The sequence below is a fragment of the Nelumbo nucifera genome, chromosome 4 (genome assembly GCF_055504915.1).
Source record: "Nelumbo nucifera cultivar China Antique chromosome 4, China Antique-T2T, whole genome shotgun sequence".
NCBI lineage: Eukaryota > Viridiplantae > Streptophyta > Magnoliopsida > Proteales > Nelumbonaceae > Nelumbo > Nelumbo nucifera.
Window position 1 is genome coordinate 68355445 of NC_142652.1, and position 72089 is coordinate 68427533.

Consider the following 72089-nt stretch of genomic DNA (forward strand, 5'->3'; position numbering starts at 1 on the left):
CTTGGTTGGACTTAAACAAGTTGGTCCAGTTGGATTTGAATCAACCCGTGTTGGTGAATTGTTCAATGGAGCATGATTCAAATTTTGACTTGGGCTTTCTTGCATATAACATATTTTTACTTAAAAAGATTAAAAGAATAGATAATACAATAGGCTCAAGCAATGACCAAATTTAAAAATTTAAATAAATAAATAAAGGTAAAGGTTTAGACTATTGGAATCCTTGCTTTGTCATTTACTATTGCAATTGTTGTTAATAACAAGGGAAAACGATTATCAAAAAGACAAATCCATACATTAGGAGCCACTTTTTATCTTGCCTACAGTGAAAATTTGTAATGGAAAAATTAAATATGATGTGCTTTGGTACCAAAAAATTGAAGATAAGCAAAATCACATGCCTTCAAGATTGTTAAACCAAAATAAGTTTTCTCTCAGATACAATAGCTATATCAATAATTAAGTTCACAAATGGTTCCCAATTTTACATTTAATTTGATTGAATTAGATTTGGATACCCATTTTGATTATATAAACATATAAAAATCTCATATAAAAAATTTGGTAACATACTTAGAAGTTAATTGAAGCTTGACATAGTAACATGGCTGATGGGATAACTAAGGTTTTTACCTTTTAGAGGTTAAAAGAAAGACTAACGATTTGTGAGAGTTGTTTGGTTTTTGTGAGATGGTGGGGTCAAATTGGGCATTCTGAATCGATTTGGTGGGTCAAATTGGGCCAAATAGGCTTGGATTAAGCAAATCTAAAAAAGCATTAGTCTAGTCAATCTAGGGCTTCAAAATGGAATCTTGGTGCGATGAAGGGGCAAATAAAGGTAGCTTTGGGTGAAATTTTACAAGGTCGGGTTTCTAGACACTTCTGAGGTAAGTGGTAAGGTCAAATCGGGCCATATGGGCCCATATTGGAAAGATTTGGAATCCGCTTAATCTAGAGTCTCGAAACGGAATCTAGGTGCAATAGAGGGATAAACAAAGGCAGTTTTGGGTAAAATTTCATATGGTAGGGTCTTTGGACAATCTGAGGTGATTGGTAGGGTTTGATCAATGCTGAACTAGGTTGATCTGGAAGGGTAGTGGTTTGATCAATCTACGGATTTAGAATGGAATCTTGGTGCGATGGAGGGGCAAACAAAAGCATTTTGGGCTGCAATTTGCTGGGTAGGTACTTTAGAGTATCTGGGATCTTGTGGTACTATCTGATTGGTCTAAGGGGATTAAGATCACAAGAATTTGGGTCAATTGGATGACTTAGAATGGAATCTCAGTTAAATGAAAGGGTAAATTGGGGAATTTGGGGTTAAAACTTTTTGGGTAGGTGTTTTTATGTATCTGGAGTTTAATGATGTGGTTTGGTTGGTTTGGATGTGTCAATATCAAGGGAATCTGGGTTTTGAGTGTTTAGGCTAACGAAATACATTAGAACGGAATCTTGGTTTAAGGGAAGGGTAAATAGAGGAATTTTGAGTTGAAATTTGCTGGGTATGTATTTTGGAAGGTCTTAATTTAATGGTGGTGTTTTATCTGAGGATTGAAGCATAAATGGGGGTTGATTGGGGCCATTGGATTGGTATGGATGGGCTTAATGGTGGATTTGGGGGTTGTTGGGCTTAAAGTTGGGATTTTTGGGTGTTTCAGAGAGATTGGGAGTGTCTGATCGGACGTTTAGGATGAATTGGTGGTTCAAGCGGTAGATTGAGCAAAAATCAAGTGTTGACAATACCGTATCCCTATCTTCTCGTCTTGCTCTTTGCCATTAATATTGATTGATACCATTTTCGTCCATTTATCTAGATGCCATTATTGTAGACACAAGTAACTCTAGTATTGCACTTGAAACCAGAGCCAAGGAAAAATAAAATATAAGCCTTCATCATCGATGATGTTGTTTCTTTTAGTGGTGGATCTTCTCGAGGAGATTGGGGACGATTTTTCCAAGTTCCTTACTGACAACTACTAGTCTACTATCGCCAAGAAATCCCCGAGTAAGCTTCCATCACTGTAAATTCAAGAGACGCACATCGTCCCGCTACAAAATTCAATAAGATTGGTGAAGATTTTTTTGAGTTCCTCGTCGATGGCATCTTCCAGTCCACTCTCGTCGGCGGTGTTGTTGCATTGAGAGGAAACCACAAGCTATGATTTTGGTTTCGACCTTCCCCTTCTCTCCTCTTCTCCCCTTTTCCTCTTTTCATTTTTACTTTCTTTCCTCCTTCCCATTGTCGCCCCCTGTTCTTTAAGCCTCTTGAAGTGTAACGGTTTCGAAAGGTACCATTCCTTCGTAATTACGAGCTACTCAACGGGCCTCATCACATAGAAGCCCCATGAGGTCGTGCAGGTTCAGGCATTGTTGAGATTAAGATAGTCTTAATCTTCCAACTATCAAGCATAGGATAATAGAGGTCTAAGATAGAGTAGTCAGTTGCTGAAGGATGCAAAGTGAGACTATCTTAGTCTCAACGACTATTGGGGATAACAAAATCTTCCAAGGATCTTCTAGCGTTGGAGTAGTAAGTTGCAGCAAGAACTCTGTAATCATTTACTAAGGTTTATCATAGAGGATGAAGATTTCTGAAGGTAGATTGAGAAGGCTATTTTTTCTACATTTCTTCAAACTGATTTTGCTTTTGTAGAAGCTTGTTCCATGGACACAACTCTTGCTTCTAGAGCAATTGGGCTAGCAGTTCTTGTTTTGGAGGGATCAATGTTAGTGGAAAATGCAAGAAACTTCTGGTAATTTTACTGTCAACTTGTTAAGAGCCATCACCATCTTCGATTTCCCTAATTCTAGGTAGCAACAACAACACAAACATGGCTGCCATGGCTAACTGGATAAAAATCAATGATAAATGAAAAAAATCCTTTAATCAACGATCAATGGTTGGATTAGAAGCACCGCAACAAAAGCATTGATAGTTCTCTACCTCTCGTATTGGTTCTTTTCTGCCATAGACGCTTAGTTCCCCTTCGACATTATCCTGTCGTCCACCAAACCAGAGTGAGAAAATTTGAAAATCAAAGGTGTAGCGATAGAGGCAACGAGGAGAAGTCCTCCCAATAGAGAACCCAGTAACAAAAAAATTAAAGTACCCCACACCAATTCAATCTCCATCTCTGTCGATATTTTGGATTTTCTAGTGACAAAAAATTAAAAAAAAATCTATAGGGGTTCCTTGCAAATCTGAAACGAGTTGTAAAAGGGGAAGAAAGAGAGAGAGAGAGAGAGAGAGAGGCTAGAGGTGGAGGGGTCTATTGAATTGCAACAACGGCGATGAAAAGGGGAGAGAACGAAGGGGAAGAAGGAGAGAGAGAGAGAAGGGTAAAATTCATATACACGAGGTGTCACATGTATATGAAATTTGATGGAGTATTAACATATGATAATGGTAAGGACAGAGGTAGTCAATTGTTAGAAATAGTGAAGGGATGGGAGATCCATCATATGGATGGCCGAACTCTACAGGAAGGTTGGACAAAATTTCAAAAATTTCTTTACTCCCATCCGGGAATCCTATTCCCAATTTAGAAAACTACATTTTCGATGTTCGTTCTTGTAACCAAACCGGACCAAATCTGAAACCAAGAATATGGAGGGATATACCTGCTATGGAATCCACGCAAAAAGCTCCTCCCAACGCAGGTGTTCACGCCCAAAGAGTGTACCAAATCCTTTCTCCACTGAAGATGACACAACTTAGGATGAGGCAGGATCAGCAAATAGTTCTTCACCAAGAACTTGTGATTCTTCATCAAGAATCAAATGGAGTAGTGAGCACAACTTTAGAATTGTTTCTTCTGACAAAAAACAATATCAAGATCAAATCTTGATCAGATCCAAGAATTGGAGAGCAAACATGGTAGGGCGGCAAGAGTAGGGACAAAAAGAACTAAAGGCAAAAATTAGTCAAACTGAGTTGTCTTCTGTAATGTTTGTGTGTGTTTTTCAGATCCGCCCTACTCTCTATTTATAGCCTTAAAGAGACAACCTCCTAATCTGTTAAGGAGTCTCTTGATCCAAATCTGTATTTGGATCTAAACTCTTTAAGTGATAAGGATAATCCCTTATCTTATCTGAAGTTCAAGATCAACTTATTCCTAATCAAATTAGGAGTTCCTTAATCCAAATCTTTATTTGGATCTGGACCCTTTAAGTGCATAAAAGTTATCCTCTTATCCTTATCTGTTGATCCAAACCCAGATCCACCCTATTTAATTAATCCAATTAATCTGGTTAGAAATGGGCTTGAGGCCCATTAAGCTTTCAGGCTCACTTCCTTTTAAAGATGGCTAGCTTAGCTAGCTTAACTCTCTTTGTATGGCATGGGACCCTAACATTGATCTACACATCAACCACATGGGTTCAACCTATCCTTTGTTACAAGGCCTGGCCGAATTCACTACTGAATATAGTGAACCCCTGAGTCCATCACTATGGGCTCTTAATGGTCCCAACATTTACACTAAATGGTCCTTGGGTCTAGCCATCTTATGAAGGCTCAAGGACTGTGGATAGATGCAAGATTAGCCCATCAGGTATAATCCTCAATAGTCTTACACTTAACCCTTCAGCCCTTAATAATCAAACATTGCCCGACAAGAGATGACCTTTCCCTCGGTTGAAAGGTACAATGTTGCACTCTTTTCTCACATGGATCCCAAGAATTAAAACCTTTTGCAAAGAATTTGTGAAACCATAATATATAAGTATATCTCTATATAAATATATTTTGCAAAACCAAATTTCAAACACATTTAAAATCTACTGCCGACAGTTTAGGTTTCCATTAGAGAGAGTGCATTTTCCCAATCATTCACTTTGTCTGACGAAGGGGCTGATCCTGTCACTATGATCACTCACTCAGATGAATTCTCGGACTATTCCAACATACCCAGGTTTTGACCCCCTCTAAGGATCTCACTGATTGGCACATCAAAGACAACCCAATCCGACACCTAGTGCAGTATCATAATCGAGTGTAGGGGTTAGGTGTAACATTCCAGTTTTGCCCATTTATCTCCAAGGTCTAGGGCAATACTAGATTTTTGGTCCGATTTAGGGTTTCAAGAAAACCCACATTGCATGTACCCTAGGTCTCACCCTAGCAGCTGAGACAAACCACCCCAACCAACTTGGCGGTACATCAGTGTCAGCCTTGGCAAGATAAATCTCCCCCGATCCATCCAATGGCTGTGAAGATTCTAAAAGAACGCGAATCTCATATGTGTCCAGTTTAAGGGTATTACATAGAAACACACCACAATAACATGAATCAAATATGTACTTTATTTATTTACAATAAATGTCATAATGTACATCATGCTGATTGGAGCTAAAGACATACATTGTCTAACAAATAGTAGGGGTACTTTAAAACAATACTGAAATAATAAAGGTATAGTTAGTCATTTTCCTAAACCTTAGGAATAGTTTAAGAAATTTGCCCTAAATATAAACCTAACATAATTTCTTATTTTTTCTTATATAGGATGAATTTCAGGCTTCTAAGGAGCATTGGCACATACACATTCTCAAGGCGAGGCAATATGGAAAGAGTTTGGAGAATGATTTTCGTGGATTCAAATGTAGGTACAACATTCATTTTTTTTTTTGCAGCAATAAATATCTTTTCTTCAAAAATAATATTAATTTATAAAATATTACTTCAACAGGGTGCCAATATAGAAGTTAAGATGTATACTAATGAAATTGATAGATTTGGGCCCTAGCTCATTAATGGCAAGGTCTATTAATTCAAGTGCATTCGAACTGTCTCTATGGATTACGAGTTCATAATTATAATTGTAAGGGCTAATGTCCAACTACAATTTACATCCAATACTTCTAGTTTCGAAGTTGTCGATGATTGTCCAGGTTTTCCATTATACAAATACAATTTTTTGAAATTCGACAAATTACTAGACTACAAGAAACATAAGATCTTCATTGGTACTCTATCAGCACTTTTGAAAAAATAAATTAGAATAATCATTTCTATAAACCAACAATCAACAATTGCATCCAACTTAAAGAAAAGGAAATTAACTATAGGTACAATAATACTTTGTTATATGTTAATTCATCACATGAATATACTAATAACCTTGTTCCTCTACAATTATGGTACTTGATAGCATGGTTCTTATCACGTTGACCCTTTGGGATGCAAATGGAAACATTGACATAGTAATGCTTCTTCAAGTGAATGATGATTACATCACCCTATTGGCATCAATAGTTAAAGTAATTCCATATCATCGTAAATGCATTCACTTCTCTACCGTTACATACCTTGCCACTCTATACTTATCACTCTTTCTCTTTGTTTATCTTTTTAGGTTTGTCAATTTCAACTGTTAAATATAGTCAAATACTTCGGAATCCAAGTGATGTAGCGCAATTTGACTGCTCTTTACCGGAGGATGATCTGGTTTCCAGTCGGACGGCAAGCTAAGCAAATCTACAAGAAAGGATCAGAGAACCCGGGGTGGCTAACCTGACAAGGTCGCTCTGATGCTTAAGTTAGTAATCTGGTGCGAGCTAGAGAGATTTGAAAGTGTAGAGAGCTAGAGAGCTAGAGAGCAGAAAAATCACGCGTACCTTATGCCATCGGAGTTGGAGCCTTTATATAGTTGAGTAGTCGTGGGGCACACGAAAAAGTTCCAGGATATCCGGGATGTGGAGATAGAGTTCGCTCCGCTTCCGAAGGAGCAATATACAAGTAAGGCTTATCTCATCCCACTTTCAGTTCCGGTGGAGTCAGGATAAGTCCTCATCGTGATCCCTGGAAAGTCGGGTTCTGTTAATTCATCGTGATCTCAAGGGATTCGGGATTTGTTGGAGAGACCTCTAGAGTTGGTTACACGGGAGTCAGTTATTTGGCGATTCGAGTTACTGGTACTTTGGTCTTTTAGTTCCGAACTGGCTTGAATACCGAGGTGCCTCGATGCCGAGGTGAGACTTGCACCAAGGTGGCCCTACTCCGAGGTGAGCCTTAAGCTGAGATGGCCTTTGTGCCGAGGTGGCTGAATACGCGAGCTCAATTGTTACAAACTGAAATTGTCAGGCTGAGTTGTCGTCTCTTGGTCAGGTCGTATCCACGTGTCCCCTTTTTACTAGGTCGGGCCAAATCACCCTTCATCACTAGCGATCAATGAAGCAAAAGAACTCCAATCTTGGTAATTTGCCAATTATAAACTATATAGTTACATATCTTACATCCTATAAACTCCATTGTAGGGTAAAAGAAAATGACGAACTCCAAAAGATAGTTCAATACCGTCAAAATGTTAGGCCACAATCACCACATGTAATAGCAAAACCAATAACTCTTTCATCTTTCAACTCTTTGTGAGGTTCTAAAACATCTTAGGTATGCTCTTCCTAGTAAGAAACAAGAAACCTACAATTACAATTCCACCTACTAATACTTTCTAAGGTGATGTTTGTTAGGTACAACAAGACTGATATCAAATTATTGGGCACATCACATTTGTTAATGTCTATCAAGGATTCTAGTACAATGCATGTTCCATTTGTAAAAAAAAAGGCCACATTGGTTGACAATAGTTTCACTTGTCCAAATTGTAATTTGCCAATAACTTCTCCTATGCCAAGGTAATGCATGCAATTCCCTCCCTACAAGAATTCAACCACTCCCTCCCCACCCTCTACCCCTTCCTCCCCCCAACCCCTCCAATACTATACAACTAGTAGGGACTTGTGCGATGCATGAAAAAATCTGGAAGATTTAATAATTTTATTTTTCATTTAATGTTGATTTTATAAAAAAATAATTATTGTTAATTGAATATGAACAAATATTTTTTAATAAATTTAGTTTTATTAATAATTTGTAGTAATTTTAATAATTTTTATTCTTCTTATTATTTTTAAATGAAATTTTGATTAACTTTAAATAAATAAAAATAATTACAAAAGCTAACATTTTTATTAATTCCACTAATAATTAACAATTATATAGGAATGGCAATGGAGTGGGGTCAAGGCAGGGCACCCCATCCCTTTCCCTGCCCCATAGTCAAGACACTCTACTCCATCCCTACCCCGTCCTCAGTGTCACACGGGTTCAGGGCAAGGTAATCACTCCTCAATGTTGGGTGAGTTCAGGGGCAAGACACCCCACTCCTCACCAAGGATGGAGAATCCTCAAATTTCCTTGCCCTGTCCCCAATATTGGGCAGGTTCAAGTAAAGGTGTAAATTGTGTCGTGCCGGATCGGCTCAACACGACCCGCATAAAGTGCGAGTCGTGCCGTGCTGGCCCACGAGGTGTCTTGGGCCGTGCCTTCGTCCTCTAGGATAATTTGGGGGGTCGGTTCGGCACGGCCCATGGCCCAAGCCCGCACGGGCCCGTATTGTGCCATGGGTCGAGCCTTGGGCCAGGCCATGTCGCACACCAAGCCAAGCTCGAGGCAAGGCACCCATTCCCTGTTTAAGCTTTTTAAAATTGGACCGGATAGGGAACTGTTTTGGGGTCGAACGGTCCGAACAGATGGCCCGCTCTGACAAACAAAACAAAAAAAAAACAAAAAAGGCCAAAAACTATTTTTTGGATTGACGGTTCGACCGTCGAGGTCAGCGGTTCGCTAACCAAATAAACGGTTTTTGGACAAAAAGCAGTTTTGAAGTGAAACGATGTCCGATTCCTAATTTTTTTGGTCTAACCATCTGGTTTGATCCAGTTTTGAAAACAATGTCCCTGTCAACCCAATATTCAATTTGATGATTGAAATGATCAAAAAGATATATTGAGTATCAACCACATGGTAAATTTTAAAAGTACACTAAATTGTCTTTAATAGTCAAAAATGTAGTTTTATGAAAATTTTGGAAAATTTATTGTACTTGTGTAGTTTTGAAAATTTATTCAAATTTATTTAAATTTTATTAAATAATTTATTTTCTTTTTAAATGGTTTACTTATAGAATTATACTAATTTATCTTATAATTTATAATATAAACTAACCAATAATTTCCTTTTTTCCAATATTATACTAATTTATCTTAATAATTTGTGTAATTATTTGTTCAAATTATAGTTTTTCATTTCTCATAGTCATTTATCTTTAATAATTTTCAATAATTTGCAATGAAAATTACATATTTTTTCAATGGTTTTTCAAAATTTATCAAATGTAATAAATTTTCCTAAAATTTCCAAAGTATTCTAATAATTTTCAATAATTATTTAATGCAGTTTAGATAAACTTTCAAATACTTTATATCTTTAATTTCAACAATTTTATTTTACGAAAATGTAGTTTTATGAATTTTTTTGAAAAATTTATTACATTTGTGTAACTATGGGGATTTATTGAATTTTTTTAAATTGTTATTAAATTTATATTTTTATTTGATAGTTTACTAACAAAATTACACTAATTTATCTTTTACTTTTCAATATAAATTAATTAATAATTTCATTTTCTAACATTATAATATTTTGTTCCCCCATTTGTATTTGGTTAGTAATTGTAATAATAACAATAACTAAAATTTTATACTTTTTAATAATTGTTAAATATAATTCTCAATTTTATAGAAATTTGTTAAAGAGTTTTCAATACTTGAGTTGAGTTTGATCAAAATGTTTATTAAAAAGTTAAAATATAAAATAATTATATACTCTTATGTATTTTTATTATTTAACTTTCGCTTAAGAAAGCCTATACACAGTCCCGTCACCATGCCTCTCCTTCCTCCATTATCCCCCACCATCCCTCTTCTCTCCCCTTACCACAAAGCATATGCATCGCACATGGTGGTAAAAAATTAAATATTCTTATTTGTACGTTTAATAAAATATTTATATTAATTATAATTATAAAATTATTTATTCTAAAATTTGAGTAATTAATCTAAGTTATATATTTAATTAGACTAATTAATTTACCATATTTAATCAATTAAGTTATATTAATTAATTAAATCACACTAAATTAGTTTGCTTTGTTTATCCACCGGCATCAAAAGAGGGCTCCCGCTCACCCACCCACCCTCCAACTTCAGAGTCAGATCAGACTATAAGAGGACCGAAAGAAGGAAAAAATTGAATTTCGAGTAAAAAGGAAAACGTAAAAAAGAGGGAACGAATCGACATGGAGCAGGAATCTAATGCCCCTATCAGGTTGATGAACTTCGTCTCGGAGGAACAGGTCTTGGTCACCCTAAGCCTTAATTATCGAATGTTTATTATGATTCAGTTCCGTCTGGAAACCCTAGTCTCTAGTTCTACTCTGGGAGTCGAAGTTATTATGCTCAAAACCTCAAACCTCAAGTTCAGACCTAATTTTTGATATATTTATCTGATTCTTTTTGGGCATTGCAGTTGGATCAAGCTAAGAAAACTAGGGGCGAGCGAGTTGAAGATGGCACTGCTCAGAGGGACAAACCGCTCTATGAGGTTTTATTCATATTTTCTTTTAATTTCAAAACGCGTTTAGTATGATTTCCCCTACCTATCTGATTAAATGATAAATAATGTATTTAATTATGTCTGTCATTTAAAAAGGAAAAAAAGAAGTTGAAAGTGGCACTTCGTTAAAAAAAAACTAATGATTTAAGTGGAAGATTTGATTTCTCGACTGAAATTTCTTATACGTTCATGTTAGATTCTAATAATATTCCTTCTTCTAAGTTCGTGCGCAATGGCGTTGGTAAGTAATATATATGCAAATGGAACATATTGATTCTACACAGGTATTTTCTTTGAGTGGTACGGCAAGCTAATTTCTGTTTCTGGACTCGTCATTCCATCTTTCTGGAAGCATACATAAGTGACGTCTCTTCTTAAGTTTTGCTAGGTACAAGGGAAGCAATGTATATTGACCATTACCTAGATCTATATCATTTTCTGATGTGAACTGTGTGAGCAAAGGCTTCTTTATAGCATCAGAAAAGATTGAATCTGGTTTAATGTCTTTTAAAAAGTGTTTTTTTTTGCCTTAGCACGGCTGATCTTTTTACATAGCGGAAATTAGGGAAATGTTTTTATTAGCACAAAAGGTCTCACATGTTTATTGGTTTTAATTAGTTATTCTTTTGCTGCAGATCTTAAAGGAGAATAAAGACAAGCGAGATGCAGAATTCAATGAACGGTTTAAGCACAGTAAGTAGTCTTAACTCAATTTGATGAAAAGATATTTATTAATTTTTACTCATTAAGTAGAAACATCTTAGTGTTATGTTGGAGCTTAAGATGCCTACCATTAAGCATTAGGTCAATGACTTGTGGATCATTTAGCCTCAGTGGATTTCATGTCTGTCTTCTTTGATTTGTATTTATTTATACTGAACTTGTGGAGACTACCAATTAATTGAGCAGAATTGTTTTCTCATTTAACTCAACTAACTTCTAATGTGTTTGGCATGTTAATACTTTTCATGTGAGAAAAAAAAGCCTGTTTATATCCAATTCATGCCAAGTTTTTTTTTTTTTTTAATATTTTAATTTCGTTAGTTAGTATATAGAAAATTGTAACATCCCAGTCCAAGGATCTTTCCAACATGTTATGTTTATGACATTTGTAATGTAAAATGCCCTGTCTCTGTGGGAAGATTAGAAGCCATTTAAAGGTGATAATTTAAAATGTCTAAATGGGGAAGATACAGTAGTAACCCAACAAATTAACTTTGTGTATTCGTTTCTTTGGGATGCTTTTTTATTTACTTCATCTTGGAGACTTGGAGTTGTATGTATTGGTGATTTCTCATCACCCTATTTGATGTCTTTTTTTTCTTATTAATAAAATTTTTTCTTTTATTTATTACCAAAAAACCCAACAAATTAAGAATCAAAGAGCTCAAGAGTCTAGAAATATCAGGTCCAGACGACCTAGGAATTGGCACCTAGAGATTCAACTAGGATGTGACACCTTTGGTTGATCTTCTACTAGGGTTTTTCAACTTAACATCCTCAAGGAATTAGCATAAAGGGATTGTACTAGGAATCATCTCATTTCACCATTGCGGAGTTTGCATCTTCAAAGTGTCCAGTGTGTTAAAAGTGCAAAGGGCATTTTTGCACCTGATGCGCAAGGTGAGGTGCATGCCTTTTTGAAGCAAGGCACAAAATTTTAAAACAAAATCAAAATATATCAAGAAAACATTAAAATTAAAAATAGTTATTAATTAAAAATGTGCAACTTTGCACTAGAGAAACATTACTTTGGACTGTATGGGAGGAAAAAAATGCAAGAATATTTGAAGAAAAGGAGAGGGGGAAGGAAGCCTTGGTAGAAACAATTACCTTGAGGGTGGCACATTGGGCAAAGAGTTTGAAGCTGTTCTTAGATTTCAAGATCGAAGACTTCTTCAGAGCTTGGGGTGTTATTGCTGCATCCTCAACCATAAGACAAAGATCTGTTGGGACTTGGTCTCCCCCAATAATTGGCTGGAAGAAATTGAACTTTGATCTGTTTTGGTAATCTGGGCCCCTCAGGTATAGGGGGGGGGGAATTAAGGATGAAGAGGGGAACATAGTTGCTTTATACTTTGGCCCTGTGGAGCAAGGTGATGTGGCAAGATCAGAGTTTTTGGCTGCAGTTTATGGGGTTGAGAAGGCAAAAGAACTGGGTATTAGTAGGCTGATTATTGAGGGAGATTCAAAAACTGTGGTTAAGTGGCTGGTTAAGAGGGAGGGGGTGGCTTAGCATTTGAGGAATGATTTTAAGAAATTCAAATGGTTGTCACAGGACATGTCAATCCAAGTGAGATGGGTGAGGAGAACTGCCAATGGCTTGGCAGATAGCCTAGCCAAGCAATGGGTACATAGAACATATATGTTTTGGGCTCAAATGTAATTTGTATTTGGACAACTTCTAAAGTTGGTTTCTTTCACAACTTCTTGTTGTAATCCTGTTTTCTTCTAATTAATAAAATCTTTTTTTTGTATTGCAGCTGTTGCTGATAAAAAAAAGTGCAACGTTATTTCTTTCCCGATTACATTATTTCAAATAGCTAATATGATGTTAAACATCTTTCATTCTTAATTCTTTGAGCCACCTTTGTACCAAGCCCAAACAAGTCTTTTTTTGTAGGGATTAAGAATTTAAGACCCTAACATAGACTTGTTTGGGGTACAGGGGCAGAGCTCCCAGCCAAGCAACTGTGTTTCAAAAAGCGCAAAGTTTAGCAAAGCCTGAGCTGAGGTGCAAGGCATGCCAGCACTCAACTTTTCATACTTTACAATGCACCTCACTTGTTGATGCTGTTCGATCCGAGGTAGTTCTTGAACCGAGGTCGTAGTCAGATAATCCTGCCAATTGGGCAGAGTCGAGGTGGAAGGAAGATGCCACACTCCAAGATCTTAAACCAAGAATGAAGTCAGAGGCCCGAGTAGGTACTCCGATGCTCAAGTCAGTTGAGATTAGTGGGTGGTTGGGCCGAGCAGTTAGAGAACGGTACTGGTCCGAGTAAAGTAACTGTATGGAAGTCAAAAGTCAGATCCCCTACCTTGAGCGGGAGGTACCTTTTTATAGCCGAAGATCCATGTCCTGGTCGGATGAAGCTTCCGGGGTTGTCGGGATGAGATTGCCTGCCTAGGTCTTTGGGATAAGACCTAATCCCTAGCGGAGTTGTCCTCATTCATACGACAATCTCCTGTCTTGGTCACACTTATCCATATGACATGGTGCCGACATGGCCAAAGTGATAAGGCGGCCGCGGAGGTGACACGGCGCACCCGGGACTAGCTCAACCATAACCCAAACACCATTCCTCCAGTTCCGAAGTCGAGGAGTGTAGTGTTCGGCCGCAGTGTGGTGTGGAAGAGCTCTTTGGTTCTCGGCTGAGGAACTTAAGTCTGAAGTTGGTTGAGCACACCATTTGAGTAGAGGAACTCAGAATTGAACCAAATTTCTGGGCGAACCGACCGACTTGACGCTCGCGTCATGCTGACGGAAATGGCGCTTTGCCTTCTCAAGGTTACACGCGTGTGAAGGTCAGAGGGTGGCGTTTGAACTATGCCGTTGATTTGGGTTGTTGGAAGCCCTATAAAAGGGGGTGAAGAGCATTTCCCCTTTGTCATTTGCGAGGGTAGTACTTGCAAAGCTCGACGAGAAGTAGTCTTTGGCTACCCGGTGTTTGCTTCAGTTCCGTAGTCTTAACCTTCAAAGTTTGGTAAGATGTCTTCCTCGTCTGCTGACTTCTCCCGCTCTTCTTCCTCTTCTTGTGCTTCTTCTTTTGCTTCCTTTTCTTGTTCTGAGTCGGAGCTTGGGACTTTGTGGGGTTTGGTCCTAAGCGGGTTGTCAAGCCGAGGAGGCTGAGGCAGGTCTGTCGACTAGGGAGGTCGACCTTCCTATGCGTGTTGGTCATTGGTTTGGGGCCATGCCGTGCTGCTTGACACCCGGGGATGTAGCCTGGATTCGAGCACTGTATTGCATTCCGGAGGAGTATGAAGTTAGGTGTCCAAGAGTTGGTAAGAGGCCCATGGATGCTTGGCCGGGCGAGCTTTGTGTGCATGAGCATAGCCTGATATCCGGGCTAAGATTTCCACTGAGTGAGGGGGTCATCGAGGTGTTCAGGTGGTATCGGGTACTGCCTGTTCAATTGATGCTGAACTCCTTTAGGTTCCTGATCAGCCTTCTATCCTATTGCTTCAACCATGGCCTCGAGATTACCCTGGGGATGGTTTTCTATTTCCTTTAGCTGAAGCACCACCAACAGGGGTATTATTACTTCTCAGCTTGGCAACGCATCAAGGTGTTGGTTGGGATCCCGTCCTCGGTGAAGCACTAGAAGGAGAAGTTCTTCTTTGTGTGTTGTTCTGGAGGCTCACCTCTGTTGGCCGAGCTCCAGAAGTCAAGGACAAAAGGTGAAGCAGCCCGATTTGGCCCAACTCACCGAGGAAGAGAGGGCATCGATAGGAATGATTGAGGAGGTCCATATGATGCATTATACGTCCTTCTCGATGTTGGTCCACACCGGGCTGATGAGCGAGGAAGCCGGTCTGTTTGTCGCTTTGGCTTTGTTGATCCCTTTTCTTTTCTGAGCTGTTTGACTTGGTACTGATTTGTTTCTTGATTTGTGCAGGTCCTGAGATGGTGAGTCATGAGGAGATTATTTGTCGCATGAGGGCTGCGGCGGATAGGCGCAGCCGAGGTGTTCAGGGGGCCTAGCCTCAGTCCGAGGGAGTGCAACCGATGTCTGCCGAGCGGACTCCCGGGTAGTAGAAGAGGTCGAGGCAGGCCGAGGAAGAGGTCATGGTAGTTGACCCAGAAGAGGGCACTCAGGCCGTCCACCCCCTTGCGGGACAACACATCAGAGGGTTGCAATCCGGTTATTTACATGCTGTAGTGGAGCGTTCGGACTGAGGATAGTCTTGAGACGACAGGCGTTCCCGTGGAGTTAAGTAGCGGGGCTCGTGCTTCAGATGGCGTCGATAAGTCTTCCTTAGTTATTTTTGCTTTGGTTGGTTATTTTCGCTGTACTGACACTTGTTTCGTTTTTGTAGAGTGCTTGCTCTCAACGATTGTAGTGATCGATCATCTTCGGACGATGAGGCATCTTTACGAGATAGAGCAGGCCGAGGTCGAACGTACAAGGGCTCGGTTGGCCGAGCTTGAGGCTACGAGTGCGAGGTTGGCCGCGCTAGAGGCTGAGAATACTGAACTAAAGCCTGACATCGAGGAACGGTTTGACACTGTCCGCAAGTTGAAGAGCCGTGTCACCGATCTCAAGGGCATGCAAGAGGTGCTGAAGAAGGAGGCCAATGAGCGAGTGGCCCGGGCCGGAGAGGATTGTTGCCCGGTTCAAGGCCTCGGAGGAGTACCACCACGAGATGGACTACTTTGCGTCGCGCTTCTGGGAGGCGGGGTTCTACCTCTGTTGGGACAAGGTCTTGTGTTGGCTTCCTGATGCCGTCAAAGTTGTGTAGGGTTTAGGCCCGTATGATCCCGATACCCCTACTGAGGATAACGTCGTTGCTGTCTACGTGCCTGAGGAGGCTGAGGAGCGCCCTACCAAGGAGTGAGGTGTTCGCTTGCTATCGTTGTTGCCAACTTTGTTTTGTTCTTTCGACGCTTGTTCTATTTTTTGTTATTGATGTACACAACTTGGTATGTCGAGCTTTTACACGTAAAAATTTCTGATAACTAATAGAAAAGACGCTTTTTGGTTTTGAGCTTATGTTCCTTGCATATTTCCAAGCTTTTGTGGTTAATGGGTGTTGAGCTTTCTCGTTGATATTTTCGTCGAACTTAGTTGTGGGTCTTCGCCTTCTCCTGGCCGAGGTCTTCAGTCTTTAGCTTTCGTTGGTCGAAATGCTTCCGATTTCTCGTCGTTTGGGGATGCTTAGTTTGCATTTGATCTCGAAGAGCCTTACGCTCTTACTAGGTTGGCCGTTCCTTGGCTAGCTCTGGTCTGACGGTTCGTTATCAGGGTGCGGAGTTAGGTGACCGTGCTCTGGCCTTTGGAGGCGGGAGCGTTCTTCCCCGCTTTGGGCTCTGGCCACTGTTGGCTGAGTCAACTTACTTGATTGGTTATGTGTTGCCGAGCTAGCGCGTGGCTATGTGTTGTAGGCTTTGACTGTTTAAGGGTTAGCTGAGTCAGTGCACGGGTGTTCCAACCGTTTGAGAGTTCGGCTGGACGATGTGTGTTGCGCGACGTATGTTGTGCGATGTGTCATGCAGTGTGTGTTGTGCGGTGCGTGTCGTGCAATGTGTGTTGAACAACTGAGTGCCAAAAAATTCTATCTTTATTGATCTTGAACTACTGGTAGCACATTCGTAGGTTCCCGGTATTCCAACTCCTCGGTACAAGCCTTCCGTCGAGGTCTTCTAATTTGTAGGTACTGGGTCCGAGGACTTTGGTGACTCGCACAGTGGAGGATTGCGGTGAGAGTGGGATCCCCGAGATGGAGATTGGCCTGTTGATCGTTCAAATGTGTTTCTTGGCATCTTTCTTGATTGTGCGGAAGGAAGATTTGGAATGGCTTTTTGTGCGATTCCCACAGACGGTGCCAAGCTGGTGCTGTTTGATTCGAGGTAGTTCTTGAACCGAGGTTGCAATCAGATTATCTTGCCAACTGGGCGGAGCCGAGTTGGAAGGAAGATGCCACGCTCCAAGATTTGAAACCAAGAATGAAGTCAGAGGCCCGAGGAGTTATCCCCGGGTAGGTACTCCGACGCTCAAGTCAGTCGAGAATAGTGGGCGGTCGGGTCGAGCAGTTAGAGAATGGTGCTTGTTCGAGTAGAGTAATGGTATGGAAGTCAAAAGTCGGATCCCCTACCTTGAGCGGGAGGTGCCTTTTTATAGTCGAAGATTTGTGTCCTAGTCGGATGAGGCTTCCGGGGATGTCAGCATGAGGTTGCCTGCTAAGGTCGTTGGGATAAGACCTAATCCCTAGCGGAGTTGTCCTCATCTGTACGACGATCTCCTATCTTGGTCATGCTTATCCATATGATGTGGTGCTGACGTGGCCGAAGTGATAAGGCGGCCGCAAAGGTGACACGTGGCACCCGGGGCCAGCTCAACCATAACCCAAACACTTGTTCCTAGGCTGCTTTTTAAATCACTGGGAATTCTTACAATCTATACCACACAAGAGGAGAACTGAAGACAATTTTGTTCTCAAACTCATACTCATTTTTTAGCAACATTTTAGACCATATGTAAACTTATTTCCTCCATCTAAAGGACTTGTAAAGTTTGAACATCGTATGCATAAATACAAAGGATTTCAAATGTAACCAAGACTTCTAAAAGCTTATATGGTAGATCCAAAGACTGATAACTTTTGCCTCGGAGGCTCTGTTTGTTTCATCATAAATGGGTTGATGATCTTTCAATTCTATAACATTTTAATTATATTTATGTCACTTTTATGGCCAAAATTTTGTTTTCCTACCCTTTTAAATGAAAACAATGCAGCCTAAAACCAAATTCATTTTTGAAACACTTGTGCAACGATTCCTACAACTAATAAGACTAATCTTTTTTTTGGTAGAGAACTAATAAGACTAATCTAAAATTGCAAATAACCCCTAAAATGGTAATTTCTGTCACAAAACCATACCTTGTCCCTATTTTGGTGATAACTCACTTTATTCATGTTTGAACCTCATGATCTTGGGCTTGCTGAATATTTAGTTGAATGTACCCTATTATGATTTATGAGACTAACTCACTAAAATGAAACAAGTTCTCAAGTTTTGACATTGACGTTTTAGATTGTCCTACAAGTGCCTAGAGCAAAAAATTATTAGGCCATAGGTAGAGTGACAGTCTAGAGGTGTTTGCATCTTTTTCTTCCTTAGGAAGTCCAACTTCCCAAGTAGTTGATACATGACATGGGATAGTGGATGCTCTACTTTTTGCATCATTGGGATTTGTGAATGTATATCATGTGTATGTGACAAGCTGATAAGTGGACTATTTGAATTACAGGACCACCCAAAGCCCTTGATGAGGATGAGACAGAGTTCCTAGACAAATTGGAGATGGTGAGCTTGGGTTTTAAAGCAATTAGCTAACTGGGTATGCCAGCACCAACAGGCTAGGATCATAATTGTGGCATGCCTATATTTGAAGCACAAGGCCATTTTACTATTGCTTATAATAATGAATTTGAGAATGATCGATAACAATTCCAAAAAATTGTTCAATATTTGGTTGTTGTGACATTGGTGTTCCCTTAAAGTTATTGCTGCTCACTTGCTTGTATGGTTGGTAGAGACAGTTTTTGAAGGTAGGTGGTTGCATACAATGTGTTGCTCACTTGCCAGCACCAACAGGCTAGGATCATAATTGTGGAATGCCTGCTATTTGAAGCACAAGGCCATTTTACTATTGCTTATAATAATGAATTTGAGAATGATCAATAACAATTCCAAAAAAATGTTCAATATTTTGTTGTTGTGACATTGGTAGACAGTTTTTGAAGGTAGGTGGTTGCATACAATGTAGTTGTAGTATTTCACAGGGAAATGTTGCTTTCTCCATGCTTGCTATGTCTATCTGTTCCTGCAAAGTCATTTATTCTTTATGCCAATTTGCAATTACTTTTGTTCATTGTAGATATCGCCAGATGTTGGGTTCTCTATGCTATTTTTCCCCTGCATGCCCAGACACACAGAGAAATAAACAAACAAGATAAAGGAAGAAGAAAAGGAAAGTAGAAAAATGCAGTGGCAAGTAGGATCTGATGGACTTGTGTTATAAAGCAATTAAGCAAAGTAGCAGATGTTATATTTAAATAGCTAAATAATCTCTGCTAAGAAAAGTTCAGTATTTTAATATATTAAAATAATATATTCAATGTGTCAATAAATCTCATTTGGGCTTGTTGACTTGGACTATTGGACTATCAAAATTGCAATTCATGTACTGTGTCTTGGTCTGGCTTATTTTAAAACCTTTTGGTGTCCAGCATTCTAGCTTTGCATTTAACATATCTTTAGCATGAAGACTATATTATCAACACGTTAGGATTGTGATGCAGTAGGGCTGGAAGAAACTAACACAAGACAGAAAGAGAGAGGAAGAGAGAGTAGAAAGGGTAGAGAAAGAGAAAAGAGAAAGAAATCCCAAGGAATCACTCCAAGGGGTCCTAGAATCACTCTAGGGTTTGTAGGAATCACTCCATGCAGAAAGAGAGCTCTTAAGAAATCTTCATTCATTCATTAGCCTCAAAAGAAAGAGAATACATCTATTTATAGAGTGACTTGTGTGGCCCGGAACACTGTTCACCATAACTACAAAAAGTGCCACTCTTTGTCTTGTGCATCAAGAAATACAATAACTTTCTATCTACTAATGCAAAGAAACTGAAAATTGAAAGACAAGCACTACTAAGCTATAGGAACAAGATGCTATAGCCCAAGTCCACATTGGGCTGGACAAAATGACGAAAATACCTTTGACCAGATCAGTCCAAGTCCCAAGAGTCTTCTCCATACCAAATCAGAACCTGTTTGTTGGCCTTCTTACGAGAATAGGTCTTAATGCATGGACCGATCCCCATCAGATTGCCTCTTGAAAATGCTTTTAGTTAATTCATCCATAAGTGATGTCTATATATTGGATATCTTGTTACTATTATGCTTTGAACATGCTGACTATGAAGAAATATATTTTTATGCCACTTTAATTGCTTTAGTGATATTTTCATAGTTTTCATAGATTCTATTGTTGGAGTCCGCTTTTGACAAGTCATTAATTAAAGTCCAGACAAATGGATACTATCTTCTGACTATAATTTGGGCAGGTTAATTTGGTTAAGGTGACCTACTATTATAAAAATACCTAAAACTGAAAAGTGTTTTTTAATCTTTGTAGTACCTACTTAAGCCAGATTATTATTATCTGTTGTACAGTTCTACCAACTTAAACTGAATTATGACTATTTTTATATTTGTTGATACATGGTGGGTTTTCTGAGATTTTTTCCATTTCTAACCTAAACTGTAGGGGTTAATTATTTTGCCTGTTTTATTTGTTTCTGTGGAGGAGCAAGTTTCAATCATCTAAGCTTAAATAGCTGCGAGAAGGCATAGTTAAGTTGGGATTGCTTTGATATGGTGTTATGTACTCATAATTTAACAATGGATATGGCACTGAAAAGAACAGAATGGTAAAACAGGATTCATGTGGTTGACCCCATACAGTTTACAAGGCTTACATGATGATGTTGTGCATGGGTTTATGTGACATATAACTAATACAACTGTTACAAATAAATGGACATTGTGTTTTCATTGATCATTTTCATCTTTCATGGAGCATAATATGCTTTATATATTGGTAAACTTTGGGTTGCACTTTCTGCTATGTTTATTGTCTATGGACATTGCATGTTCATGAGTGGTGTACTTGTATGCATGCATCACCAATTAAAAAAAGAAAAACCTTATCTGCTTGAATGCGTGTTGGTTCCTCTTGCACTGTAAGAAAAAGCACCAGCAATGCAACAAAGTTCAGTTGTAACTGTGTCTTCAAGTGAATTTTTTCAAGTAGGCAGTTTCATTCCACAAGTTTTTTTCCTTCCCTTTCTTGAGTTTGATGATTGTTTTATGTAGTCAAGGAGGGAATATGAGCGGCAAGTGGCTGATGAAGAAGCTGAACAACTCCGAAGTTTCCAGGTAAGTTTGCTAGCCTATCTTTAGTTTTAGTTTTAGATGTTTTATGTATTAAGACAAATAAATATGCATTGACATATTTCTGGGTCCAATAAAAAATTGACATATTTCTGGGAACATTTTAGTTTGCTTTGTTTTCCTTGGTATGGAATGTGATTCTTAAAGGGTAGCAGCTAATAAAAGAATAACTTGAAAAGAAACAGATATTGCAAATTAATGTTAGTTTGACATTTTGCATGTTGGTTAATGGTTATTGCATTTCTTTCTCTTTTATTGTAATAAGTGCCTAATGATTTTTTTTTTATTACATTACTGAGAAGTATTGTGATTACTGTCCATATTATCCTAATCATCTTTACATGGCTAGATAATGTGATGAGATGAACATAGTCTATTAAAAATTGTGCTTGGATCTTGGGCTGTGGCATCTATGTTTGGCCTATGAGTTATCTTGGCCTCTTTTTTGGTTGGAATGCTAGATCCTATGGTTTCTTGAATAAGATGGTGCTTCTTTTTATTCTTATCATGCTTACACTGTTGTGGTTTCATTTTCAGGCAGCAGTGGCAGCCCAGTCATCCATTGTATATGAGCTTAAGGAAACACCTACTGTACCTAAAGTTGAGGTCAGTTGTCAATATATTCTTGTATGCTATAGAGAAAATATAAGGGAAACAAAAAGAAGCAAAGATAAATAAATAAAAGGAGAGGGGAAGAACAGGAGAAGATTCATGAAAGAAAGAAACAAGAAACACCTTAAAAATCAATCAAGAGCTTTTATCATGATATAATTGTAGATGCATCATGCACATAGGTCTCATAAGTCATAATCATCTATTTCACAGAGCCATTTACAGATCAACTGCCATATTTTTACTCTTAAAAAGCTGTGTGTTACATGTGAAACTTTCAGTTTTCTTGTATACTGTATGGTATCACCCTTTGCATGTCTAGTCCGTCTGCATTGCTGAGTATTTGGTCTGTTTTCCTTGGAATATATCTGATTTGCACCTCTTATTATCCTACCAATCAAATTAGAAATTCATTTATACTTGGCTACTTGCAGGAACATAAGCCACTTGCAAGGAAGAACCCACCAGCTCGCCCATTAGGAGGATTGATTATTAAAGTCCAACCACAGGCAAAGAAGGCAAAGGCAGATGAAATGAGTTCAGAAAAATCTTCAGACAATGTAAAAACAACTAACGATGACACTGGCAAGTCAACTGAGATTTTTAAGGGGGCTCTCGGTCTCGGAATCGGAGGTCTGGTGTCATACAGTGATGAGAGTGAAGATGATGATAGCTGACCTCCTAACTTTATTCATGTTATCTGATTATATTTCACTCTGGAAATCAATCAACTCTTTAAGCACATTTTGCTAATTATATGAGGACTTTCCGAGTCCCAAATATGCTTCAGTATGTCAAATTGCGTAGGTATGTATCATAGAGTTTTTTGATCTTTTTTTTGGAAGCGCAGAGTTCTTTGGTCTCATGTCATGTATGGTGTACCTTCCTCATCCAACTAATACGAGAAGAAATTAATGTCATTCAATGCTTCTACTGGGTTTAGGTCTGTCTGGTCCTGGTGAGGTTCCATCAGCAATAAAATCAGAATAGAAAGAGATAATTCGTTTTTTAAACTTTCATTGATTAATTGCTTGTTTAGCCTACCCCAATTCACAAATCATTTGGGAACTAGAGCACTAATTGCATCAGGCGAGAGGGAATGGTAGGAAAGACAGTCAGAAAATTAACAACCATGCTCCTTGATCTGAAAATGTTAGAAACTTAGAACGAGAAACTGATTACAAGAAAATGAGGATCAGTTGGATGATGAAGCACTCGTGTAAAGTGATACTAATGATGCATAAGCACCATCCTTTACATTGATTAGAGTTTCATGGTTCCCTTTCTCAACGATAACTCCATTTTTAACCACCACAATTACATCTGCATCCTTGATTGTGGATAATCGATGGGCCACTACAACTGTGGTTCGGTTCACCATTACTTGGTCCAGTGCATCTTGTACCACTCGCTCGGATTCAGCATCAAGTGCGCTTGTCGCCTCATCTAACAGTAAAATCTTGGGTCCCTTCACTATTGCACGTGCGATAGCAACCCGTTGCTTCTGCCCTCCCGACAATTGGACACCTCTCTCTCCTACCATGGTATCATATCCCTGCATTTTCAGTTTGTAAATAGTCATTGTTTGGATCTATTCTACCAATAGAGTTGGACAGAGTTGAGAAGTCTAGGGATGGCAACCGGCGGGTTTGGGGAGGGTTTTGTAAATTTTCAATCCTATCCGTTTTCTTAAACCTTTCAACCCGTAGCGGGTTGGGTTTTGAGAATCCAAACCCTTCTCGCATATGAAAATGTATAACCCTCTCCGACCTTACACTCCCTGCATTCAAGGATAGGGCAGATTGGGTTTAGAACCCACATCTAGTAATCTATTATTTCTTATTATATATAAGCAATAAATAAGTAAAATAATACAAATAAATATCAAAATTTTCAATTATTTTTATTAAAACATGTAAAACTTATATGCTTTCCAACAATGTGAGGGTTGGATTTAGTCTAGTGCCATACCCTACCTGTATCAGTACAAGTTGTAGAATCCCAAAACCCATCCTTCAAGGCAAAGAAAACAAAAAACACCCACCCATTGGGGCTGTACCCACCTGGTAGGACAGAAATTGCCATCCCTAGTAATGTCATACTTTCTGATAAGCCTGATACATCCTTAAGAATAGTAAAAACTCCCCCCTCTCTCTCTGATGGGTTCTCTTACTGTTGGGTTCTCTTATTCTTTCTATCTCCCACCTCGACCCTGTTTTCAATTGATCAAATTTCTCCAACTTTCTTCCATACCTTTCTCTCATCTGTGCCAATAAAGACACTGATGAATCAAATATTTGCATCATTTCTAGTTGCAATTTCAATGCATTGATGGAGTCAAATCCATTGGCCTTATTGGTTGTAGGATGCAAGGTTAAACTGTTTTAAGATCATTTTATGTGAAAGTGCAACCACTGGGTTACAGTATTCTAACCTGTTGCAATCCACTGACGAACTTGTGGGCGTTTGCCATCTCCGCTGCTGCTAAAATCTCAGCCTCTGTTGCATTTCCTTCCTTTCCATATGCAATGTTGGCCCAGATTGTGTCATTGAATAAGACAGGTTCTTGGCTTACAAGACCCATCTTCTGTCTCAACCACTTCAACTGTAGCTTTTGAATTTCAACTCCATCTAGCATAATGTGACCCGAGTCAGGGTCATAAAATCTCTGCAACAAGGAGATCACTGTTGATTTCCCACATCCACTTTCCCCAACAAGTGCGACAGTCTGAAATTCATTTAAAACGTTAGGTTTTTGGCCTTCTTGGCTGTTTAATATGATCACTAAACTTCAACTAACATGAATTGGAAAACAAGCGTTAGAATTGTAGTCTATCTACTGATAAGATCATGTTAGGTGTTGGCTGTAGTTTCAGCTAACTGTAGGTGCATGCGAAGTGGAGAAAATGTTCTAGAACAAAGTATTTACATGTAGCAGATTGAAGTAAGACAGAGAAAAAACAGAGCAAGAGAAGGGCTGAAAACTTCTTCTTACATATGCTGGTTTTCTTGCTTAGAGTAATACAAGAAGATGGCTTCTTGAGCTAACCAAATAAAAGCTTCTTCTATACACCTCTTATAAGTTATAACTAACCCAGGTTAACAAAAAGTGAAAAAGGCCCAACTAAAATTACATGACAAAATAAACATAAAATAGTTTTAACTTTCAAACACATTAACTGTAACGGATCAAATACTAAGAATTAATACCTTATTGGAATGAATTGTCAAGCATAAGTCACGGAAGATTTGAACGTCAGGCCTTGTAGGATAACTAAAACTGACATGCCTAAATTCAATTTCTCCTTTCACATTTTCTAGTGTCATTCCAGAGATGTCACTGGGATCTATCTTTGACTTTCGGTCAACAATTTCAAATACTGAAGCAGTGGAAGCCTTGGCTTTAGTTGTATCAGGTAGCAAGGTGCTTGATTGGGATATTCCAACAGCTGCCATGGTGAGAGCAAAGAAAACCTGCAGAGAGAGAGAGAGAATCTCATTCCAATGAAACAGGTAGAGCATCTGAATTTTCAATGTATCATCATGTAATATATTTCCTCTTTGTTGACAACTTCTAAATTTTTGTGATCTTGATAGAGATGAGCATCAACTTACACGAAAAACATTCCAGAATGTTGTCTTGCCATCCTGAACGAGCCGTGCTCCTGCATAGAAACTGATTGAATAAACACTAAACAGCAAGAAAAAGGAGAGCCCGAACCCAATCCCACTAACTAAGCCCTGCCTTATCCCTGATTTCATCGGGCCTTCACATTTTGTTTTGTAGAGCTGCAACACCTTCTCTTCCGCACAGAAAGAAGCCACTGTTCTAATGCTCCCAACCGCATCATTAGCAACTTGACTTGCTTCTTCGTACATCTTCTGCAAATGTTTGAATTTGCATCTTCATCACTAACTAATGAACATGATCTGATAGGTTGGAGAATAGATAACTAGAAAATCTGATATTTATGATAGCTAGCCCACTAATATAAACTTCAGAAACTAGAAAATCTGATATGTTAAGAGTAAAATTCTGGTTTTGGTTTGAGACATGATCGAAAAGCTATCCAATGCAAGCACAAACTGATCTTAATTTCTGGTTCAGATAAGAATTCCAGCTTGTGCTGTATCATCATTATATTTCTTTAGTTGAAAGATTAATGCTATCTGTTACTGAGCATGCATTAGAGATAAGATGGAACTTCAACCATGAGTTCAGAAAGAACCTTTGCATCTGCACTGAATCCTTTAAGGAACTTAATTTGAGCCCATCCATTGACTCCTATCAGAGGTAGCAAAACAAGGATTATAAGAGCCAATTGCCAGTTTGCTTGGAAAGCAATAGCCAAACCAGCTATGGCAGTTGCAGTGTTCTGAACGAGCAGGGCAAGTGCATCCCCAACCAGACCACGGACCATTGCTGCATCTGTAGAAAGCCTTGCACCGATTGCGCCACTTGCATGCTCAGGATCATCAAACCAACTGATCTCCATGTAAACCACATTTTTGAAGCAAATTGATCGGATGCGTTTAATTAACCGGAAGCCAGCCACAGAAAAGAAGTACGTCCTTAATGGGAATAACACCAAGGATGCCAAACCCAGAACGACGAACATCAGTGCCCAGAACTTCGAGTCCTTCCTTAGCTTATTTGGCTGCTCAGAGAATGCTTTTATTGCACTGGAAATGAGTATACCAAAAACTGGAAGTATCACACCACTAGCTCCTGCTGATATAACGCCTAGTAGAAGAATTGGGATCTCTGGTTTATTGAGATAGGCAAGGCGTCGTAGTGGGACGTCCTTCATCTGTCGTGATAATGGTGGAGGTGGGGTTTTGGGTTCCGTTTCTGTAGTTTCGTGGATGTATCCACTGGGCAGACCAAACGAGCCTGTGAATGAATGGCGACTGCTATTTCCAATCCCAGATGAACCCCGACTTAAGGTTCGGCGAAAGGACATGCGTTGGCTAGAATGCTTAGAACCCGCTGTAATTTCCTGTTTGTCTTCATAATTTAAAGCTTGCTGTTCTGAATCTCGTCTCACTTCTTGCAAGTGTATCAGCTGGGTATATACTCCGTCAGGGTCTTTGATCAGCTCAGTGTGTGATCCTGATGATTTAATTTAACAAACGGATCAGTAATAATGATGGTTTGCGGATGATATAACAGTAAATACTGTAAAAAATATGATAGAAAAGACAGAAGAGAATTTAGTTGAACGAGAGAAAAGATTTTGTAAATGTATTATGCTATTTCTCTCTGATATCCGAATCAGTACAGAAGAGGGGTTTTTATAGTAGATGGAGTTGGTTGAAGGTGAACCGATTTACATTGAACAAAGGCTCACATTAACTCACCTAGGGAGCTGAAACGACTAACTTTGGAACTACCTACCTTTGGAAGATGCAATCGACGCACATTGGAATGAAGCGAACATTGGAAGAGAGTTTTACTGTATTTTCGAGAGGACTGATTCAATGATTATTGGAAATGTGTAGCAACATTTAATACTCCTCCTTGGTGCACATTTCAACAACTCCAATCATGTCTGGTAACAATTCGAACTTGCCTTTTGGTAGAGCCTTTGTGAATATGTCAGCTAACTGTTCTTCAGTTTTGCAATGTCTAAATTCTATTTCTTTGTTTCCTTTAGCTTCTTTGATAAAGTGATACTTGATGCCAATATATTTGGTTTTGCTGTGAAATATGGGATTCTTTGCCATTGCAATAGCTGATTTTCTATCGCAGTAGATTTCAGTAGCACCAACTTGTGGTTCTCCCATGTCATCAAATATCCTTTTGAGCCATATAACCTGGCTTGTTGTTATTGCTGCTGCAATATATTCTGCTTCAGCTGATGATTGGGCAACATTTGCTTGCTTCTTTGAAGCCCAAGAAAATATCCCTGATCCAAGTGTGAAGCATAACTAGATGTACTTTTCATGTCATCTACTGAACTTGCCCAGTCACTGTCTGTGTAGCCAATGAGCTTAGAGTCATCTGTGACTCTGTACCAAATTCCATAGCTCTTTGTACCTTGCAAATACCTTAGTATTCTTTTAGCTGCTCCATGGTGGACTTGACTTGGATTCTGCATGAATCTTGATAGTAGACTAACTGCATACATGATGTTTGGTCTTGTAGCAGTTAAATAGAGAAGACTTCCAATCATACTTCAAAATTGTGATTCATTTGCCTTTGGTGAGCCATTTTCCTTTTTGAATGCTTTAGTGTTGTCTAATGGAGTGGAGACTGTTTTGCACCCCTCCATTTTGAATTTCTTCAAAAGAGTTTCTGTATACTTCTTTTGTGAGATGAATGTCCATTCTTCTTCGTGAGTTATTTCAATTCCAAAAAAGTAGTGCATTAGGCCCAAATCAGTCATCTCAAAAGTCTTCATCATGTATTCTTTAAACTTCTTGACCATCTTCTCATTATTTCCAGTATAAATAAGATCATCAACATATAGAGAAACAATGAGAGTGTCATTTGTACCTTGAGTTTTGATGTAGAGTATTGGCTCACTATAGCTCATCCTGAATCCTTGCTCCAAGAAGTAATTGTCGATTCTGCTGTACCAAGCTCGTGGAGCTTGTTTTAAGCCATATAATGCATTCTTTAATCTGAGAACTTTGTCTTCTTGTCCTTGCACCACGAACCCTTGAGGTTGCTCCACATAGATTTCCTCCTTAAGATAGCCATTGAGGAATACAGATTTTACATCAAGTTGAAAAGTTTTCCATTTCTTCTGTGCAGCTAGTGCTATCAATGCCCTGATTGTGTCAAGGTGAGCAACTGGAGCAAATGTCTCATTGTAGTCGATACCGTATTATTGTGAGTATCATTTGGCAACTAGCCTTGCTTTAAGCTTCTGGATTGAGCTATCTGAGTTAAGCTTTGATTTGTAGACCCACTTAACTCCAATAGTGTCTTTGTCTTGTGGACGATCCACAAGCTCCCAAGTTTCATTTTTTTCGATCATTTTTATCTCTTCATTCATAGCTTTTCTCAATTTTTCTTCTTTAAAAGCTTCTTCAAAGCTTTCTGGTTCTATGATCATCAAGTTGCATGTTTCATATATTTCCGTTAAGGATTTAGTTCGCCTTGGTGGTGAGTCCGGAGTAGACTGTGAAGCTTGTTCCGGTTCCGATTGTGTTGGCGAATTGATTTGATCACGATCTTCTTCAATTCTTTGACTTGGTAATATAGGCAAGTTGATAGTCTTTCTTTCAACTTCTTTTGTCTCCCAATTGTATGTAGCATCCTCGTCGAAGCTTATGTGTCGACTAATTATGAGTTTTTCTTTCCTTAAGCTATAGACTCGATAGCCTTTTGATTGAGTGCCATAGCCTAAGAAAATTCCTTTCTCAATCTTCTTATCCAATTTGCATCTTTTCTCTTGTGGGACATGTGTGTAGCATATGCATCCGAAAACTCTGAGATGCTTTGCTGATGGCTTTTGCCCACTCAAAGCTTCAATTGGTGTCCTATCTTGCACAACTTTAGTAGGACATCTGTTGAGCAGATAGATAGCAGTGCTTACTGCCTCTGCCTAGAAAATTTTGGGAAGACCTTTTTCCATGAGCATGGCTCTTGCAGTCTCCATAACTGTTATGTTTTTTCTTTCGGATACTCCATTCTTTTCTGGAGAGTACCCGACTGTAAGTTGATGCTCCATGCCTTCATCTTCACAGAACTTGTTGAATTCATTAGAAGTATATTCTTTGCCTCTGTCACTTCTTATGGTCTTGATGTTGTGACCACTTTGCTTCTCAACACGGGCTTTGAATTTTTTAAAAATATAAAAAATCTGCGATTTTTCTCGCAAGAAATAAACCCATGTCATTCTAGTATAATCATCAATGAAGAGGATGAAATACTTGTTTTGATTATTTGACGGAGTACGCATTGACCACAAACATCTGTATGAATTAACTCCAATGGCTCTTTGGCTCTCCAAGCTTTGCCGGATGGGAAGGGATGTCGATGTTGTTTTCCGAGCATACACCCTTCACAAACATTGTTGAACTCCTTGATAGCTGGTAGGTCACGCATCATGTTCTTCTGCTGAAGAATCCTTAATCCATGGAAATTAAAGTGTCCGAATCTTCTAATGCCATAGCCACGACTCGTCCACTTGTGCTTGCATTGCTATATAACTTGCATCTTTCCATTGAATGGGGAAGCATCTGTTTTCTGTCATTTTTGTTTTTGCAATTTCAAGGGACTTGTCTTGCTTATCATAGATTGTGCAAGAGTTTCCCTCAAAATGTAAAGAGTAACCTCTTTCTATCATTTGGCCCATACTGAGTAGATTTTGATCAATATTGGGGACCAAAAGTACATCATTTATGTATTTCTTGCCTTGTTTGGTGTCAACAACAATTGTGCCTTTGCCGGTTGCTTCCATGAAGTCGCCGTTACCAATTTTGACTTTTGTCTTGATTTTATCAAGACTATGAAAATGCTTTCATTTTTAGTCATGTGGTTACTACACCTACTGTCAAGATACCAAGTATCATTTTTTTTCTTCTATTGCAGAATGACAAGTATAAAAGAGATTATTTTCCCCATTTTTCTTTTCTGAAAAATTAGCTTGATGGGTTTTCTTGAATCTACAATTTTTTCAACATGGCCAAATTTTTTACAGTTTTGGCACTGTGGTTTTCCTTTAAACCAGCAATCTTTCTCCAAGTGGTTGCTCTTCTTGCAAATACCACATGAAGAATACTTGTCATTATTTTCTTTTGGTTTTCCTTGTGACTTTCTTCCATCAACTTTTGGTTTATGAGACCGCAGATTAACTTTAGACTGAAAGGCAGCTTCAACCGAATTTTCATTATGCCTGTCACGCCTATTTTCATATGTCTCGAGAGAGGCCATCAATTCAGTTGGTGATAGTGTTTCTAGATCCTTTGTTTTTTCTATCACCGGAATTATTGGATCATATCTCTCTGTACAAGAGATTAGAATTTTTTCGACTATTTTCTTGTTAGAAATAGTCTCCCCATAGGCTCTCATTTGATTTACTATTTCTTTTATTCTAGAATAGTAATCTTTTGCAGTCTCATTATCCTTCATCTTAAGATTTTCAAAAACCCTTCTAAACTTCTACAATTTAACAGTGCGTACCTTGACAGATCCTTGAAACTCCTCCTGCAGTGTATCCTATGCTTCTTTCGTAGTTGATGCGCCCATGATTCGAGGAAATATCTCCTCAACCATTGCTTGTTGCAAGCAGAATAGTGCTTGACAATCCTTTTGTTGATTCTCTTCATAGATCTTTTGATTTGCTGAAAGAGTAGAGGTGTCTTCAGCAATGCAGAATCCTTCCTCAACGATTCTCCATAAACTTTGTGACAAAAAATAGGTCTTCATTTTGATGGACCAGAAGCCATAGTTTTCTCCATTGAAGATTGGAAGAGAAAGGGTGGAACGATTGGCTTCTGCACATATAATGTTTAGAAGAAATCATGCCCAAGAAATTGATCGAACGAGCTCTAATACCATTGATGGTTTGCGGATGATAGTAACAGTAAATACTGTAAAAAATATGATAGAAAAGACAGAAGAGAACTTAGTTGAACGAGAGAAAAGATTTTGTAAATGTATTATGCTATTTCTCTCTGATATCTAAATCAGTACAGAAGAGGGGTTTTTATAGTAGATGGAGTTGGTTGAAGGTGAACCGACTTACATTGAACAAAGACTCACATTAACTCTCCTAGGGAGCTGAAACGACTTTGGAACTACCTACCTTTGGAAGATGCAATCGACGCACATTGGAATGAAGCGAACATTGGAGGAGAGTTTTATGTATTTTCGAGAGGACTGATTCAATGATTCTTGGAAATGTGTGGCAACATTTAATAAATAAGAGCTAAGTCTTTTTTCAAACTGTTATTAAAGAAAATCTGTATCTAAGGAATAATAATGCCAGAGTTGCAAAGTAAAGGTTCTGAAAAACTTGTTACCTTTCTCTACGATCTTTCCTTGATGAATGACAGCGATCATATGAGCATTCCTTACCGTAGTCAGGCGATGGGCAACAATAACGGTGGTTCTGTTGGCCATAACCCTCTCCAGTGCCTCTTGCACAATTCTTTCAGACTCTGAATCGAGTGCACTTGTGGCTTCATCTAGAAGTAGAATTCGTGGGTCTTTTAAGATTGCTCTAGCTATGACAATTCTCTGCTTCTGCCCTCCAGACAGCTGAATTCCATGCTCACCAACTAATGTGTCTAGTCCCTGAATACAAAAAACATAATATGTATTAGTATCACATTTGGAAAGACAAAGAATCATATTGAGTTTTTGGGGTCTAGTCTTTAAGGACAAATACCGTTTGGTAAGCGGTTTGGTCCATTGGGCTTTTAAAAACACGTTTAGAGGCTATTTATCACGCAGAAAGACCAGAAAGCTAGCTTCTTTCTGAAATTTGGCGCTTTCGGTCTTCTCAGGTCTTTCCGTGCACATGTCTTCTCATCTTTCTAGTTTTTGATTACCAAATGGAAAAAGACCGATTTTCGGTTTTCCAAGCTTGGCAAAGCCCAGAAGATGGCGTGGAAAGACGTGCCAAAGGCGGCCAACTCTTTTCATGTTTGAGCACTACCTACTAGGATGTTTATGTTTTTGATGTATGCTGAATTTAATTTGTTCCCATTCATGCATCCTAAATTGTATTTTCTTTTGGCTCCATTTTTAGAAGGAGTATAAATAGAAATGTGTAGAGTGCAAAAGCTTTTATTTTGTTCCAGAAAAGAAATGGAAATAAAAAAAATTAGAGCAGATACTATATATAGCAATAAGAAGTAATTAAGCCAAAGGATAAAGAATGTTAGAACCTGAGGCAGTTTATCTATGAATTTAGCAGCATTGGCAAGTTCAGAAGCAGCTTTAATTTCTTCCAGGGTTGCACCAGGCTTCCCATAAGCAATATTGTCTTTAATGCTAGCTGCAAACAGCATAGGTTCCTGGCTGACAAGCCCGGTCTTCTCTCTTATCCATCTTAGCTGAAACTCCCTGAGATCTATACCATCTATCAGAACTTCACCTGCTTGTGGGTCATAAAATCTCTCAATCAGGTTGATCACAGTTGACTTCCCGCTCCCACTGTGCCCAACCAAAGCTGCAGTTGTTCCACTGTGTATGAAAAGAGAGAATCCACTGAAAATCTGCTCACTTGGTCTAGAAGGATAACTGAAGTAAACATCCCTTAATTCGATATCTCCATGAATGTCATCTAGTATCTTTCCGCTAGTGTCATAGGCATCGATCTCTGTCTTCCTCCTGATCGTCTCAAACATCTTGAATGCTGCAGCTTGTCCAGCTGCAAATGCATTCGTGCATGGAGTCGCTTGCCCTAAAGACCTGATGAAGAATTACCCAATAACAATTATTAATTAATGTCAGAATTCATTAATGGAGCTCATCAAAATTCTACTACCAGCAGAGAGTATATTTTGAAGCTTGGAACTTATGTTTACATGGAGCCAGACAATACTGCAACCATTACATTAAGGACATCTCCTGCTGTATATCCTTTGTCAAGTATCATCTTCCCACCATACCACACAGCCAAAGCATAACCGCCGAACATGATAAACATAACTGCACCAAGACCTAATCCTGCGACCAACCCTTCGTGAACACTAGAGTTGTAGGCGTTCATGAGAGATTTTTCGTATCTGCTTATTGCTTTCTTCTCCCCTGTAAATGATGCAACCTGTAGAAAATCGTGGTGGTCATCATATATATATACTTGATCAAACCAAAATGATGAAAACTTATTTAATTTACTTGGTGTATATCCAATTTCTGGCAACAAAAACATACTGTTCTGATCGAGCCGATTGTCTGTTCTACCACTTTTGCTGCTTCTGAATAAGCAGTTTGTCCACGGGATGCCGACTTTGCTATGATAATGGACATGATTGCACCAGAGATGACAAGAGGAGGAATAGAGGATAACATGACAAGAGTGAGAAGCCAACCTTTGATGAAAGCTATAACATAGCCTCCAAAGAATGTCGATACCAGCTGTATAAATTTTCCAACCTGAAAAATCAAAAGCCATCATCGATCGATCAGTTATAGTTTTGAAATCAAACCTTGATCAGTTGAATGGACCATATTTAATTTGAGAAGGCTTGAGATCATATATATACCTTCTCACCAATGGCATCTTGAATGAGTACAGTGTCACCCGACATCCTCTCAACAACTTCTCCTGTGTTTGTTTCCTTGTCAAAGAAACTGATTTCTTGTCTCAATATTGTTTTCAAGTATAAACCCCTTATTCTTGACGCCTGTCTCTCCCCTGTGATCATCCAGCACGCCACCTCTGCAAAATATAACAAAAGAATATTTATGGGTTCAATTCAAACTGTAACTCAATTGGTTTTAGATGTTGTGGAACTTCCTTGGTTTGCATTTTCAAATTAATCCCTCTGCCCCTATGGAAGAATGTGTGTGTACACATATATATGTATAGAACCCAACATACTCACGTAAGAATGCTGCCACGCCTGCCCCCACGGCCAGGTAAACAAGATTCAGACAGACCTGACAAGTGACAACACAATTAGTAAGATGGAATTGGAAAAGGTTTTGCCCATGTCGAATCTATTATTTTCCATCGAACTGATTTCCTAGCTGTGTTTGGTTGTGATGCAAACTCAAATGCAAATGTGTACTATGGGTACATAAATATCCCAGTTCAACGTTTGTATTGCAAACAAACACAGCCTATAATACAGTGTCTCAAGAAACAACATATTTTGATTTAATATCAACGTGTGTGATTATAACATGTGTGCTCAGTGTGTGTGTGGATTGGGCCTGAAGTATTAGCCCAGGCTTGTGGGCTGAGGCAGGCCTGGTCTCCTGAGAACACAAAACCTAAGGCTGAAAATGACCACCCCTTATTAGTAGACTGCAGTGAAATTCAGAATTCTGCAGTGGGGTGCAATAGTGTACTTTTTTTTCATTCAGATATTCACTTAAATAATAACAATGCTTTGGGTTAAAACTTAAAAATAAGCTCCAACAGTGATGTCAAAGCTTGTGTGACATATACATACCTTAGATATTTCATGGACTACATTTTTGGTTCCCAGGGTATCTCTAAAAGAATCAACTATTTGCCCAAACAGCACGGTCATAAGGGGCAAGGAGATTCCATTTGCAATGGCAGTTATTGTACCCACAATCATCAATGTTACATCTATAGAGTCTGCAAATGAGAAGAGTTTGTAGTATGGAACGGTGTTGAACTTCTCTTCTCCTTTGTCCTCCAAATCTTCTTCATGATGGGTATTTCCTAAGCCTTTCTCCTCCCTTATCGTTGTCGTCTCTGAGGTTGCATTCTCTTCATCCATTTGCCTGCAACAAGATCTGAACTCCTTTTTATGCAAGAAAATATAGTCGAATAAGCAGAAGAATTGTTTAGGCCCTGTTTAGTTCGGGGGAATAGGGGTCTGGTATCAGAATCGGGATGGGCTATTCTGGTTCTAACTATTTGGTTGAGTGGAATCAGAATCCCATTTTCATGCTTGTTGGAATAGCATTTCCTCATTTGAGGGAATGGCTATTTCCTACCATTCCTGCTGATTCTAATTCTAATTCCCATTCTTATTCCTGTCTGAACCAAACAGACTATGAAAATAGACTATTTCAATTCTGATTCTGGCTATGAACCAAACGGACCTTAGATATAATTAATTAATATGCTCGGTAATAATATGATCAGACCAACAAGAATTTTGGAAACTATTTGAGGTCTCAATGTCTTAACTCCAAATTCCAAAATAAAAAATAATGGCATTTTAAACCCTGATTTCTATTTAATCTCACTAAACCAATGTCTGATACTGTTAATTAATTTCCACATAAAAGCTATCTGTAGACAAGTAATCTCTATACAACCACAACTATAATACCATAATCCAATCAAGAATAGAAAGTTGTAATCAACCATATGTATACAATCAAAAGGGTTCATATCTGTGTATTGTTGTGTGCAAAGAATAAAAATGATTATCCCCATTCACAAATCATAGTGCAAAAACGTAATACATACAATGAAAAAAAAGAAAAGAAAATAAATTAAACCCTAAACTAAAAAAAAGTGGTGGAATTCATAATATATAATATAAAAAAAGAAAGAAAAGGACCAAAGACCAATAAAATAAATAAACGTAAATGGTCTGTGTGTAAGCCTATAAGATGTAAGAGGCAGAATTATGCCTGGCTATACAGAGAGACATGATCTCTGGCCATTAAGAGATTTGATCACTGAAGGAAATTGTTTTTAGATTCTCCGCGTCTATGCGATTATGCCCAACTGATAAAAAAATAAATAAATAAAGGAACTGGAATTACATTATCCTCATTTAAATTCAACTAGTTAATTAGAGAAAGAGAAAGTTGATGGAAAGTTCTCAATAAATTTTGTAAAATCCTTTAGGCTGTATTTGGTTTGAAGGAAAAAGTGGGGAAAGGAAAGGAAAGGTAGAAACCCATACAAGGTTTGTAAAGGTTTCCCTACCTTTTCTTCCTTTCCCTATTTTTTCCTTTAAACCAAACATAGCCTTAAAAATAAATTTTCACTCAACTTTGTGTTTCTCTCGTACTTTTCTATTAAACCAAAGACAAAGTTTAAGTAATTATGTTCCTTCTCTCCTAGAAATTAACCTTATTCAACCACCAGTGAATACTGTTCTAACTAATAAAAACATCATAAACAAATTAATCACATCTCTCTCACGAAGGTTAATTAATTTAATGTACTGTATCCAAAATAGAATGAAGATTAAAAGTCCTACAAACTGTATACAAACAACAAAGATTTCATATATATATATATATATATATGTCTGTATCTGATCAGAGAGAGAGAAAGAAAGTATTGAATTGAACCCATGTTATTTCCAAATGAAAACATGAATTGCAAAAATAGAAATATCTGCAACTTTGTGATACCATTGATATACAAACAATGGAACAAGAAGCACTGATCTTTCTTAGAACAACACCAAGTACAAATAGAAAATAATAATAAGACCGAGCGAGGAAAAGAAAAGAAAAAAGAAGACCAATCAGTCATCTTAAACTCAGATGGATGTCGCTAGCCAAACTCTCAACTTCAATATCGAAGTGGATTCCAATCTGAAATATGATCATCACCATCATCATCAACCCAAAACTAGGAAAATATGAACACATTCAGATAAAACAAAACTGTAAATAGACATCTAAGAAGCATCGACTCACCAGAAGTAGCTAAAATCTACGCCTTCGTAATCTGGGTTCTCATTTATATTTGCACATAAGGATTGAGGATAGCTAAAGTTTAATTGCACTGTTTTTGAATTGTACTTTCTGGGTACACTCTTCTTTCAATTCGGGCCGGTCAACCTTAATGTTACTGTGATTTGCTTGAGGAGCAAGTATCAAAATCACCAAATCAAAAGTTTTTATCTATTAATATCTCCTCGATCCGACAATATAAATCAGATATGTTAAGTTCTTTCTTTTTTTTTTTATATTATATTTTGTTTTCTTCTGGTATAAGCCAGATCTGTGAATTCTGTTATTTCATTATATATATATATATATATATATATATATATATATATATATATTCTGTGACTATTTCGGAAATAAACTATTCTGCTGCACATGGATTTCTAGGAAATAAACAAAAATGATAGCAAAGCATGAACTAGTTCATCACCGATCATGAATTATAATGAATTATATTGACTGATAGCTAGGTATCACATAGCTCACAGACAAGCCAAGAACAATGGCCTGTGTCAAGCTGTTCTGGGAATCCACTTCCACCACACGATATCTATTTTATCTTTTTGACCGTAAAAGCAGTTTCTTTTTTAATTAATAAACATTAAATCAGAAGGCAAGTTCAACAAACAGGCAATTTTATCAAGTTGACAAAATACTATGGGCACTTGCTTTGTATATAATATAGATATCATGGTACTAACTACTAAGCCAAGTGCATTTGTTAATAATTTACCACTCTCCCCCACTCCTTGTTTACGGCAGCCATTTGAAAAAATTTCTAGTGGCTGATGAACCGAATGAATGACTTATTTCTTCTTGAGGGTCTTTTTAGGGTAAAATATTTAAATCCTACTTTTTGAAATACTACTTAAATCCATGTGTGAAATCCTTCCTCACATGTGGGTCTGCATCTTTCAGCCTCTTCACTGCCAAGACTTCCCAACCTGGTTCAAAGATGTGAAGTATTAGATACGAACTCTAAACAGAAATAATGTAATATTAAAGCTGTAGAAATACCATGTAATTCTGAAGTAGTATAGAAACAAGAAAACTCCAGCATAGACTCACATCAAGTAGAAGCTGAAGAAAAACCAAGGCATCTGTCAATGGAATTAAAAGAGTCATGTGAAGTTCAACTTTTATTGATTTGATGTGTTATAAGGTTGGTAATTTATTTGATTTTGTAGGTTTGAGTATGGCTTTTTAAGTGGTATTACAAAATTGAGGTTTTGGCACAGAATCGATTCTAGTTTCAAATGCTGAATAGTCTGTATTGTTCAAGAAGGGATTTAGCATGATCTATATTTCCCAATTCTGTTTGGTTGTATATCAAATGCATCACTGTTGCAAGTTGAGGAATTTGAAAATTTGATGTTTTATATAGTTCTGTTGTCGAATATATTGGTCCAATCTTTACACATGATGGTTCCATTAGAAATCTAGAATTTATTGCAGAGGTGTCTTTGCTCTCCATCTTCTATTGCCTATGTGGGTGTTTGGCACCGGTGTGTTTTACAAGTGTTCCGTTTCTTCTGATGTATCATGCGTGTTACATCGGCAAATAAACGGAATCGGCAAGAAAATCGCATTTAACAATCCTGTTTTTTAGAAAAACATTTTTGTAATGATTAGCTTTGAAATTTGGGAAAGGGGGGTTTCTTGAAATGTCAAATTTACGTTTCTTGAATTGCCTTGGCAATCCTGAATCGCCCTGATTGACATGGAACATTGAAATTTGAAAAATCTGATTACTTTTCTGAGATGTCAATTGTCATTATAAATATATTATAACATTAAGTCAAATTACTTTAAATGCCCATCAGCTTGCATCCTGATTTTTTGTATGTAATCTCCCAATTTCTAGATAATAGTGGTTTGATATGTTGTTACATGGTTTTCTAAACCGGACCAAAAAAACCGGAAATTTCTAAAACCCGTTGAAAAAGTCAGAAAATTGCTGACCTTGGCAGTCGGACCACTAAACCTTTCGACCCGGGCAGCAGTTCGCGGGTTACTTTTTTTATTTCCAATGTTTTAAATAAAAGTAAACAAAAAATAAAATACCTTCTCCCCAATCCAGTAATCCAGTAACCCAGTTCGAATGTTTAGTCACTTCAGCTTTAGGGTTTCTGAGTTCCCTCCTCTCAACCCTCACACCCAACCGACCACCTGCGGCGGCCAGCACCTCCAGCATTTGACCGTGACCGGCGATGACGAACTTGCAGGCAGTAGTAAGAGTTGCGGGCCTTGCGGCGATTAGCACTTGCAGTGGCGGACGGTGAACTTGCCTGCGACCAAGTTTGCAATGGTGGACGACGATTTTGCAGCAGCGGGTGAGTGTTTCTAGCGATAGTAACAGTTGCAACCACTTGCAGCGGCAATCATCTGGACAATCAATAGGGATCTTGGGTCCTCTAAGCAGCATTGTAGAGATGTATATGGAAGAGTTCGACAACACCATGCTCATCAATGTGCGAGAGGTGGCATCAACGATTAATCACACAGGTCGGGCTATGGTGGAGAGAAAGATATGCGGCTCGATCATCTGCACTGAAACTGTAGCAACGGCCTTGGGTGGCTCTACTCCTCATACATAGACCACTTCTAAGGGCTCTGTTTCTTTCTTCAAACGAAGTAGATGGAGGATTGGTAGCTACTCCCCCATCCAATGAGAGAGAGAAAGAGATTTACCGATGAAGTTTTATGGTTTTATTTTTCTGTTTTTTTGATTTTTTTTGTGTTTTTTCTGTATTTTTTTTAAAATTTCTGTATTTTATTTTTATATTTTTTATGTATTTTGTACTGTATTATTTTTTATTTAGATAGTTTTATTTTTTGTATTGTCCTGTATTTTTTTATGTTTTTTATTTAATTTTATACTATTTTTTATTATTTATAAATATATTTTTTATTTTTAATTTGTTTATGATGTCACAGGTTGAACCGTTTGACCTAGACAGTTGAACCGTTTAACAAGAAATTGGTCCCCTGACTGATTCTGTTTCCGGTTCGTTTTTAAAAACCTTGTGTATTGGTTACAACAAGATGAAGAAAATATAAATTATCAATGGGTTTTATTTTGATAATTTGAAGAATGTAGGAAAAATCGACCACAAAAGGGTAGTTTTGAAATTAAAAAAAAAAATTGTATAAATCAGATAACATCACATGCAAATAGATTATAACGGCATACTAACGGTAAGGAAAGATCTTGTCAATTATCGGAAAACGTAAGGAAATATAAGTGATTTTTCAAACACTAATATAAGTTTTAGTTCATTTGTTAAAATATAAGGGTAATTTAAATATTTTGCCCTTTTTTAAATAAGATTCTTTTAGTGGGGATGGGCCTTATGTCTCCCTCCTAGTCCTACTCTCCTAGGTTTTTTTATTACTATTAATAAATTTTTCTTAATACTTAATGGTTGAAATGGAATTTGGTTGATTACACTACACTTTGAGTATTTTAATATTAATTATTTTATCATTAAAGTACAAAGAAATAAGTCATTGAATTCAACCATTTCAGCTTCTAGAAAAGGATAGAGAAATAAAACTTAACACAATAATCTTCCACCATTCCACGTACGTATCAACTTGCACTTCTCTTAGCAAACAAGTTGTTTCCCTTGTCCTCTCTAAGTATGGATGGGAATTTCTACCATACCCAGTGGGTTATTCATCTCTATTCCGCCTTAATGGGGCAGTTTTTTTTTTAATGATAGATTTTGGGGTAGGGACAGGTTATGGGATTCTACAACCCTTTTGGGTACAGGTCAGGTACCATATTAGATTAAACCCTATCCTTCTTAACCCATATATTGTTGGAAAGAATATAAACATTATTTACTAGGTGTTGAATTTAATAATATTTTGAATTTTATGTGAAGGATAATTGATATTTTTTGTGTTTTTTATATGTTAATCAAATAATTAGAAATTTTGTTGTTTGTTTGTGTTATTTTACTCATTTATTGCTTATATATAACAAGAAACAATAGGAATTAGATGCAGGTTCTAAATCCAATCTGCCCCTACCCTTGAATGTGAGAAGGGTAGGGTCGGGGAGGGTTTTGCATTTTCAAGTGCAGAAAGGGTTTGGATTCTCAAATTTTAACTTGCTGTGAGTTTTGGGGCAGATATGGGTTGGAAGGTCTAGGGCAACAGGTAGGGTCGAAAATTTACAAAACCCTCTCCAAACCCATCCTGTTGCCATCCTTACTCCTAAGAATGTCAGTTTTTACCCTACCTAACGGGTATCCACCCCTACCTGTCCCAACAGGGAGTTTTTTATTTTATTTTATTTTATTTTTTAAAAAATGAATTTTGAAGTAGAAATAGGTTTTTAGATTTCACAACTCATACGGTACAGGTAGGGTATTGATATTAGGCTAAAACCAGCCCTCCCCCACCCATATATTGTTGAAAGGCATGTAATTGCTTATTACTAATAGACTAATAGGAAATTAGATGCTCCTCCCTCCGAGGAAGTGCTTTGTCATGATCCAATAGAAAATTCAACATTTCGAGATCCAACTTAGAGAGGCTTGGGCTGGTCTGGGGCCCAATCCGAAGTCTTTTTTTTTTTTTTTTTCTTACAAAAAAAACCACCCTGAAGACAACCATGTTCAACCAAATTAAGGACTTGTTGTGAAGAGTGAATAGTGGTCATTTTTCGGGGTGTTTTCCAAGAAAGTAAACCCCATAAACTGATTATTTTGTTTTCTCTTTTTTGCAAAATGGTTTTTTTAACTTTATCCGTGCAATCAGGCCCCACAAAATTACATCGACAAAGAAAGAGTGAAAATAGATACCATAAGGAATGAAATGCTTTCTGATTCCAAAAACCTCAAAGAAAAAAAAATATAATTTCCAAAGCTGGAGAATGTAATATTTATACATTGGCAAAGGATCTTTTTCAAAGCACAAAAACAAAACAATAAACCAATTATTAGTATTTGACATTTTGGGGTTGGGGTGATTTCAAATAACTGAAATGAAAATCACTCAAATTGGTGAAAACTACATTTTTTTCAAGGTGTGATTTTTTTTTTTTTTTGATAAAATAGGTGTGATATGAATAGATCTCTTGTATCGCAAGATTTTTTTTTTTTTTTTTGGTTACAGGGAAATGGGGTCTAATGGAGAGGGTTTCTACCAGCCTAAGGTGAAAAGGCGTTGAGGGAATTAGCTTATTTGTTAGGGTTGTATCATTATTCTATTTCTATGATAATAATTGAATACATTCAATGGATCCATTAAAAAGGTGAATGACCACAAATATTTGAAATTGGGTTAATTATTAATATCATAAATATTTTATTATGTAATCATTTTATTTCTTATCCATTTATAAAAAAGAGAAATGGATGAGGGTTCATCGTCCAACACCCTGATTTATATTTCCAATTTTACCCTTCCCTGATTTTATATTCCCAATCCTATCTCCTCTTAAAATGCTGATTTTATATTTTTAATCCTACCCCTCCCTCATTTCATATTTCCAATCATATCTCCTCTTAAAATGCCTGAATTATATATATATATAAATATATATGTATATATACATATATATTTATATAATATATAATATAATATATCTGTATTTGTACCATTTATAAAAATGGTACTTTCCATTTTTACCCTTTATTATGTTTTTTATTTTAAATCTTGATTTTCACTTTTTGTTTTTACCCTTTGTTATGTTTTTTATTTTTCCAATTTTATTTAATTAACAATTAACACTTGTAATTGGATAATTTCTCTATCTCATCATTTTCATTCATTTATAAAAATGAGGATGGTGACAATGTTTAGTCAAAAAGCCTAATTTTCATGTTCCATTTTTATCCTTTATCATGTTTTTTATTTTAAAGCTTGATTTTCACTTTTCATTTTTACCCTTTGTTATGTTTTTATTTTTTCAATTTTATTTAATTAACAATTAACGCTTGTAATTGGATAAAACAAATAAAATAACAATAAGACTATTGTGGAACCTATTCCTCACCTTATCTGATCTTCTCCCGAAGCACCTACTTAACGAACCTCTTCATTGATTAGAGCCAACACGTGTCAAGTATCAGATGGTTTTCCCAAACCACGAATTTGAATTGAAGGGAAGAATGGATTTTTTCAACCTCTCTCTTTTCATCAAGGAACAATCAAATGATTAAATGAAGTTTATTTTTCTTGTTTTCTCCCATTTTTTTTTCAATTGTCTCTGTTAACGTAATAAGTTGTATTGGATCAGGAAATGCTCTTAGGTTCATTATATTGATTCATTTTAGGTGTTTTTTCTCGATGATCATCGGGTCAATCCGGTAATTTGACACCCTACCAACATAATATCGTAGGGATTGTACTTGGTAGGGCCATAGGGGTTTGGAATGCATTTTGTTGGTAAGAGATCCAGATTCTTCTATATAAATCGAATGGATGTTCGATTCAAATCTGAATATAAATGAATTAAGATTGACCTATATCCTAATGCTAGCCATTAGATATGCAAATAATGGCCCCACCATTGATAAGCAGAATGGCGACAAGAGGCAAAAGGCCAAATGTCATCATTCACACATGAAGCGAAAACATAAATCCTAAAACCCCAATTCTCTCCTTTAAACCCTCCTCTGCATATTGTATATCTTATCCACTCCGCCTACTTTACAGTAGGAAGGAGGAAGCAGAAATGACATCTCTCTTATCCTATGCATCTTTCTCCTCAAAATGAAGAAAGCAATATAAATTACAGAAAAAACAAAGAAATATGCAAAAAAAAATTACAAAAATATAGAAAATCATAAGAATTTCTATACCATACTAAAAAAATGAGAATGTTGTCTGTACCATTTATAAAAATGAGGATGGGGACAATGTTTCGTGAAAAAGCTTGATTTTCACTTTCCATTTTTACCCTTTTAGTTTTCTAATTTTATTTAATTAACGGTTAACACTTGTAATTGGATAAAGCAAATAAAATAATAATAGTTTTTTTATTTTTCCAATTTTATTTAATTAATGGTTCACGCTTATAACAAATAAAATAATAATAAAACCGCTATGGAACCAACTGTTAGACAGTTTTGTATGCCCTTAGCTTCAATCAGAATGATGTACTTTATGAGTTTATTGTAAATGAATAAAGATACATATTTGATTCATGTTCCCTTGGTATGTTTCTGTGTAATACCCTTAAACTGGACACTTAATGAGACTCGTGCTAGTTTAGAATGTTCACAGCCAGTGAGTCGGTCTGGGGAGACCTATCCTGACAAGGCTGACACTGTGGTGCCACCAAGTCGGTTGGGGTGGCCTGTCTCAGCTGCCAGGGTGAGACCCTAGGCACATACAGTGTAGGATTAATTGAATCATTGAACTGGACCAGATTTCCAGTATTGCCCTGGACCTTGGAGATTGATGGGCAAAACTGGAAAGTTACACCCGACCCCTAGACTCGATTATGATACTACACTAGGTGTCGGATTGGGCTGTCTTTGATGTACCAATCAGTGAGATCCTTAGCGGGGGTCAAAACCTGGGTATGTTGGGACAGTCCGAGAATTCATCTGAGTGGGTGATCATAGTGACAGGATCAGCCCCTTTGTCGGACAAAGGTAATGATCGGGGATGCACTCTCACTGATGGAAACCAAGACTGCCGGCAGCCGATTTCAACCGTTGAGATTTGTTTTGCAAAACATATTTTATATAAGATATAAAAGTATATATGTATGGTTTCTAAATTGTTTGCAAGAAGGTTTTAATTCCTGGGATCCATATAAGTGGAGAGTGCAACACTGTTCCTTGCAGCCGAGGGAGAGGTCCTCTCTTGTCGGGCAGTGTATGATCATTATGGGCTGAGAGGTTAAGTGTAAGACCATTGAGGATAATGGCTGATGGGCTAATCTTGCATCTGCCCACAGTCCCTGGGTGTTACAAGGTGGCTTGGCCCAGGGACCACTTAGTGTAAGTGTTGGGCCCATAGAGCTCATTTGATGGGTTTCAGGGGGTACACTGTCTTCAACAGTGCATTCGGCCAGGCCTTGTAACAAAGGCTGGGCTGAACCCATGTGGCTGATGTGTAGATCAATGCTTGGGTCCCACGCCATACAAGGAAGCCCAACTGGGCAGCAATTTGGAAGGTTTTTGAGTACATAACCTTAATGGGCCTTAAGCCCATTTCGAACTGGGCTGATTTGATCAGTCATTTAAAGGGGGCGAATTCTAAAGAGGGTCAGCTGAAAGGATTGGGCTTAGACCCTATCCACTCTGAGAGTCCAAGATCTAAATGGGATTTAGATCTGGAAACCTCCTAATTAGATTAGGAGACAACTGATCTTATCTGCAGACAAGATAAGGGTTATCCCTTATCACTAAGGGACTTCTAACCCAAATATGATTTGGATTAGCAGCTCCTAATCTGATTAGGAGCTGATCCCTTTTGAGATTATAAAAGGGGAAGGGGGCGGCAGCCTACTACACAACAACACCCATAGCATTCTTCTCTTTGAAAAAAGAGAGATTGAGAGATTTCTTGCATACTGCGAATTCTCTCCTGCCGCCACATTCCTGCTTTTGCCATTCCTTCAGTTCGATCTCCAGTTCTTGGGAGCAATCAGGATTGGATCTTGATTTCAATCTTTTGTGAAAAGATTGGTTGGAGCTGTACTCAAGTCGTCCAGTTGATCCTTACGAAGGATCAAGTTCTTTTGAAGAACGTCGCTGATTCTGCTCCACCCTGCACTGCGCCATCTTCAGTGGGAGCAGATTTTGGATCCTTCCTTGGGCGTGAACACCTCCATTGGGAGATAGTATTTCTCCGTATCAGGTATAATCCTCTCCCACTCCTTTTGGTTCAGATCTGGTTCAGTTTATGGTTCAAGATTGATCCTTGAAAATATGATTTTCTAAATGGGGAATACGATTCCCAGTTGAAGGGAGAGATAAAATTTTTGAATTCGCCCCTTATTCCGCAATCTTTGGGCGTCCATAGGATGGATCTCTCATCCCTTCATCAACTCCTCTCTCCTCTTAGACCTTATCTGATCTTCTCTCCAATAGGGCTGCAATCAGATTGGATTCTAATTGAATGTAGCAAAATCCGCATCCAATCTGAATATTAAGAACCTACATTCAAAATTGATCCGAAATTCAATTGGATTTAAAGACTCGGATTCAAATTCGAATCCTAACAAACTCATATTGGATTCGGATTTAATCCAATTCAACTTTAAATTATCTAAAATACCAGTAAAATTAAAAATTTATTTATTTTTCAACTTTTATATATAATAAATTAATATAAATATAACATACTAAATTTATTATATATAAATTCATATATAATATAGTATTTAAAATATATTTTTATAAATTCTAATATAATTATATAAAATTTATATGTTAAAATTAATAAACATTATAATATAATCATATTCAAATTTTAATCAAATCATATTGGGTCAAATCCAAATCCGATCTGATTATTAATCGGATGTAGATTGTAACATTTGAATTTGATCCAATTACATAAATACATAATCTGAATCCAAGATAATTAGATTGGATGTCGAATTGGGCCTCGGATTTTTGGGTATCATTGACATGCCTACTCCCATTAGGCCTACTTGACGAACCTCTTCATTGATTAGAGCCAACATGTGTCAAGTATCGAATGGTTTGCCCAAAACCCATGAATTCAAATTGGAGGAATAGATTTTTTTGACCTTTCTATTTTCATCATCGAACAACCAATTAAATGATTAAATAAAGCCTTTTTTAGTTCTCTCCCTATTTTTTCATGTATTTTTCCCATTTCCCCTCTATTTCGATTGTCTACGTAAACATAATAAGTTGTATTGGATCGGGAAATGCTTTCAGGTTCATTATATTGATTTGTTTTAGGGTGTTTTTTCTTGACGATCATCAGGCCAGTCCAATAATTTAACACCCTACCAACGTAATATTGTAGGGGTTTGGTACTTGGTAGGATCGTAGGGGTTTGGAATATGCTTTGTTGGCAAGAGATCCAGACTCTTCTACAAAAATCGGACGGATGTTCAATTCGAATTCGAATATAAATGAATATAAACGAATCAAGATCAACATATAACCAAACACTAGCCGTTAGATATGCAAATAACGGTCCCACCATTGACAAGTAGAACAACATGAGGCAAAAGGCCAAATATTATCATGCACACATGAAGTGAAGAAATAAATTCTAAAACCACAGTTCTCTCCTTTAAATCGCTCTCTGTATAGTGTATATCTTATCCATTCCCCCCTACTTCACAATAGGAAGGAGGAAATAGAAATGGTGTCTCTTTATCCTATGCACCTTTCTCCTCAAAAATAAAGAAAACAATATAAATTACAAAGAAATACACAAAAGCATTTACGAAAAAAATAGAAAATCATAAAAATTTCTATACCATATATATATATATATATATACTAAAAAATGAGAATGTTGCAATTGGTTTGGTCAAAACACCCTGATTTTACTTTCAAACTTTACCCTCAACTTTCTATTTTTTCCATTATATATATTTTCACTACAAAATAATTATGAAAAACATAAGATGAAAAAAACAATATAAATTACAAAAAACAAAGAAATACATTGAAAATTTACAAAAAAAATGTAGAAAATCATAGAAACTTATATATCATACTGAAAAATGAGAATGGTGCAATTGGTTTGATCAAAATACTCTAATTTTACTTTTCAACTTTACCCTCAACTTTATATTTTACCCATTATATATATATTATTGAAAAATAATTATGAAAAAACACATAAAATGGAGAAAATAATATAAATTATAAAAAACAAAGAAATACATAAAAATTAAAAAAAATAGAAAATCATAAAAATTAAAGAAAATAGCATAAATTACAAATCTGTACCCGATATATAGCATAGTCAAACATCACCATCAATATCAAATACCCCGTGCATCACATGGGCCATTCCACTACTACTATAAGAAAAGGCAAGAAGTCATTCAATTCCACCACTTTCAATCGATATAAATGGCCCCTTGTAAACTATCTGGTCAACAATTGTCATGTGAAATAGGGTTGTAAATAGATTAGATCAAAGCAGATATGTACCTAAATCCAATTGATTAGTTAGTTCTGGATTCAAATGAAATCGTGTCCATCAGGTTTGGACCGGATTCAGATTGAATTTGGATATTGAATACATTAATAAAGTAAACTAAGAATAATCGAAATATTATATGTTATAAATATATTGTGAATTAGAACTGGCTTTGATTTTACAAACCATGAACATTCAAAACCAATTTTATGAATGGAAATAATATAAATTTTATGCATGTATGGTTTTTTAAGGGGGTTAGAAGAGTTTGGAGTAGACAAAAAAAGACATGGGTGGAAGTAATAAGAAATTATTTAAGTATTAATAATTCAATAGTGGATATGCTTTAAATAGAAAAGATTGGTGAAATAGGATTCATGTAGCCAATCCCATATAGTTGGGATAAGGCATGAATGATGGTGATGGAGATGATGATGATGATCATGGGCCGGGCTTCGGGTTCAACTTTACATTGTCTTAGGCTTGGACTTTGGGTCAGGCTCATTAGAATTTTGGTAAAAGCCAAGCTCGAGCCTCCTCAGTTGGTTGGGCCAAGGTTCTAAATATCGATACAGGCCTGTATTGGTGCTTTTTTGTGTTTTGTTTATTTTTTTTTCAAAACTGGTTTAGAGGGGTCGGTTTAAGTCCTGGATACCCTCTGAATCATGGCCTGACCCAATATACCCCCTGTAGGGGCATATTGGGAAGGCCCCAAAAATGATACATATCAACCAATATGGGCCAATACGTAACACAAATTTTGAACCTTGGATTGGGCCGTTTGGCCTGCAAACCATCCAAGCAACTAGTCCCATCACTCCTAAACCATTTCTTTGCCAAAAACCATTGACTTGGCAGTGACTCACTAACTCAAACGGTCAAGCCATTGACCCAAAACAACAGTTTTGGCTATTTTTTATTTTTTTGAATTACAATAGATTGTTCACTCAGACCAAATGGTCAAACCACTAACCCAGAAACCGATGCCCAAAGTGATTATGGTTTTGGGTCAATTTTTAAAACTATGTCTATATTTTTAGATTGGATAATACCAAATTAATGGGATAGAGGTCATTTTCATCGTCTATGCCTTATATAACTGATGTTGTCCGATCCAAGGTGTCTCGAACCAAGATCGCAGTTAGGTGATTCTACCAACTAGCGAAGCCGAGGTGGAAGATGAAGTCGCATAGAAAGATTTGGAACTAAGATCAAGGTCAGAGGTTCAAGGAGTTGTTCCCCAGGTAGGTACTACAACGCTCAAGTTAGTCAAGAACGGTGGATGGTCAGGCCAAGCAGTTGAGAGAAACATGCTGGTTCGGCCAAAGGCAGAATAACAGTATGGGTGCTGGAGAGTTAATAAATCCCTTAACTTGAGCGGGAGTTACCTTTTTATAGTTGAAGATCCGTGTCCTATTCGAATGAGGATTTCGAGGTTGTCGGAAAGAGGTTGTCTGCTGAGGTCTTCGGGATAAGACCTAATCCTGGCGGAGTTGTCCTCCTTATCCGTACGAAGTTCTCCTATCTTCATCACACTTATCCATCTTACATGGTGCCGACGTGACCAAAGTGATAAGGCGGCCGCGGATGTGGCACCTGGGGCTAGCTTAACCATAACCCAAACACTAGTCCCCCAGTTCCGAAGTCGAGGAGTGTAGTGCTTGGTCGTAGTGTGGTGTGGAATAGCTCTTTAGATTGAGGAACTTGAATTGGAAGTCTGGTTGAGCACGCTATCTGGGTTGAATGGCTCGAGGTTGTGCTGGTTTTTGGGTGAATCGGCCAATTCGATGCCCATACTGTTTTCGAGACGAGTTGGCGAGAGCGTCGTTTCATTTCCCCGAGGCTACGCATGTGCAAAGGGCGACGACATCATTTTGTCTTCCCGAGCTATCAGAGGGCAGCATTTGATCTATGCCGTTGATTTGCCTTGATATGGATTGCTAGGAGCCCTATAAAAGGGGGTGGAGAGCATTTCCACTTTGTCATTTGCGAAGGAAGCTCGTGTAGAACTCGGTGAGAGGTAGTCTTCGGCTCGGTGTTGCTTCAGTTCCGCGGTCTAGACTTCCATAAAGTTTGGTAAGATGTCTTCTTCCTCGTCCATTGACTTCTCCCGCTCTTCTTCCTCTTCTTCCTCTAGTAGTGGGATTGAGCCGGGGTCTCTCGTAGAGGCTGCCACGCTCGTTGCCTGTGAGGTTGACGGCCAGGGGGCCAAGGTCGAAGAGTTTGAGGCCTTTGATCTTGAGGGGGCCGTAGATTGGGAGGCCGAGTCCGAACCGTCAACTGAGGAGGAGGTCGACCTTCCTTCGCGGGCCGGTAGCCGGTTTAGGACCACTTCGTGTTGTTTGATGCTCGGGGACTTAGGTGACCGAGTTCTGGTGAGAGACCCACCTCAACTCGGCCAGGCGAGCTTTGCGCATACGAGCATAGCCTGATAGCCGAGCTGAGGTTTCCCTTGTGTGAGGGAATTGTCGAGGTGTTTAGGTGGTATCTAGTACTGCTTGTCCAGTTGGTGCCAAACTCATTTAGGTTTGTAGTCAGTCTCTTCTGTTACTATTTGGTCAACGACCTTGACATCACCTTGCCAATGTTCGCCTACCTCCTTCAACTGAAGCATCACTAGCAGTGGTATTACTATTTCTCGGCCCGACAGCGCAATAAGGTGTTGGTCTGGATCTCGTCTTCAGTAAAGCGTTGGAAAGGAAAGTTCTTCTTTGTGTGTTGTCCTGGAGGCTGACCTCTATTGGTCGGGCTTTAGAAGCTGAGGAATAAAGTGAAGGCACCAAGCATGACCCAACTCACCGAGGAGGAGAAGGTGTCGATCAGTCGAATCGAGAGGATCGACGTGATGGAGTGTATGTCCTTCTCGATGTTGGTCTACACCGGGCTGATGAGTGGGGCAGCCGGTCTGTGCGTCGTTGGCTTTTCTGGTTCTTTCTCTTTCCGAACTCTTCTACTTGGTGCTGATTTGTCATTTGTCTTGCGTAGGTGTTGAGATGGCTAGCCGTGAAGAAATGGCTCATCATCGCATGAGGGCTGCAGTAGAGAGGTCGTGGTCTGAAGGGGCCCAGGGGTCTCAGCCTCAGGTCGTTGAGACGTAGCCAAGGTCTGTAGAGCGCACCCCCCAACAGAAAAAGAGGCCGAGACAGGCCAAAGAAGAAGTGATGGTGGTTAACCCAGAGGAGGGTGCTCGGGCCGACCACTCCCCTTTTCCGTGAGAGAACGCGTCGGAGAGCGGCAACCCTGCTGTGTACATGTCACAGTGGGATGTTCGGCCCGAGGACGGGCTTGAGATGGAGGGCATTCCCGAGCAACTTGTTCGGGGTTTATTGACGCTGGCTATTAGGCACGAACTCACCATATCACCGAGCAATTCTCTAGAGAGCGCAATTCTATGCTAGGTCGCATCAGTAAGTATTCTCGCTCCTTCGGTCACTTTCATTTTGGTTGATTACTTCTGTTGTGTTGAGAATAGGTCTCTTTTTGCCGACTGCTTGTTCGGTGGTCGCCCTGGTCAACCGCTTTCAGATGGTGCTGCACCTTTATGAGGTAGGGGAGGCTGAGGTCGAGCGCCCGAGGACTCAGTTGGACAAGCTCGAGGCTGAGAACACCAAACTGAAGTGCGGCATTGATGAATGGAACGATAACATTCACAAGCTAAAGAACCACGCCTCCGAGCTTAAGGGAGTGCGGGAGGTAGTGAGGAAGGAAGCTGATGAGATGGCTCAGGCAGAGGAAGAAGGGATCACCAAGTTCAAGTCCTCGGAGGCTTATTAGAACGAGCTAGACGACTTTGCCTCACACTCCTGGGCGGAGGGGTTCTACCTTTACCGCGATAAGATTGTGCGTTGGTTCCTCGACATCACCGAGGTTGCACAGGGTTTGGACCCCTTCGGTCCCCCTATGCCTACCGAGGATGGTGCCACTGTTGTCAAGGTGCTTGAGGAGGCCGAGGAGCGTCTGGCCAAGGAATGAAGTGTCTACCTGCTGCTGCCTTCGTTGTCTTTGCCCTGTTTTCCTAATGTTGTCCTCCTATTTTTTGTGATGTCGAGCCCTTCCATTTGTAATTATCTTTTGTTATTAATGAAGAAGCATCTTTTGTCCCGAGCTTTATCGGGCGGTGTGTGTTGTGCAGTGTGTGATGAACAATTGAATGTAGAAAATGGTGTCTTTATTGATGTAGATCATTGATAATACATCCTCAAGTTCCCAGTATTCCAACTCCGTACGGGCTTCCCGTCAAGGTCTTCTTGCTTGTAGGTAACAGGTCAGAGGACTTTGGTCACTCTGTACGGTCCTTCCCAGTTTGGTACGAGCTTCCCTTCTCCTGGCACGAGTACTATGACTTTCCGAAGGACGAGGTCGCTTATCTTGAACTCTCTTCTTTGGACTTTGGAGTCGTAGTACTTAGCCATCTTGTGTTGTTGTTCTGCCATCCTGAGGTATGCTCGGTCACGTGCTTCTTCCACCAGGTTGAGCTCTACACGAAGGTCATCATTGTTTTGCTCGTCGTCATAGAGCTCGTTCTAGAGAGTTGGGGAGATTATCTCTACAAGGATCATGGCTTTAGCCTATATGCTAGGTTGAACGGTGTTTCTCCGGTCGCTATCCGTGGTGTGGTCATGTACGCCCAGAGGATGCTTGGTAGTTCCTCGACCCACCTTCCCTTGGCCTTTTTAAGTCTGGTCTTTAGGTTGTGCAGTAGGGTTCGGTGGGTCACTTCGGTCTGCCCTTTGCTCTGTGGTCGGTTAACGGCTGTGGTCCAGTGATAAATCTTTAGGTCGACGCAAAAGGCTTCGAACTTACGATTCGTGAACTGAGCGCCATTGTCGGTGATGAGGACCCGAGGAATGTCGGACTGGCAAACAGTCACACTTGGTGAACTACTCTACTGCGACGAGGAGGAACTTCTTTTGCCCGATCGCGGTGCGAAATGGTCCGAGGATGTCCATTCCCCATTGAGTGAAGGGCCACGAACTTGTAATTGTCTCCAGGGGGACTACAAGCTGATGGTGAAGGTTGGAGTGCCTATGACAATAGTCACACTTTCTAATGAGCTAGGCTACATCATACTTCATTGTCGGCTAGAAGTAGCCCTGCCAAAGTGTCTTATGAGCTAGGGTTCATGTGTTGGGATGATCTCTGTAGATATCTTCATGTATTTCCCTAAGGAAATAGTCGGCACGGAAGGGGGGAGACACCTTAGGTAGGGGAGAGTGTGTGACCAACGATAGAGCTGTCCCTAGATGAGGCAGTATCGGGTCGACCTGTGTATGAGCCTCTTGGCTTCGGCTCGATATTCTAGTAGTGTGTCGTCCCGAAGGTATTGTGCTATGGGGTCCATCCAGGATGGGCCTTACTAAATAGGAAGGATGAGGAAGGATATAGGCAAGATGCTGGGCTAAGCTAGTGTATCCATCCGGACCATTGGGTCGAGGTCTATTTGCGGCGAGCTAGCGAGCTTTGAGAGTGTGTCAGCTCGTACGTTCTCGTCTCAAAGGATTTGCTGGATGGTGAAATGTTTGAGCCATTGGATTAGCTCTTGCACCTTTTGCTGGTAGCTTGCCATGGTCGATGTCCTCGCCTCAAATTTGTCGTGGATCTGGTTGACCACTACCTGGGAATCACTAAAGGCTTCGACTCGCCTAGCACCGAGGTCTAAGGCAAGCCGAAGTCCAGCAATCAGAGCTTTGTACTCATCTTCGCTGTTGGATGCCTTGAATTTGAACTTGAGGGTGTGCTCTAATATAGTGTTATCTGGGCTGAAGAGGATAAGTTTGGCTCCATTGCCTTGTTGGTTGGATGAGCCATCCACATGTAGAGTCCAAACCGGCAATGGTGCGAGAGGATTTTGTGCCGAGAAGGTGCACTCGACCAGGAAGTCAGCCAAGGCCTTGGCTTTGATTGCAAGACGTGGTGCATGGTCGATGTCGAACTCTCTCAGCTCTACGCTCCATTTGACTTGGCGGCCAGATGCTTCTAGCCTTTCCAGAACTTGCTTGAGGGGCTGGTAGTGTTAGATAGTGTACGCCCTTAGCTCCAATCAGAATGATGTACCTTATGACATTTAATGTAAATGAATAAAGTACATATTTGATTCGTGTTATTATGGTGTGTTTCTGTGTGATACCCTTAAACTGGACACATATGAGACTCGTATTAGTTTAGAATCTTCACAGCCATTGGATAGATCTGGAGAGATTTATCCTGCCAAGGCTGACACTGATGTGCCACCAAGTTGGTTGGGGTGGCTTGTCTCAACTGCCAGGGTGAGACCTGAGGTACATGCAGTGTGGGTTTTCTTGAAGCCCTGAATCGGACCAGAATTCTAGTATTGCCCTGGACTTTGGAGATAGATGGGCGAAACTGAAATGTTACACCTGACCCCTAGACTCGATTATGATACCGCACTAGGTGTCGGATTAGGTTGTCTTTGATATGCCAATCAGTAAGATCCTTAGAGGGGGTCAAAACCTAGGTATGTTGGGACAGTCCAAGAATTCATCTGAGTGGGTGATCATAGTGACAGGATCCGCCCCTTAGTCGGACAAAGTGAATGATCGGGGATGCACTCTCTCTGATGGAAACCAAAGCTGCCAGCAGCCGATTTCAACCAATGAAATTTGTTTTGCAAAATATATTTATATAGAGATATACATATATATATTATGGTTTCAAAATGTTTGCAAAAGGTTTTAATTCCTAGGATCCATGTGAGTAGAGAATAAGTGCGGACAAATTGGAATCCAAGACCAATCGTTGCCTATTTATAGGCTACCCCAAAGTCTCTGTGGATTACCTATTCTCTGACCCGGGAGAACAGAAGGTGTTCTGTAGTCGAAATGCCCAATTCTTGGAGGATGATTACATCCGGAACAATCATCGTCAAGAAGTTGTTCTTGATAAGGAGAGTTTAGGAGTAGTGGGAGATGTCCCACAAGCTCCAGGTAATGACCAACCTAGAAGATCTACCCGGGTTTCCATGCCTCCAGTTTGTTTCGACTATGACCATGATAGTTACTTGGTGGAAGCCACGACAAGTGAGGAGGATCCCGTAACTTATACGGAAGCTATGTTGGACATAAATTCTCTGATGTGAGTGGATGCCATGAGAGCTGAGATGGACTCAATGGAGACCAATGGAGTCTGGACCCTAGTAGATCCGCCCCTTGGGGTAAAAGCAATTGGTTGCAAATGAATCTACAAGAGGAAGAAGGGCCCCGATGGTAAGGTTGAGACCTGCAAGGATCGTCTTGTGGTGAAAGGGTACACTCAGAAAGAGGGAATCGATTATGAGGAAACCTTTTCATCGGTGGCCATGCTTAAATCCATTAGGGTCTTGCTAGCTGTAGCAGCGTACCGTGATTACGAGATTTGGCAAATGGATGTCAAAATTGCATTCCTAAATGGAGATCTTAGTGAAGATATCTATATGCAGCAACCACAAGGTTTCATAACTGCGGGTCAAGAACACATGGTATGTAAATTAAACCGATCCATATATGAACTTAAGCAAGCTTTTAGGAGTTGGAACATCCGGTTTGACTCTACTATCAAAAAGTTTGACTTTGAGCAAAATCTGGATGAGCCTTGTGTTTATAGGAAATCCAATGGGGATAAGGTTACATTCCTGGTTCTGTATGTAGATGACATTCTACTCATTGGGAATGATGTAGGAATGTTGACTACGGTGAAAGTATGGCTTTCACAGCAATTCTCCCTGAAAGATCTTGGAGAAGCCTTCTATATACTGGGTCTTCGGCTCTATAGAGATAGATTGAAGAGGATAATAGGATTATCCCAATCTGCTTACATTGACAAGATAGTCAAGAGATACTGCATGGAGAACACAAAGAAAGGAAATGTTCCTTTCAGGCATGGAGTCACTCTCTCCAAGGGTATGTCTCCTAAGACTCCCGAGGAGATTGAGGGCATGAAGGATGTTCCCTATGCCTCAGCCGTAGGGAGCATCATGTATGCCATGCTGTGCACTCGTCCTGACATCGCTCAGGCAGTGAGTGTGGTAAGCAGATTCCAGTCAAACCCAGGGCAGGAGCATTGGACTGTTGTGAAAAACATACTTAAGTACCTTTGAAGGACAAAAAAGTTTTGTCTGGTATTCGATGGTAGTTCACTACATATCCAGGGGTATACTGATTCCGACTTCCAATTAGATCCAGATGATAGAAAGCCTACATTTGGATATGTTTTCACGATAGGATTGTGTGCTATTTGCTAGAAAAGTAGCAAACAGGGGTCCACGGTGGATTCCACAACCGAAGCCGAATACATTGCCGCAAGTGAAGTTGCTAAAGAAGTTGTTTGGATGAAGAAGTTCAATCATGAATTGGGAGTAGTTCCATCCAACACATCACCCATTCCATTGTTGTGTGACAACACTGGAGCTATCGTTCAGGCTAAAGAGCCACGAGCCCACTTGAAGTCGAAGAACATCGAAAAGAAGTACCACGTACTGCGGGAGATAGTTGGAAGAGGGGACATCCTAATTCAGAAGGTAGCATCAGCGGAAAATGTAGTAGACCCATTAACTAAGCCACTGACACAAAAAGTGTTTGAGAAACACGTGGAAAGTCTGGGACTCTGGCTTGTACCAGATTGGACCTAAGTGCAAGTGGGAGCTATTAGACAGTGTATGCCCTTAGCTCCAATCAAAATGATGTACCTTATGACATTTAATGTAAATGAATAAAGTACATATTTGATTCGTGTTATTATGGTGTGTTTCTGTGATATCCTTAAACTGGACACATATGAGACTCGTGTTAGTTTAGAATCTTCACAGTCGTTGGATAGATCTGGGGAGATTTATCCTGCCAAGGCTGACACTGATGTGCCACCAAGTTGGTTGGGGTGGCTTGTCTCAGCTGCCAGGGTGAGACCTGAGGTACATGTAGTGTGGGTTTTCTTGAAGCCCTGAATCGGACCAGATTTCTAGTATTGCCCTGGACATTGGAGATAGATGGGCGAAACTGAAATGTTACACCTGACCCCTAGACTCGATTATGATACCGCACTAGGTGTCGGATTGGGCTGTCTTTGATATGCCAATTAGTAAGATCCTTAGAGGGGGTCAAAACCTAGGTATGTTGGGACAGTCCGAGAATTCATCTGAGTGGGTGATCATAGTGACAAGATCCGCCCCTTAGTCGGACAAAGTGAATGATCGGGGATGCACTCTCTCTGATGGAAACCAAAGCTGCCAGCAGCCGATTTCAACCAATGAAATTTGTTTTGCAAAATATATTTATATAGAGATATACATATATATATTATGGTTTCAAAATGTTTGCAAAAGGTTTTAATTCCCAGGATCCATGTGAGTAGAGAGTGCAACATTGTACCTTGCAGCCGAGGGAGAGGTCATCTCTTGTCGGGCAGTGTTTGAACATTATGGGCTGAGAAGTTAAGTGTAGGACCATTGAGGGTAATACCTGATGGGCTAATCTTGCATCTGCCCACAGTTCTTGGGTTTTTATAAGGTGGCTTGACCCAAGGACCATTTAGTGTAAATGTTGGGCCCATTAAGAGCCCATGGTGATGGACTCAGGGGTTCACTGTCTCCTACAATGAATTCGGCCAGAACTTGTAATAGAGGCTGGGTTGAACCCATATGGCTGATGTATAGATCAATGTTTGGGTGCTACGCCGTACAAGGATATCCAACTGGGCAGCAGTTTGGAGGATAAGTGAGCACATGGACTTAATGGGCCTAAAGTCCAATCCGAACTGGCTTAATTAGATTAATTAAAGAGGGGCGGTTCTGGGATTTAGATCAGCAAATAGGATAAGGGATTGTCCCTATCCACTCAGAGAGTCCATATCCAAATAGAGATTTAGATCTGGAAACTCCTAATTAGATTAAGAGGGTTGATCTTTATCTGCAGATAAGATAAGGAATTATCATTATCTCTTAAAGAGAATCTAGATCCAAATACAAGATTTGGATTAGGAAACTCCTAATGAGATTAGTAGAACCTCTCTTAAGGCTATAAATAGAGGAGAAGGGCGAACCCCAGTTCACTCCATCAGATTACTGTTACAAGAGAGAAGACAGCATATAGTTGGACTGACACCATCTTCTGCTCTTGTCTTCTCCTGCTATTGCCGCCCTTTCCACTTCGATCTCCACCTGTAGGAGCGATCAAGAAGGGTTCTTGATATCACCTTTTGGCAGAAAAGGTGATATGAAGTCATGCTCACTCGCCCTCCATCAGATTCTTGGTGAAGAATCATGTTCTTGCTGAAGAGCCATCCTACTGATTCTACTCCACCCTATGCTGTGTCATCTTTAGTGGGAGCAGTCTTTGGTAATCTCCTTGGGCGTGAACACTTTCGTTGGGTGTTATTGTTACTCCGTATCAGGTATATCCCTTTCCTACCTTTTGGTTTTAGATCTGATTCGATTTAGGTTCAAGATTGATCATTGAAAATGCAGTTTTCTAAAATAGGGAATGTGATTCCCACATGGGAGAGAGAAATTATTGAAATTTCGCCCAACCTACCTGCAGGGTTCGGCCATCCATATGATGGATCTTGCCGAGGTGACTAGGGCCAGGGTGACCTTTTCCAGATTCGTGTACCGGGTTTCCGCACTGTTGAGGACCTTACTGGTTTAGTAGATCGGCCTTTGCATCTGATCTTCCTCCTTTACTAGCATTGAGCAGACCACCTCGTCTCCAATCGAGAGGCACAGTAGTAGCATGTCTCCAGGGCTCGGCCTTGTGAGCAGGGGTGGCGAACTCAGGTACCTCTTTAGTTCTTGAAAGGACCGTTCACATTTCTCGGTCCACTAGAAATAATTCATCCTTTCTAGGGCCTTGAAGAAGGGCAGGCATCGGCCCGTGGACTTTGACATGAACTTGCTAGGGGCGTCTACTCGTCCGGTAAGATGCTGCACTTCTTTGTAGATCTAAGGCAATTGCATGCTAAGGATGGCCTTGATCTTCTCAAGGTTGGCTTCGATTCCTCGCTGCGTGACCATGAACCACAGGAATTTTCTAGAGCTGATCTCGAAAGCACACTTCGTTGGGTTCAACTTCATTCGATACTTCCTGAGGGTGCCGAAGACTTCCTTGAGGTCAGCTAGGTGGTGCTCAACCTTCTTGCTCTTTACGAACATGAGTCCACGTATGCTTCTACATTGTGGCCGAGTTTATCTTTGAAGACGTGGTTCACTAGCCGCTGGTAAGTAGTGTCGGCTTTCTTGAGACCGAAGGGCGTCACTTTGTAGTAGTAAAGTCCTTGGTCAGTGATGAAGGTCGTCTTCTCCTAGTTGTCTAGGTGCATTTGGATCTGGTTGTAGCCTGGGAATGCATCAATGAAGCTCAAGAGTTCATGCCCTGTCGTTGCGTCGATGAGCTGGTCGATCCTTGGCAGGGGGAAGCTGTCTTTGGGACAGGCTTTGTTCATGTCGGTGAAGTTGATGCTGATCCTCCACTTCCCATTGGCCTTCTTCCCCATTACCACGTTCACCATCTAGTCTGGACACCGTACTTCTCACATGAAGCCGACGTCAAGCAGCTAATGGACCTCCTCATTGATCACCTGCCACCATTCTGAGGTGAAGCTCCTCTTCTTTTGCTTGATGGGTCGGTAGCATGGGTCGACGTTCAAGCGGTGGGTGATGACATTGAGGCCGATCCCCGACATATCTGCAGCCAACCAATCGAACACGTCGGCGTTGTCCCTTAGCAGCTGTATGAGATCTTCCCGAAGATGATCTTCTAAGAGGGATCTAACTTGGATCGTCTTCTCAAGGTCTTCTTTGAAGAGTGGCAATTGTATCAAGTCTTCACGACTGACCATGTTGTGTCTTCAGCTCATCCCGCAGGTCTATGTTCTCTGTCGTTAGGGCTTCTTCAGCATGGGGCTTTCCTCGGCAAGCCATTGAGTAACATTACCATGTGGCCCTTTGATCTCCGCATGCCACGCCTACTCTGTAAGGGGTGGAGGATTTAATGACCAGGTAGTATGTGGAAACCAAGGCTCGCAGAGCATTCAGGGTCGGTCGGCCGAGGATGGCGTTGTAGGGCGAGAGGACAGGGGTAATGATGAAGTCGACCATTGTCGTAGTGGTGATGTCACTGTCTTCGATCAAAAGAGGCAAGGCAATCTTTCCCAAGGGTATGAGGGACTCTCCGGAGAAGCCTACTAAAGGGATGTTGACCGGAGTTAGACGATCTTTGCCGATGCCAAGTTGTTCGAAGGCTTCCTCGAAGAGAATGTCGACTTAGCTTCTTGTATCCACAAGGATGCACTGAACTTCAAAGTTGGCCACCTCGGTGATTATCACAAGGGTGTCGTCATGTGGGATTTGGACCCCCCTAAGGTCGTCATGCATGAAGGAAATCAGATCGTCCTGTCGCCTTCTCTTCTGCTCCCTGTCGTTTGATCTCAAGTAGTCGCACATATGCTTTGCGGCCCGAGTTGCTCTCTCCCCTAGCGGCCATCCCTCCTGAGATCACTACGATAACCCCAACTGGGGGAGACCGGGTTGGAGGTTTGTTTGTTTGGTGCGGTTCTTCCTTCGACTTGTGCTCCTTGATGTCAATGAAGCCTCCTAGGTATTCGTGCTTGATCAAGTCCTCGAGGTGTTGGCGTAGATCGTGACAACTGTCTGTCTTGTGGTCGTGGTCTCAATGGAAATCGTAGTACTTGTCTCTATTTCTCTTGTTGTTCTGGGACTTCATCTTCTCAGGCCACCTGACATAGTTGCAGTCGCGGATCTGCATCAAAATCTATGACCAAGCTGCTAAAGGTGGCATGAAGTTCTGGTAGGCCCGTGGTGGAGTCGTAGGTCTTTGGTCTAGTTGGCGGTCTTGTCTCTTATTGTCTTGATCTACCCTTTCAGTCCTGCACTCATTGGGGTCTCTCCTCTTCCTATCGTGCTGCTCTTCTTTGTCCCTCAGTTGTGCTTGTGCTTCTTCGACGTTGATGTACTTCTTGGTGTGTGTCATCAGCATGGCTACGATCTGAGGAGGGCTCTTTGATATTGAGAAGCTGAAAGGGGAGGGGAGTAGGCCTTGCATGATAGTTGTGACTGCCATCGGCTAGTTCAGGGCACGTTCTTGTAGGGCCTTGGCGTTGAATCTTGCCAAGTACTCTCTGAGAGACTCTCCCTTCCTCTGCAGCACTTGCATGAGGCTTGTCGAAGTCTTCGAGTGTCTCTTGCTAGCCATGAACTACGCTAGGAACAAGCTCTCCAGCTACTCCCAAGAGGAGATAGAGCACGAGGGAAGGGAGGAGTACCATGTCCGGGCCACTCCCTTGATGGTCACTACGAAGGCTTTACACATCAGGCCTTCAGACGAGTCGTGTAACACCATCAAAGCCTTGAAGCCTTTGATGTGGTCATCAGGGTCCGTGGCTCCGTCGTACTTCTCGAACTATGGAAGTTGCCAGCCGGCTAGGGGGAGCTAATCCACGATGTCTTGGGTGAAGATCGGCTCTTTGGAGGGCTAGTTGTTAGGTTCTACAAGCTGGACAGTGGGAGGAGCCACGCTTTGGTTAGCTTGGTAGTGTTCCAGTTCGGTCAGGCACTGCCTGAGTTCCCTAATCTCTACATCCTTATTGTCTTGGGCCACGTGTGTTGTCCTTTCATTCTTGGGCACTGCTGGGCGGTCTTTGACTGAGCTGGGCTCGGCGATTGAGACCGGTTGTTGCTGCGTCCGTTTGCCGAGCTTTTATTTCGCTAGGATTCTAGTAGAGCAATGCGTCTTGCTGTGGTCGTCACGTTCATGGGATCGGGCTGATTCCGATCTTATTGATGATTGCTGCCTTTCTTAGTCAGACCACGCCCTATGCCTATATGGGTGGCGCTTTTTGGGGTCCTCAGGACGAGGATCAACTGTGTTAAGCGTCGGGACGGGAGGGGGGACGGTCTGAGGAGGTTGTGCTGTTTTTCCCAATGTCTGCATCATCGCGAGGATCTGTTCGACCTTCTACTACATTGCTTGGAACTAGGCAGGGTCAACCGTGGCCTACTATTGAGGCTGCTGCTAAGACTCGTGATGTGGAGGGCTATGGTGAGAGCGAGATCCCCAAGATGAAGATTGACTTGTAGAGCAATCAAATGCGTTTCTTGGCATGTTTCTTAATTGCGTGGAGAGTATTTCAGAATGGCTTTTTGTGCGATTCTCACAAACGATGCCAATCTGATGTTATCCGATCTGAGGTGTCCCGAACTAAGATCGCAGTCAGATGATCTTGCCAACTGGCGAAGCCGAGGTGGAAGGATGAAGTCATGTAGCAAGATTTGGAACCAAGAACAAGGTTAGAGGCCCAAGGAGTTGTTCCCTAGATAGGTACTTAGATGCTTAAGTTAGTTAAGAACGGTGGATGGTCGGGCCGAGCAGTTGAGAGAAACGTGCTAGTCTGAGTAAAGGGAGAATAGCAGTATGTGTGCTTGAGAGTAAAAAAGTCCCTTACCTTGAGCGGAGTTACATTTTTATAGCTGAATATTCGTGTCCTATTCGGATGAAGCTTCTGGGGTTGTTGGGATGAGGTTGTCTGCTGAGGTCTTCAGGATAAGACCTAATCCCTGGCAAAGTTGTCCTCCTTATCCATGCGAAGTTCTCTTATCTTGGTCACATTTATCCATCTTACATGGTACCAACATGGCCGAAGTGATAAGGCGCCTGCAGAGGTGACACATGGCACCTGGGGCCAGCTCAACCATAACCCAAACAATAACAACTATATGTATGGATGATCATCAAAAACCAAAAATTTGAACTGAATTGAAAATTCTGATTAACTGGGCCGATCAGTTTGGTTTCAATTAACCAATATAAAAATTTAGCAATTAACCAAACCGATCAATATATGTATATTTATGTATATCATATATATTTTATATTATCTATATATTTATTTATATATTATAAGTATCAAAGAAAAAGTAAAACTGACAAACCAAATTAATGGTTAACTAAACCAATCAACTGGTTATCCGATTGGCTTCGATTCAGTTTTATTTACTGATTTTCCAAAAACTGATAATACTTGTTCGATTTGAAAAATAAGCCCAACCGAACTGTGAGCACCCCTAACTATATGGGGTTAGAGGGGTATCAGTCCAATTATAACAGAGCAGGTTCGGATCATCCTTAAATGGATCAGATTCAAATTTGAATTCAAACAATAGATGCCATTTGCAGCCATCTCATGAAGGATGGTACAACCGTACAAGTAACACAGTGGTTGCAGCTGGGACAGCTGCCATTATCAAGGATTTGAGAGATGTGCAACCTGAAACAAGAGTTAGAAACCTGTTTTTGGTCTTTATATGACCTAATGCAATTTTATTTGTTACATGCATTACTGATACCATAAGTGATAAATGGTGAAAATATCAAAATAGTTGGGCTGTAAAAGAGCGAGGAATAGGCGAAAGCCGCGAAAGAAGACATGGACTAGAATAAAAATAAATGATCTAACGATTTATTCATTTACCATTTAAGAGAAAGCACGACTCTTGATTTTGAAAGAATGTATTTTGGAGGGCAGAGATCAATGTAGCTGACTGACCCCAAATTGTTAGGATTAAAGCCTTGCTAAGTTGACTGGGTATGGCTCCCTTGCATAAAGGTGGAAGGGTAAAAGTAAAACAGAATGCCTGTAGCTGACTGCCAGCCCCGTAGGGTTAGAACTTGGAACTAGGAATGAAGCTTTGTTGAAAGCACTAGCAAGTTGCAGGATAAGTTGTTAAAGAAACTTCCTTAGCCAGAAGCAAGTTCAAACGTAGGAGTTGGATCATCATTCTCAAGTTCAGAGATGTTGGGTGAGTTTCTTTCCACTCAAAAAAAAAATGAAATAAAAAGCAGAGATTAATAAACTATAAGTGGTGTCAATTATTTTACCAAAAACGAGCAGGAAATATATACAGCCTTATATTATATCACAACCAAAATGTCCTTTGGCAATCCATGCCGCATAGCCTTGACCTTGAGACATACAAGAAGCCAAATACAAGCTGTTAGTAGCGTTAGAGGAAGCAATAACGCCTTTAGCCAAAGATAGGAACTACTAAAACTAAAGCAAAGTCAGCAGAAACATGTGAACCCTATTGAAGAAAGGAGAAAGAATGTTCACTCCCGATGTGACAAAAAACCACAAGAATACACAATATTGAGGCAGCATCTACAAAATACTTGGTACCCGAGAAGCCAATTTCTCCTGCAGTTCTTGAACCTTTGAGGAGAGCTCTGTTTTCTGCTCCTTGTAGCTCTGAAGCAAGTATTCCTTCCCTTCAATTACTTCCTTTAGCTCTGCCACTTCTTTCTTCAGTATCTCAATCCTATCACCACCTCCTTTCCTTTTGTCCATCACCGCCAGATAATTCTCACCTCCAATAAAGCCATTTGTATGCCCATCCTGTTCTTCAGCGCAGTTCCCAACTGCCATGGGCTTCTCGCAAGTACCCATCTCTCCTACACAGTGATCTGCTATGGCCTTCCTCAGCCTCTGGATCTCTCTCTCTGATTCAAAGAGTTCACTATTTGCAGCTTCAAGATGTGACTGCAAATGGGCAGAATGAGTCAGCTGACCATTGAGCACATTTTGCAATGCTGTAATCTGGTCTTGCATTTCTAGGATCAACTCGTCTCTTCTTTTCAACTGTTGCTTTAGTTTGTTTATCACTTCCTGCTTGGTGATGATGTCAGAACCAGATTCTGACACACAGGGAGATTCTGAACTATTTGAGTGATGGAATGGCTTTGGAGGCATCTCAAGGCAATTGGGAGAAGAAGATGCCCACATCACACCATTTTCTTTGTTAGATTCCAGATATGGAATTGTTACCAAAGGCAGTGTCAGATTAGGTTCTTTCAAGGTAGAGGCGGTGGATTGATGCTTAATCTCCATCATGCCACTAGAAAACCCTGATTCAACGCCCTCAAAAGATTAACAAACATAATGACAATGATGATGACAACAATGATAATAATTATAATTATAAAAGAGAAAAAAAACTATATAACCCAGGTTGGTTACAGTGTTTTAAAAGCAAGAAGCAAAACAACTAGAACCTAAAGTGAAATGCCACTTTTGCCAGAACATAATTTAACATCCAATGCAACAATTGTTAAAGGGGAAAATTATCCTTGATTTTTTGTTTCTTCACAAATTCTTTTTCTCCCTTTTTCAGGTCAATTATTTATTCGTGAAATGAGTTCAAATATCAGTCCATCAAATATTAGCACAGTGAAATGCTTTGCAAAGAGCCGTTACCTAATGATGGCCCTAGCAGTTGGGGGGGTTGAGAGGGGTAGGCTGGATATGTAATTAACTTTTGGTTTTTTTTACCCATAGACTGACCTATCTCAGACTTGAACCTGCGTTCCCACACTAATCAGTCTGAGATTACCATTGCACCAAGCAATGGCCTCTTGCAGTGAAATGCTTGATAATCACATCAAGGTCCTTTAAATGGCAATTACCTTAACCAAAACTCTAATAGTTAAAAGCACAAGTAAACTGCACATAACAACAAAACCAAGCATTACCTCAACAAATAACCAATAATGGATGTTCACCAGTAATGCACATGACCACAATTAGCAAATAACCAAAAACCACAAAATTTAAGGAACTAGAACTAATTATTGTTGACCAATAATTTTTTGTCAACAAAATTAAATTTGATTCATCAATGGTTATGAGTCACATAAAAATTCTCCACCTGAACAACATTTGTGAAAGCTATCTTCATCTTGTGGAAAAGAATATAGATTTGAGTTTGATGTGCAAACCCCCAGTGTCCTCTTGTCAACAGAGTCTGCATTTCCTGAATATGAAAAAAATAACAAAAACATTTAAAAACTATTAAAGGATACAAGTTTATAATATAAAATGTCAACAAACTATATATTAAAAGACCTTTCAATCTGTTACTAGCATTATTCAGTCTCTTTGTATCAAGAGCTTGCTTGAGTTTGTATCCAAGCTGAATTGATAAAGTACTCAACAATGCACCTCCTGCAACAAGAACCCAATTTGGCCCTTCTCCTTGAAATTTTTTTGACTTCTGAGCTCTAGAAATCCCATGTGCTCCTGGTTTCATTTTACTTTCTTCACAGGCATTACATGCTGAGCCCAATATTTCCTACATGAACAATGCACATAATTTTCATTGCTATCTGTAAAATCAAAGGGTGAGCTGAAACTAAAGCTAAAGATACTATTTTAATTTTATAAATGTTTGTTCATAGAAAATATGTTAGAGAAATGCCAGTTAGCATAGATAATTGATCAAAATGGTGGAATCTTTTTTACCTTCCATGAAACTTCACCAAAACAAGCTTCAGTTTATCTATATCTGTTTATACTTTGGAAAACCTAGTTTAACATAAAGATATGCTTCTAGTTACTTATGATGAATAAATATCACTATGGAGAAAAGTTGCATATTTTAATTCAAATCAATGAAATGATAATTTCTTGTGAGAATATAGCCTTAGCTAGAACAAAATGAGGGAACATCATTCATGCTGCTGACCGCATTTAAGTGGTATATGGCAGATGATGGCAACTAGAGATCTCAACAACTCATGTCCAACAGTACAAGTATACCCAAACCTGAACTCTATTACACTCAACAATATCTGATCTGTCTGATACAAGATCAGACATCAAAAAGGAAGGCCCCAAAACAAGTCCATGTGGGGCCAAATGATAATGAAAGGGGAATCCAAAACCACACCATTCTCTAACTCTATATGGCTTTCATATGATTCCCATGATCTATTATAAATGGATACCTGTACAAGGGTGCTTTGTTTTGTCAGATGCTTCAATTTGTAGTTAAAATTCTATATTTGACACCATTTTCCAGCCGTGTCCTTGTTGTATCTAGGTAAGTTAGTACATGATAGATTAGCAATTGGGTTTCTACAAATATTTGAACCCAACTCAATTCCCTGGCCCTAAAAAATTGCACCAGTAAGCCTTAACCTACTAAATCATTTTTCAAGGCCCAATTATATGGATTTGACTCTCCCAATCATATATTTTTATTAAGTTCTCAATATATGCTGAATAATGGGTGGACCATCAATTCGGTTTTTACTCCTTTAGACTGATTTGCTTGTGGAATCCAAACATTGCATTTTCAACTTTAAACCCCATCTTAAACTTAGCAGCCATTGTAACTTAAAAAAAATGCCATTGTGTACTATATTGATAAAAAAATGTCATTGTATCCCTTAGATATTCATGGAAACCTCACCTTTGATTTCTAGAAGGGGCCATTGCTTGGTACAAAAGTATATCAGACCGACAAGCATAAAAATAGAATTCCAAGTCTGAGATGAGCCACTTTATGCACAAATGACAAAGGTTAGGTGTGTATCCAGTCTACCCCACTGAAGACCCCAAATAGCCAGGATCAATATTAGTAGGGGTGCAACTTGGGTGGGCATGGGTTGGGCTTTTGTCAAAATTTGAATGGGCCCAGCCCGAATGTAAAATGTTCGTTCAGGTGAACCCAAGTTGTACTCCTAAATATTAGTAATAGTCCTTTTCACTTTTGATTTCTAGAGAAGATTTTTGTGCTACTTGTCTACTGGTCCAACATCACAATTCACAAGCAGTTTTTCAGAACAGTCTATCAAGCATGGGCCTGTAGATTGGACCATTTATCAGATGTAATTATGGACCAGTGGTTCAGCCTTGTATTTACTTCTAACCTAAGATTCAGATCTGAGTGATTTTTCTTGTAGGTACAGACCAGCCACACAATACCCCATTTTCTTCCTCCATCCGATCTACTATACCTCCATAAATTTTCACGGTCATATGTCATTCTTTTCCTAAACTTTATTCTAGATTTTACATCCTTAACCATAGATCCATGACAGCATCTATGATGCTTCACAGTTCACACACCACTATTGGGATATATGATGGATTTCAACCCCTTTGTTTTGGAGCTGCAGCAGCTGCCCCAAGGCCCCCAACAAATGTTCAATACCAGATTGGTTACCAAGTATCCTGACCACAACTATGATGTCACCAGGAATGGAAATGACAATCAAAAGTGTCTTGCAAGCCAAATTGATATTGAGACAAACTTGCGAATCTTAATAATTCTTTTAGCAAATTTAATGAAAACTAAATGATGGTGGAAGTTGTTAAGATGTTGCATGAGTTATTGAACCCACTGTAAAGCTTACATCCTCACTCACACTATCTGTGGGATAGGAAAAAAAAGGTCAATAAGGAAGAAAACAACGCCACCAAAAAACTTCAGGACACATTACTATATGCATGCAATGCAATCTCATGTGTACATTATGAAAGAAAAAAAAAAAAAAACAACAAAAACTAATAGGTATACTAATTATTTTCTTTTTTTATTACATATTCCTTTTTCATTTCCCAGTAGAAACGAATATCATCACCTCCATTTCACCAAGCAATGGCCCCTAGGAACAGTAATCACAATATTAATGAAATTAACCAAGAACCTCCTTTTATCTATAACTAAATGTCCATTATGTTAATAAAAGAAATGTCTGTAAGGGTATCGATAAAAGGAAACAAAAACTCCACCAACAGAGTTGACAACTCCCTGCCGTAAAAAATTGATTAACATCTCCAATCATGTCCCCTACAACTCTACAGGAAGATACAGCACCCGAACATATTTTCCCACGCAATCAGCCAATTGAGACCAAAAGGGGTTTGCAATGGAAGGGATTATTATCTAAAAAGAGGATCTATTACTCGCTGTAATGACATTAACCAATACATTTTATCAAAGAAACAGAAGAAGAAATCACGGAGAGGAAAAAAAAAACAATAAATAAAAAGAAACCACATAAACCACTTAGAAAATATCAGGGCGAAACCCTTTTTTCTCTCGTAGTGACAAGAAGAGGAAGAAACATTTCTCATGGAACAAATCAATAAAACCAGGAAAAAAATGAAAAAAAAAATACAGAACCCTCATTACCAATCCAACAATACAGCTTTTCTGAATTAAAAGATATCTAGTTGGGTTTTCAAGAAAGTCTCACCTTGCCGGAAACGAGAGATATCTCACCGGAGAGAGTCACCTTGCGCTGAAGGTAACGATGCAGGTGTGCTGTAAGCTTCCTACTCAGTACTCACCTTTCTGAAATCTGACTGGGTCGCTGGGGTTTGCAAAACTAACGAAATGGGAATTCAACAGGGTTGCGATTTGCGATTTGCGAAGGCGACTCTCTCAACCGGACCGGACCGGCCTAACCCAATATTGCACGGATTGGATTTGGATATTCGGGAGCTAGGCTTGGGCCTGGAACATTGGGCCGAGGCCTCGATTAGCTCAAGCCTGGCCGGAACTATTATGGTTTGAGAACCCAATTGTTTAGTCCAAATCCAAAATCCAATCCGATTTAAGCCTGATTTGGATCCCAAAGAACAAGATTAATTAATTATCCAATCGAATCTGGATCTCTTCCAACGGTTTTCCCTTGATAAATTTATAATGTATTTTTATCTAATATTTACATATTAACTTGCAATAGGTTTATTATTTACATGTTGATGAGTGACATTTTGGTCACCCCACACAATTATTGACACGTGGATGCCGTTGGTAATATAGCGTCTAGCACAACAAGACAGCTCAACAAGAAGACATGTGACAGTCAACAGTAGGTACGCAGCCGAGCTAGGGCGAGCTTGGGCCACCAACAACTCCAGCTCGCCTGAAAAGGTCCCATGGGCCACACCCACGTAAGCACCATTACCGCAACTATGAGAGCAGCTCAACGAACCATACACCGCAAGACTCGCGAGCAACCTGTAACCGCTGCGCAAATCTAGCAACTGATAGTTCAGCACGCCCCAAAATGCAGAAACAACTCCGTAGAAGACTCAGAGACAATGCCTAATGGCAACTGAACCTCAGATAGCTATAAAAGACCCCAGGATCACTCTGAAAGGTATGCGCACATAAGCTCTCATACTCTCTCACATACTCTCACTAAAGACCTGTTAAATAGTGTATGCCCTTAGCTCCAATCAGAATGATGTACCTTATGACATTTAATGTAAATGAATAAAGTACATATTTGATTCATGTTATTATGGTGTGTTTTTGTATAATACTCTTAAACTGGACACATATGAGACTTGTGTTAGTTTAGAATCTTCACAGCCGTTGGATAGATCTGGGAAGATTTATCTTGCCAAGGCTGACACTGATGAGACGCCAAGTTGGTTGGGGTAGCTTGTCTCAGCTGCCAGGGTGAGACCTGAGGTACATGTAGTGTGGGTTTTCTTCAAACCCTGAACCGGACCAGAATTCTAGTATTGCCCTGGACCTTGGAGATTGATGGGCAAAACTGAAATTTACACCTGACCCCTAGACTCGATTATGATACTGCACTAGGTGTCGGATTGGGTTGTCTTTGATACGCCAATCAGTGAGATCCTTAGAGGGGGTCAAAACCTGGGTATGTTGGGACAGTCTGAGAATTCATCTGAGTGGGTGATCATAGTGACAGGATCAGCCCCTTTGTTGAACAAAGGTAATGATCGGGGATGCACTATCTCTGATGGAAACCAAAGCTACCGGCAGCCGATTTCAGTCGTTGAAATTTGTTTTGCAAAGTATATTTATATAGAGATATACATATATATCATGGTTTCAAAATGTTTGCAAAATGTTTTAATTCCCGGGATCCATGTGAGTAAAGAGTGCAACACTGTTCCTTGTAGCCGAGGGAGAGGTCTTTTCTTGTCGGGCAGTGTTTGATCATTATGGGCTGAGAGGTTAAGTGTAGGACCATTGAGGGTAATACCTGATGGGCTAAACTTGCGTCTGCCCACAGACCTTGGGTTTTTATAAGGTGGCTTGACCCAAGGACCATTTAGTGTAAATGTTGGGCCCATTAAGAGCCCATGGTGATGGACTCAGGGGTTCACTATTTCCTATAGTGAATTCGGCCAGGCCTTATAACAGAGGTTGGGTTGAACCCATGTGGCTGATGTGTAGATCAATGTTTGGGTCCCACGCCATACAAAGATACCCAATTGGGCAACAGTTTGAAGGATATGTGAGCACATAGACTTAATGGGCCTAAAGCCCAATTCGAACTGGTTTAATATGATTAATTAAAGAGGGGTGGTTCTGGGATTTAGATCAGCAGATAGGATAAGGGACTACCCCTATCCACTCAGAGAGTCCAGATCCAAATAGAGATTTGGATCAGGAAACTCCTAATTAGATTAAAAGGGTTAATCTTTATCTATAGATAAGATAAGGAATTATCCTTATCTCTTAAAGAGAGTCCAGATCCAAATACAAGATTTGGATTAGAGAACTCCTAATGGGGTTAGGAGAACCTCTCTTTAAGGCTAAAAATAGAGGAGGAGGGCGAACCCTACTACAACAGATCAGGTTACAGATTCAAAAGAGAAGACAACTCTAGTTAGACTGACGCCATCTTCTGCTCTTGCCTCCTTCTATTGCTGCCGCCATAGCCAGTTCGATTTCCACCTGTAGGAAGTCGTGCTCACTCACCCTCCATCGAATTCTTGCTGAAGAGTTCGGTTCTTATTGAAGAACCACCTGTTGATTTTGCTCCACCCTACACTGTGTCATCTTCAGTGGGAGCAGTTTTTGGCATTTTCCTTGGGCCTGAACACCTTCATTGGGAGTTAATGTTACTCTGTATCAGGTATATCCCTCTCCTACCTTTTGGTTTAAGATCTAGTCTGGTTTAGGTTCAAGATTGATCCTTGAAAATGCAGTTTTCTAAAACAGGGAATGTGATTCCCATATGAGAGAGAGAGACATATTTTGAAATTTCTCCCTACCTACCTACAGGGTTCGGCTATCCATATGATGGATCTCTCATCCCTTCAAGACCTACTTACTGACTTAAGCATCGGAGTGTCTTCCTGGGTAAAAC

The 72089-nt window shown here is 39.5% G+C and overlaps 3 protein-coding genes across 4 annotated transcripts; 1 reads left to right on the plus strand and 2 right to left on the minus strand.

The window, feature by feature from the left end:
• The first annotated feature begins 10018 nt into the window (after positions 1 to 10018).
• Positions 10019 to 22538, plus strand: LOC104586049 (NEFA-interacting nuclear protein). The gene is made up of 7 exons (XM_010243151.3): positions 10019 to 10196; positions 10370 to 10444; positions 11092 to 11149; positions 18427 to 18482; positions 21057 to 21119; positions 21672 to 21740; positions 22181 to 22538. The coding sequence occupies exons 1-7, from the start codon at positions 10140 to 10142 to the stop codon at positions 22421 to 22423; spliced, it is 621 nt and encodes a 206-aa protein (XP_010241453.1). The 5' UTR covers positions 10019 to 10139; the 3' UTR covers positions 22424 to 22538.
• Positions 22407 to 35578, minus strand: LOC104586050 (ABC transporter B family member 11-like). Its single transcript, XM_019200623.2, has 12 exons — positions 34833 to 35578; positions 34260 to 34314; positions 33918 to 34093; positions 33586 to 33807; positions 33237 to 33475; positions 32595 to 33120; positions 31725 to 31998; positions 25976 to 26859; positions 25362 to 25628; positions 24957 to 25220; positions 24181 to 24474; positions 22407 to 23301 (listed from the first exon to the last, which is right to left on the minus strand). Exons 1-12 carry the CDS (start codon positions 35127 to 35129, stop codon positions 22942 to 22944), a joined length of 3858 nt encoding a protein of 1285 aa, XP_019056168.2. The 5' UTR covers positions 35130 to 35578; the 3' UTR covers positions 22407 to 22941.
• Positions 35579 to 64018: 28440 nt separating this feature from the next.
• On the minus strand, positions 64019 to 69379 carry LOC104586051 (uncharacterized). Of its 2 annotated transcripts, XM_088886332.1 has the most exons (5): positions 69204 to 69358; positions 66460 to 66522; positions 66064 to 66289; positions 65867 to 65971; positions 64019 to 65066 (listed from the first exon to the last, which is right to left on the minus strand). In XM_088886332.1, the coding sequence occupies exons 3-5, from the start codon at positions 66245 to 66247 to the stop codon at positions 64324 to 64326; spliced, it is 1032 nt and encodes a 343-aa protein (XP_088742458.1). In that variant the 5' UTR covers positions 66248 to 66289; positions 66460 to 66522; positions 69204 to 69358; the 3' UTR covers positions 64019 to 64323. The 2 variants fall into 2 exon arrangements, with proteins under 2 accessions (XP_088742458.1, XP_010241455.1); XM_010243153.3 differs by lacking the exon at positions 66460 to 66522 and having other exon boundaries at positions 69204 to 69379.
• Between the last annotated feature and the right edge of the window lie 2710 nt (positions 69380 to 72089).

Coding starts and splice junctions, on each gene's coding strand:
- LOC104586050 (XM_019200623.2), bottom strand. CDS start 35,129: ATGGATGAAGAGAATGCAACCTCAGAGACGACAACGATAAGGGAGGAG. Junction 33,808..33,917: donor AAGATGCCATTGGTGAGAAG/GTATATATATGA, acceptor TTGATTTTTCAG/GTTGGAAAATTTATACAGCT. Junction 33,121..33,236: donor GCAGTATTGTCTGGCTCCAT/GTAAACATAAGT, acceptor ATTCTTCATCAG/GTCTTTAGGGCAAGCGACTC.
- LOC104586049 (XM_010243151.3), top strand. CDS start 10,140: ATGGAGCAGGAATCTAATGCCCCTATCAGGTTGATGAACTTCGTCTCG. Junction 10,197..10,369: donor ACTTCGTCTCGGAGGAACAG/GTCTTGGTCACC, acceptor TGGGCATTGCAG/TTGGATCAAGCTAAGAAAAC. Junction 10,445..11,091: donor GGGACAAACCGCTCTATGAG/GTTTTATTCATA, acceptor CTTTTGCTGCAG/ATCTTAAAGGAGAATAAAGA.
- LOC104586051 (XM_010243153.3), bottom strand. CDS start 66,247: ATGAAACCAGGAGCACATGGGATTTCTAGAGCTCAGAAGTCAAAAAAA. Junction 65,972..66,063: donor TGCTAGTAACAGATTGAAAG/GTCTTTTAATAT, acceptor TTTCATATTCAG/GAAATGCAGACTCTGTTGAC. Junction 65,067..65,866: donor CTTTCACAAATGTTGTTCAG/GTGGAGAATTTT, acceptor GCGTTGAATCAG/GGTTTTCTAGTGGCATGATG.